General features: G+C 35.7%; 3 protein-coding genes across 3 annotated transcripts; all 3 read right to left on the reverse strand.

Moving 5' to 3' along the window:
* Positions 1–17,476: 17,476 nt before the first annotated feature.
* On the reverse strand, positions 17,477–18,421 carry LOC131407879 (olfactory receptor 8D4-like). The gene has a single exon (XM_058544479.1). The coding sequence runs from the start codon at positions 18,404–18,406 to the stop codon at positions 17,477–17,479; it is 930 nt and encodes a 309-aa protein (XP_058400462.1). The 5' UTR covers positions 18,407–18,421.
* Positions 18,422–44,206: 25,785 nt separating this feature from the next.
* LOC131408187 (olfactory receptor 8D4-like) lies at positions 44,207–45,177 on the reverse strand. The gene is given in 2 exon segments (XM_058544730.1): positions 44,207–44,585; positions 44,587–45,177. Coding segments are annotated over 2 exon segments (936 nt in total). The 5' UTR covers positions 45,144–45,177.
* Positions 45,178–64,867: 19,690 nt separating this feature from the next.
* TMEM225 (transmembrane protein 225) lies at positions 64,868–67,152 on the reverse strand. Its single transcript, XM_058544480.1, has 4 exons — positions 66,975–67,152; positions 66,217–66,363; positions 65,813–65,947; positions 64,868–65,109 (listed from the first exon to the last, which is right to left on the reverse strand). The coding sequence occupies exons 1-4, from the start codon at positions 67,150–67,152 to the stop codon at positions 64,868–64,870; spliced, it is 702 nt and encodes a 233-aa protein (XP_058400463.1).
* Positions 67,153–72,089: the final 4,937 nt, after the last annotated feature.

A 72,089-nucleotide genomic window follows, 5' to 3' on the forward strand; every position in this document is an offset into this window, starting at 1 on the left:
CATCACACTCAATGGGGAAAAGCCGAAAGCCATCCCTCTGAGATCAGGAACAAGACACGGGGGCCCACTCTCACCCCTCTTATTCAACATAGCACTGGAGGTTTTGGCCAGAGCAATTAAGTAAGAAAAAGAAGTAAAAAGTATCCAAATTGGCAAGGAGGAAGTGAAACTCTTGCTGTTTGCACACAACATGATTTTATATATAGAAAACCCTAAATAATCCATTGGAAAACTATTAGAAATAATCAACAATTACAGCAAAGTTGCAAGGTACAAAATCAACTTACAAATATCTGTTGCATTTCTATACTCTAATAACAAACTAACATAAAGAGAACTCAAGAATACAATCCCGTTTACAATCGCAACAAAAAGAATGAAATATCTAGGAATAAATTTAACCAAGGAGGTGAAAGACTTATACAACGAAAACTATAAAACATTATTGAAAGAAATCAATGATGACGTAAAGAAATGGAAAGATATTCCATACACATGGATCAGAAGAGTAAATGTAGTTAAAATGTCCATATTACCTAAAGCAATCTACAGATTCAATGCAATCCCAATCAGAATCCCAACGACATTCTTACAGAAATAGAACAAAGAATTCTAAAATTCATGTGGGGTAACAAAAAACCTGGAATAGCTAAGGCAATCCTGAGAAAAAAGAACAAAGCTGGAGGCGTTACAACCCTGACTTCAAAATATACTACAAAGCTATAGTAATCAAAACAGCATGGTACAGGTACAAAAACAGACACACAGATCAATGGAACAGAATTGAAAGCCCAGAAATAAAACCACACATATACATACAGCTAATCTTCAACAAAGGAGCTAAGAACATACGACAGAGAAAGGAAAGTCTCTTCAATAAATGGTGTTGGGAAAACTGGACAGCCACATGCAAAAGAATAAATATAGACCATTATCTTTCACCATACACAAAAGTTAACTCAAAATGGATTAAATCAAAATTAACTCATAATGGATTAAAGCCTTGAAGGTAAGATGTGAAACCATAAAACTTCTAGAAAAAACTATAGGCAGTACACTCTTTGACATCAGTCTTCGAAGAATCTTTTTGAATACCGTATCTACTCAGGCAAAGGAAACAAAAGAAAAAATAAACAAATGGGAATTCGTCAGACTAAAGAGCTTCTGCAAGGCAAAGGAAACTATGAACAAAATGAAAAGACAACCCACCAACTGGGAGAAAATATTTGCAAAGCATATATCTGACAAGGGGTTAATTTCCAAAATGTATAAAGAACACATACAACTCAACAACAAGAGAATAAAAAACTCAATAAAAAATGGGCAGAAGATATTAACAGACACTTCTCCAAAGAAGATATACAGATGGCCAATAAGCACATGAAAAGATGTTCAACATCACTACTCATCAGGGAAATGCAAATCAAAACTACAATGAGATATTATCTCACACCTGCCAGAATGGCTATAATTACCAGGACAATAAACAACCAGTGTTAGAGAGGATGTGGAGAAAGGGGAACTCTCATACACTGTTGGTGGGAAGGCAAACTGGTACAGCTACTATGGAAAACAGTATGGAGATTTCTCAAAAAATTAAAAATCAAAATACCATATGACCCAGCTATTCCACAACTGGGTATTTATCCAAAGAATTTGAAATCAACAATTCAAAGAGACTTATGCACCCCTATGTTCATTGCAGCATTATTCACAATAGCCAAGATGTTGAAGCAACCCAAATGCCCAGCAACTGATGAATGGATAAAGAAGATGTGGTATGTGTATATATATATATATATATGTGTATATATATATATATGTGTATATATATATACACATACCACATAGTATTCCATATATATATATGGAATATATACTATATGTATATATGGAATATATACAGCCATACTACTCAGCCATAAAAAAGACAAAATCCTCCCATTTGCAACAACATGGTTGGAACTTGAGGGTATTATGTTGAGAGAGAGAAGCCAGACAGAGAAAGGCAAACACCATATTTCACTCATATGTGGAAGACAAACAAATACATGGACAAAGAGAACAGATTAGTGGTTACCAGAGGGAAAGGTATTGTGGGGTGGGCATAAGGGATAAAGGGGCGCATATATATGGTGACTGACAAATAATAATGTACAACTGAAATTTCACAATGTTATAAACTTTTGACACCAATAAAAAAAGTACAAAATATAAAGAGACTACATTTTTAAGAAAATTATGTGAAATTTACACAAATAAATTTTAAAATATAGTGAAATGTATAATGTTCTAGAGAAAGAAAAATAAAGCTAATAAATTTTTTAAATGTGGAAAACATATTGTGCAAATAATAATAAAATAAATTGTAAAGTTAGTCAAAGATTCACCTTACAAGCAAATGTTTTATGGGGAACATCTACCAAACCATCAAGATGCAAAACATTCCTATACTGCTGGATCTGCAGAACCTAAAACAATTTCTGGCACACAATAGACCAGGAACTCAATGAGTATTTGTTGAATGAATAAAAAGTTCTATTAACTGTTAGCAGTGATAAAGATGACAATCATCCCTATTCTATTGATAATCCTAATGTAATCCAACTACCACAGACAGACAAAATTACCACATATGCAATAAGAAGAAAATTATAAATTATTCTGAAAATTATAAATTAATCTCAAAATTGTAACCCTCAGTTTAAATTCTAAATAAAAAATTGGAAAATCAAATTCAGGAAGACCATTAAAATAAGTATATAGTATGGATATACCATAACTATACAAGTGGCTTTCCTTTCTTCCAGAAAAGGTTTTAGAAAAAAATGAGAATAGATTATATTCTCATTTTCAATAACACCAAATACTGCAAAAATACCCAGAATAAACCTTATGAGAAATATCTAAGACCTATATGAAAAAATATCTAAAACTTTATTAATTTATTTATTGACTTACTTTAAATACATGCCATGTTTTAAAGGATAAGAAGCCATAATGTTTTTTTAAAATTTTCAATTTTTCCCAATAAATTTATGATTTCAAATAATATTAGCCAATATGCCAATGGTAATTTTTAAGGAATTAGACAGGATATTTCTAAATTCATCTAAAAAAGGAATATGCTAATATTCGAGAGTATTTTAAAAAATTAAGGTGGATTTTGCATTACCAGATATTTAAAATTACAATATATCTAGAAAAGTTAAAGTGATGTGATGTTATTGTAGAAAAGGGCATAAGGATAAGTAGACCAGAATAGAGTTCAGAAATTATCTATACACACATATGAATACATATACTACATTTAGGAATTTCTCGTATAATAAAGACAATGTTTCAAACTAGTGGACAGAGAGTAGACAACTGAGAAAAGGGTTTCTGACAAATCTATTTTTTTTTTTAGGAAAAAGTAAGGGTTGTATACACTGTACATTAAAAGTAGATTCCAGGTGAATTACACATTTAAATTTAAATACTATGTAAAACATAAATGTTCTAGAAGAAAATACAGGAGACTATTTATAATCTTGGAGAGGGGAGGCCTTTCTAAGCAAGACGCAAAAGACCAAAGTCACAAAGGAAACAACAAACAGGAAAAGCGAGGTACAACTGAAAACTTGGGTATGTCATACACACTATGAACAAAGGATAAAAGGAAGCTTACAAACTTGGCAGAAAATATGATAAACACAGGATATCAAGCCATATGATAAACAAAGGATTAATATCTATAAAACATAAAGGACTCCTAGAAATCAGTACGGACAGAAAACCCAATAAAAATCTTCACAATGTACATGTGAAGATAATTCACAGAAGAAATGAATACAAATATACAATAAACATAAGAAAAGACGCTCAATTGCAAAAGTAGTCCAGAATATATGGCTTAGCTGAGACAGTAATACATTGATTTTTATCTATCATTGAGACAAAATGTTTAAAAGGCTGAGAATAACCATTGTTTAAAAAAGTGTGGAGAAATGAGCACTTAGTATCATGTAAATGTAAACTGGTGCTGCCTTTTACAACGAAATTTGGCAATTCCTATCCAAAATTTAAATGAGCGTACCTCTGACTCAGCCATTCCACTTCTAGGTATGTAACACATAGAAATCTTAAGACATATGAACAAAGATGAAGGTACTAGGATGTGAAGTGCAATCATATTTGTTAATGAAAAAATGTAAACAACTAAACTCTCATCAAGAAAAATTTTAAATAAATAATAGTAGATTATGGAAATTGTCTAAAGGATATAATATATAATCCCCTTTCTGTTTTTAAAAGCTTTATTTCTGTACATGTACATATATTATATAAACACATCAAAGTCTTCAGAAGGACAAAAAATTGTTAGGGGTGTTTACATCTAGAGAGGCAAGCGGTGTTATAAAAAGGATGAGAGAGGGAATTTCTACTTCTTACTCTATGTGTTTCCATAATGTCCAATTATTTTGCTTTTATAGAGTAGGGTTCATTTATTACTTTTGTAATTAAAAATCAAAAAAAATTTTATTAGAAAAATGGAGCCCTCATTCTCTCTTCACAGTGACCCCATACAATATATAACACAGCTCTGAGTGTTCCATTTTCCAGCTAGGTTAGCTGAGGAACAGAGTAATAAGGTAAGTAATTAGACTGGCTTTCTAAACAACTGCTAACCAGCAGTGGTCTCAGTCTAGAACCAGGTCTTCTGACTTCTAGTCTTAATTTTTTTTTCCCAAACAAACGTAGCACGTTGCTCCTATGGGATTGTTTTAACAACACTTGAGTTTCTGAAGCCACAATTTTTAACAAAATAAAAACTCACTTTTTACCGTGATGTATTGAAAACGGGTTTCTCCCAATGTGCTGCTCTGACCTCCTTGCATGGCACGACTGCCTCGTCTGAAACAGGAAATCATCAATGTTCTGTCCCACCTGTTGCTTCCCGCTTATCTCTCCATCTGCCCAAGTGAAATTCCTCTGCTAGAGGCTCCAGCAGACTCCTTGTGCTCTCCGACTCCTCTGTGCCCAGTCTTTTATCCGATCACCTCTGACTTAACTCCTATTTTTGTTTATCTCAGGTCTCCAGTCTAACCGTATCTCCCCTCCTAAGAGAACATGTTATAAAATGGTCCTATCCAACATATCTGCCAAGTAAATTCTGGTTTCTTCGTGCACAACTTCCCGACCCCAGGAAACAGCCTTTTCTGGCTAAATATGCACCCCTATAAACTTCTCATTTAAACAAAGTCAGATCAGAGTAAATGTCAAGTAGAGGCAGTATATATATATTTTTTTTTAAAGGGTATCTTTTTTTGTGTGTGAGGAAGATCAGCCTTGAGCTAACATCCATGCTAATCCTCCTCTTTTTGCTGAGGAAGACTGGCCCTGGGCTAACATCCACTGCCAATCCTCCTCCTATTTTTCCCCCAAAGCCCCAGTAGCTAGTTGTATGTCGTAGTTGCACATCCTTCTAGTTGCTGAGGCAGTATATTTTATATACACCAAATCCCCCTTCTCCAACTGCCTACACAATTTAGAAGTACAACGGCTGCTAATTCAAACTGATGCGCAAACAATAGATACCACTGAATATAGCATCTTCACATAGCTTCATTCTTTTTTTGTGTGTGTGTGAGGAAGATCAGCCCTGAGCTAACATCCATCCCAATCCTCCTCTTTTTTTTTTTTTTTTTTGCTGAGGAAGACGGGCCCTGAGCTAACATCTAGTGCCAATCCTCCTCCTTTTTTTCCCCCATTCTCTTCCCAAAGCCCCAGTAGATAGTTGTATTTCATAGTTGCACATCATTCTAGTTGCTGTATGTGGGACACGGCCTCAGCATGGCTGGACAAGCGGTGCTACGGTGCACGCCGGGATCCAAACCCGGGCCGCCAGTAGCGGAGCATGCGCACTTAACCACTAAGCCACAGGGCCAGCCCAATAGCTTCATTTTTCATGAAATCATTATTTAAGCATTTGCATCTCCCACCAACCTATAAGACCCTAAATGCAGAAACCATGTCTTACTGATCTTTCTAACTCAAAAACTTAAAGGCGTATGACACGTAATAGAAATAAGAATATTTGATAAAGAAAGGAAGGAAGAAACGGTAGAGCAGCATAAAGGAGAGAGAAGAAGGAAGGGAGGGAGGGAGAAAGGAAGAAAGAAGGAAAGAAGAGAAGGTAGAACTTCTGGCAATGGTAACTGGCCACAGGGGAAGTGTTTGGGGTGTGTTCTCTTCCTGTCACCTCTCACATCACCACTCATTTAGACAGTAAATCTGCTTCTCCACTTCTGAACTGAGTTGCACAAATCAATTGTTTTTATTAATTAATTATTAAATCACTCAAAGGTAGTTCAGGATGTAATCCATCAATTCATTCATTCAGTCACCAACCAGGCTCAACTCTCATATTCACACGGCCTATGGCAAGAGTACAAATGGAGACCAACATAAACATCTAAATATTTAAAGTTATAACTGAAGCTAATAAACTGTTAAATGAAGTATATTCTTGCTCACTTGATGAATATAACTTCATTATGGCCTAGAAGGCCAGGTTTGATTTTGCAATTCTTGGTCACCCAGGAGCTCTACTCTAGAATGTGACAGGAAGGGAAGAGGCAACTCCATTCTGCTTGCTTTCTCTTCACACTTGGCTGCATCCTGCACATGAAGAGTCTCCAGTGGATGTGTGTGTGCACCCCAGTTTGCACATTCAAGCTCTGCCTCCTGCCCCACCGCCCAGAAGACAGCACTCATCCCTTGGCTATCCCTCAGACCTAGGGTTACACTTACCTATGTCACCATCACTGGGAATGCAGTTTTAGAAAACACACTGGAGGTGGGGTTAGGGCCATTTGGGCAGAGTCTCGAGCACTGGAAGCATACGGGTACTGAAAGGGAATACTAGGCTCCAGATGGGCACTTCATCTTGGCCCCTCTGATGCCTTGCCTTATGTGAAGGTAAATGATGAAAAGAAGGTCCTGGGCAAAAATCCTGTTGGCCTGGGTCGAAATGTAATACTGCACTCAACAAACTGAGTGCCTACTTTATATAAAACTGTTCTCTCTACTGTATGTTTTCAGTGACACCTGAAGAAAAATTAAAAGAAATGTTAAAATAAAAATGAACCATGAGAAGAAAGCAGGAGATAGAAAAAATCTGGAAAAAATTAGCTGGGAAATGTTTTATTGTTTGCTCAAATTCTCATGTTTCAAAACACTTCAGTTCCGAGGATAATAATCTAAGTTTGTGCTACCCAATACAGTAGCCCCTAGCCATGTGTGATAGTTTTAAATTAAGCTAAATTTAAAGATCAGTTGTAAGTTGCACTAGCCACATTTCAAATGTTCTCAATAGCTCCGTGTGGCTAGGAGCTCCCATATTGGATAGTGCAGGTACAGAGCATTTCCTTCATCACAAAAAGTTCTGAGGAACAGCACTGAAAAAAGATCTAGCTTCATTTTGACCTTCCAAATGAGCTTCATTAACGACATTGATGAAAATCATGCAATGACCTTGAAGGTTAGTTATGTTACCATGATATGTTGCCACTTGTGAATTTCCGTCAATGTAGCCCTTACACTAAATAGTTATTTGGAAAATTATGATGTAGGCAATAGCTTCAAATAATCTCATTCTTGACATGAAACATTTTGTAAGACGAGCTACAGAAGTTTGAATTACTAGACAAGCTGTTCTACATGGGCCGCCATGAAATACACTAGTTTGGATTCAAGATCCTGTGAACAGCCTGACAAAAACCTATATTCTTGTGGAAACTACATCAGAGAACCCGGATTCTAGTTCTAGTTTTGCACTAATGTATGTGTGACCTTGGGAAAGTCACCTAACCTCTCTCAACTTTAATTTTCCTGGCAGTAAAATGAAAATGCTAACAATATACCCAATTTGCCTCACTGAGATATTTCAAGTATGATGTGTAAATATATATAAGGTAAGATTTTTTTCCAATCTGTCTGGTTTTAAGCAGATTCACTGTCACAGATGAGACTAAGATAAGAAAGAGAGTTTATTCTAGTTCATCATACCTGAAACTTTTCCTTAAATTTGATGGGAACTTCACTGTAATATATCTTATAGCTAGAAATGTAAATGTAGATTTTAGATTTTTAACTGGCATAGTGGGTTTTTCTTCAACATACATTTTTAGATATAATTCTGTACATACATGTGTGAATTTTCTATTCAGTCCAATTCAGTGACTGTTTATTCTCAGAATATTTTGTGTAAGCAAAGAGTACTAGCAACTCCAAAAATAATGAATACATTATTTAAGATCTCTACCCTCTTGCATGTTATTTTAGATTGAAAGACTAGGAAACAATCACTCTGTAAACTAACCATAAAATAAAAATTAAGAATAAATGTAAAATGTGCTAAATGTCTCTAAAAGATTATAGATATAGTGCCATTGGAAGGAAAAAAAAATCTGCTTGGAGGAATAAGGAACTGTAAGATCTCAAGGGCAGGAGTAGGTTTCATTAATCTCAGAGTCTCTGCTGTCAAGCACCTTGCAGAAGCTCAGTGACCACAACTTTGGCTAACACTGTAGAAACAAACATTGATAGAGAGAGTAGCATGTGCCCAGCAACATCTGTCCAGACTCTAGCTTTTGGACCCATTAACTGAACACCTGTTTAATGTCTCTCAATTGTTCTAAATCTAATCTGTATAATGTGGGCAATGATGCCTACCTCACAGTTCTTTATATTGTAAAATGAGGATAATAACACTTACCTTGTGGGCGTGATTTAAGCATGAAATTACACAATGATTAGAAAGATTTTAGCCTAATGCCTAGAAGAACACTGGATAGCAATATTTTAAATATAAGTAAATGATAGCTATATCTTGAAATTTAGAATGTATTTTTAACTATGAGAAATAGGGTGGGACAGAAATGATGCATTTCAGGGGGAAGGGAGAGATTAAGAAAATACGTGGACATGTGACAGTGCAGACAATGTTTGGGTAAAGTCAAAATGTCTTGCTTGAAATAGAAATAGTAGTAAGAGATAATACTGGCAAAGTAGACAGAGGGCAGATTGCGACCTCAACTTCAGGTCAGCTTAAGGAGTTCCTATTTTAAATAGAGTTTATGAGCAGGGGAGGGAGAGAATCAAATTTAGCCATTAGTACTACCTAGCTGTGGCATTTGAACATCCTATATAAATAATGTTTTAAAATTTGTGAATTTTCTTTTGCTAGTAGATTCACAGGTACTTAAACCTTTTGTTTAATTACTCTATTTAAGTGAATCTGCATTGCTATTAAAAAAAGGAAACCCTTAGTCTAATTTTAAATCTTATTCCACATCCTAAAAGTGGAGAGACCATAGCAGGAAAAATGGTCTTAGACTCGAACACAAAGTCACTCTAACAGAGTTGAGGCCCAGAGAAGTGAAATGACGTGCTAAGTTCTCAAGGTTGGTTAGTAGCACAGTCAAGACTAAACTCTACACCATGTTCTTCCAGTGGGCAATTTCAGGATCAAACACCTACAAATGAATGAGAAAATGCCTAAGAAATACGTGAAATAGCTGTGGTTCAGTTACCTGGAGCTTCTCATGTAAGATATCCCAAGAGCAATCATAGATATATAAATTCAGGTCAAAATATTTAAGACTGCAAAGATTCCATCAGGCCCTTGAGAGGGCTTTGGGGAGTAGAAGTTGGCTAGTTTTAGTGCAAAGGGATTATTGACAGAGCAGGAGGTAAATACCAGGCATGGGACAGGCAAACCTGCCTGGTGTTCTCCAAAGCCAAATGTCATTGGGGACTGCACCCAGGACCAGAGTATGGAGAGGCAATGACTCAAGTACACCATCCCTGCAGAATAAATTAACTGTTCTCCCTCTAGCTTGGAGACTTTTTTGCATCGGCATATGGCAGCCTATAATTCAAAGATTAAATTTGTAATCATTTGTCTCCAAAATTCTCTTTTCCTGTATTTCTCTTGCATCCTATTTTATAACTATGCCAAATTACTATGTGAATCAAAGATTTAAATGCATAAAATAAATCAATAAAAAGATTCACTGAGAAAGTAATTGTTCAGCCAACTACCTCAAACCTGCTCCTCCATCTAACTTTGTTCTCTACTAATTGCTTTTTGGACAATTATTCTTGTTAAAGACTTTAAAGGTCATTTATATATTTGATAATATTTTATGCATATTAACAAGCTAAATTGTTAGAATATATCCCTCAAATATAGGAAAATTTTACTGAACGCTTGTTATGTATTGATTTTCAGAAAATTTCATCCAATCTCACCACATTCTTGCCACCAGTAGATGTTATAAATTTTTACATCTTTTTCAATTGAATTTTCTAAAATGCTAATTTTAATATGCATTTTTAATTATTATTTAGGATAAATAATTATTTTGTCCTTTAAAAATTCTTTCATGACTTTCATATTGATATTGGCGTCTTTGTGTTATTTTGTCCAGATTTTCCATGCATTATTTGTTTTTGTAGTCTTTGTTTATCTTATTTGTGAGTTATTTATTAAGAATAGATCTGTCTACATATATAAGCATATATTCACATGTACATATGCATGTGCATATAAATATGTAAATAGGTACGTAAATAAGTATACATATATGTGTAAATAGGTATACATCCATTGAAATATATTTGTGTTGATATGTGTGTTTATAATTTTTATAAATTGTTATGTTCTTGACTGTTTAGCAGACAGGATCACTTTTTTATCTTTTAAATATTATTCCATTGTTGGTTTGCTTTTTATGTTTAGAAAGTCCTCCTGTACTCCAATATGCATCTTATGTTATGTAAATTTTATTCTACTTTCTGTCCCTTTATTTTCCATTTAAATCTATAAAGAGTCTGGAAGTTTCTTAGGTGAAGAGTTAACGTTATTTTTCTAAGAAGCTAAATTTTCAAACTCTATTGTGTAATTTACCCTTTGCCATTGGTTTGTATTATTTCTTTTATCATGTACTAAGCTTTTCTATATATGTCAAGATTTGTTTCAAGAATATTGATTTGATTCCATTGAAGATTCTGTCAACTCTCTTACCAGTATGACCTAGCTTTACTTGTTTTTAAAATAATACATTCATGTATATTTCACCTCTTTAAAATTAGCTGTAAATCCAGAAAAAATATTAGATAATGGTGATAGCAAACATCTTTGTCTTCTTTCTTTCATTTTAATTTTGTATATAGCTTTTTTCTTTGTTGAAGAAAAATCACTTTATTACTAGATTATTAAATATTTTGAAGGTTTATTTGGTTATTGCTTTGTTTTATTGAGATCACCAATATCTTCTATTTGAATCAATTTATGTGAAATAGATTTGAATACATTCCTTAATATAAATAGATTATAAAATTTCTGGATGAAATTTTAATGTACTCTGTTTTTGATTGTTAGTATTAGTGTTTAGGACTTTTACAACTATCTTAATTGGTAAAATCATTCTTTAGACTTTACTTCATGTTGCCTTGGTAAGCTTCGCTATCAGCATTATACCTAAAGAAATGGGGACCATCTCAAGCTTCTCTACATTCTAGAAAATTTACTTCTTGATACGTTTTATAGAACTAACCAATAATATTTACTAGGGTGGAATCTTGTTTTGGAAGAAATTCTTTGTAATTTTATTTTTTTTTAAATTAACTTAGGCTTTAAATTCCTCTTTGAGACAATACAGAAGTTTTCTTAAAATTGGCCCATTTCACTAAGATTTTCACGTTATTGTAGAGAGGTAGGTACAAATTGTATTTTAATAATTTTTAAACCCTGTCTTCTATCATCCACTCCCTATTTCCATTTTGTTTACTGTTTCCCTTGTTCTAATTTTCAGTTTTTTCGTTATATTCATTAAAATAAATTGGCTCTTTGATGTAGTTATCAATTCGTTGATTTTCTATGTTCTGATTAATAAATTTGTGTCTTTATATTTATTATTCTCCTTCTTCTTTGCTTGGGATATTATCTTTCTCCTTTAGTACCTTACAAATTTTCTTGCCTAGTTCTTTTATTTGTATTTTTTATTTGAAAAAGTTAGGCCATCACTTTTCTAATGAGCATATAGATACATCTCATAAGATTCATGTAAAATGTTATCATTGTTGTTGCTTAATAAATAAAGCTCTATTAGAAATATTATTAATTTTACCAAGCTCCTTGATGTCTTTAATACAAATTTTACAATTTTTTTAATTTTCTAATTGTTTCAGCAAGAATGATGGCTTGCTATAATCCCCTAGAGTCATAAATTTGATTATTTATTTTTTTTAGTCATTTACTGTGGTAAATTTAAATACCTAAAAAAATGCATCAATTTGAAACATACCATTCAATGAGTTCGTTAGCTTGTTTAAAAATATATACACCCATGTAACCATGACCACAATCAAGATACATGATATTTCCATCATCTGAAAAGGAAACTTTAAAGTATGTTTGGAATACCTTGGCTATGTTAATCAACTTTTCAACTGTAAATTTTATGAAATCTCAATGCCGATCAAGAATTTCTGATGAAAATTTAGTGTCTCACTTGAGAAAAGATCTAAGTGTAAAATACATGCTGGAATTTCAAGTTTTCATACTGAAAAAAAAGAACATATGATAACTTATTAATAACATTTTTAAAGAATTATATATTGAAATGATAGTTTAGGTATTTTGGGTTAAATAAAATACTTTATTAAAATTATTTTCGACACTTTAATTTTTCTTTTTTAAATGTGGCTACTAAAAAATTTAAAATTATACCTGTGACTCACATTAAATCTCTGGGACAGCACTGCTCTAGACAGTATAGGGGTGAGTCTTGTTTTTCTCATCCCAGCTGACAATCTCTGCCTTTCAAATGTTTTTAGATCGTTAACATTGAATTTAATTATTGATATAGTTGGGTTTAAATCTACCATTTGTTACTTGTTTTCTTTGTCGTGTCATTTTTGTTGTTCTTTTGCCCCCTCTTTTCCTGCTTTGTTTTTTAGATTAATTGAATTTTCTTTTAGTATTCTATTTTTTCCTCCATTTTTTGCTTATTAGGTACTCCTGTTGTTTTGTTTTTCTTATTTTTTTAGTGGCTGCTCTGATGTTTACTGTATTAATCTTTAACTCGTAATATTCTATCTTGAAATTTTGTACCACTTCTTGTATAATGTAAGAACTTTATAACTACATACATACCTTGCCCCTCTTTTCTTCTGTATTATTGTTGTTATACATTTTATTTCTAAATATGGTAATTACCACATTATACACATTGTTAATATTTTTATTGAAATGCTTACTTTTTAAAATTATTTTGATTTTTATTTTGATATAATTTCAGACACAGAAAATTTGCATATACATTCATATAGATTCTCCAAGGATTAATGTTTTATTATATTTGCTTTATCATTTTCTGTTTGTGTCTTTATCTATCAGACTATATTTCTCTGAAACAATTCAGTGTAAGTGGCAGAGACAGAGCCCTTTTGCCTTTACATACTTCAGTTTGTGTTTCCTAAAAACAAAGACCTTCTTTTACATAACCAAAGAATAAATCTTAAAATTAATGAGTTAATACTGATAAAATGCTGTTATCTAATCTCAGACCTTCCTTAGATATTGTCAATTATCCCAAAAGCTCCTTTATAACAGAAGAAAATCTAGATCATCTATTGCATGCAGGCACAATATGTCTTTAGTATCCTTTTCTCAAGAACAGTTCCTTTGACTTTCTCTGAATTTCACACAATTGACATTTTTGAAGAGTACTAGACAGTCATTTTATAGTTTATCTCTCAATTGGGAGTTGTGTGGTATTTTTTATGGTTGGATTCAAGTTAAACACTTTTGGCAGGAATAGAATAGAAGTAATTTCGTGTTCTCAGTTCATCATATCAAGGCCAGACATTGTCTATTTGACCCTTACAAGGGATATCAACTTTCATCATTTATTTAATGTGAGGACCACCAGGTTTCTCCATTGTAAAGCTACTATTTTACTCTTCGTAATTGATAAGAATCTTCTGGAAAGATACACTGAGATTAATCTCCTTAAAACCTCACTCCCTAGTTTTAACATCCATTGACAATTCTTGCATAAATTAATTATTATTATGATGATTTCCAAATGATGATTTTCTAATTCTGTTATTCCTTCTACATTTATTAGTTGGCCTCCTACTGCAAGAAAGAGTGCTCGTTTACTTATATGTTTATTTATTTATCTATTTATCTATTTATATCATTGTGAACACTTGAACTATTATTTTATTCAAAAGATTAAAATCCTTTATTAGCATTACAGTTATTCCTCGTTATTTGCAGATTATATATTTGCAAATTCATCTACTTGCTAAAATTTATTTGTAAACTCAAAATCAATACTCCTGGTGCTTCTGTGGTCAATCTCCATCATGCACAGAGTGGCAAAAATCTGAGTCACCTAACATATTTCCAGCTAAGGTCAAACAAGGCAATGGCGTTTTCTTGGTTCAGTTCTCGTAATGTAAACAAATGCCATTTTCATGGTCTATTTAGTGCCACATTTTTCACATTTTTGTGCTTTTTGTTGATTATTGCTGTTTAAAATGTTCACTAAGCATAGTGCTACATGCTGTCTAGTGTTTCTAAGTACAAAAAAGGCTGTGATGAGCCTTACGGAGAAAACTCATGTACTGGATAAACTTTGTTAAGGTGTGAGTGATACTGCTGTTGGCTGTGTTGACACATGTTATAGTGCTGGTGGTTCAGAATGCGCTAATTCACTCTGCTTGTGGTGACTTTATAGAGCATATCTACACAAATAATTTATATTAACTCTCAAATGTTTTCAGATTTGTCCAGTGGAAGCCCCTTCTAGTAGGATCCTGTGGCCTTTTGGCAAGTATTCATTATTTGGTGGCACAAAATGATGTTGCAGGTTCATCTTGTACTTCTTTGCCCAAAACCTGGAATCAACTATTTCTCTAAAGAACTCTGATTACTTTAATTTGAGAATGATACTTTAAAACCAAAATCTGGGCTCTGGGTATACTGAGTACTATTGGGGTGCCATTGCTTTAAACCCTCTAAGCAGGCAAGGTTAGGAAATAGATATATGTGCATGCCTATACTTACACATGCACATCCACATACGTGCAAACACATTTATATCTATTTCTGCTCATATATATATATATATATATATTCATGTTTGAATTGATATCTTCAATTTCAATCCATTACAACATTGTTCATTTTATCCTTCCCCTTTTCCATATTTAAAACCCCCTTCCATCAGTGAAAAACCTGGTTATCATTATTCACAATGTATTTACTTATTAGTTCAATACTAGAATGTACAGAGTAGTTTCAGAATTGCTAACAAATGACTCTGATATAAAAGAAGCCTACTAACTAGGGTTCAATATTTGTTTAGAACTCTTTTTGCTTTAACCTGAGGGCATATAGTCCAAGTACTGTATTCAAAGTTTACTTGGATTAGTATCATTCCAACTTCATTGTCCATAGGTTTTTCATTTAAAATATGGTTCTGTTGATGTATTTGTGTTTGTATTGAATTTTATCTTCTCTCATCGAACTTTATTGATTTTATTTCCTTTTGTGAATCTATGAAACATTAGATATTTTCAAAATCAGAGCTTTATGATGTATTATATGTATATTCAAGTAGCACTGACTCTCTTGCCCATTTCTTCTGTTCTTTCTACCCAATTCATACTCACACCCAATACATAACTATTCAATTATTCTCTGATTTGTTCTTCCAGTTCTTACTTTTCATCAGATCAGATTCCATACATTTTTCCTTATTTCCAATTCCTTTTTACACGAAAGAAAGAATACTATAGATACTGCCTTACACTTTGTTCTTTTCACTTAGCAATGGAAAATGTTCTCCTGGAAAGAAGAACAAAGATGGAGGATTAAGACTTACGATGTAAAAAGCTACAAGACAGCATGGTATTGGTGAACAATAGACACATAGACCAATGAGACAGAATAGAGACCCAGCAAAGGACCCACACAAACATACTTAACTGATCCTTGACAAAAGAGTAAGGCAATTCAATAGAGAAAGTATAGTCTTTCCACCAAATGGTGCTGGAACAATTAGATGTCTATATGGAGAAAAAAAATAAATCTAGACACAGATCTTACACCTCACAAAAACTAACTCAAAATGAATCCTAGACCTAAATATAAACACAAAACTATAAAACTTCCAGAAGAAAACATAGGAAAAATATCTGCATGACCTTGAGTTTTGCAATGAGTTTTAGGATACAATACCAAAAGCATGATCTATAAAAGGAAAAAATTATAAATTAGACTTTACTAAAATCAAAAGTATCTGCTCTGTGAAAGACACTTTTAAGAGAATCCAAAGACAAGACTCAAACGAGGATAAAATGTTTGCAAAATACATATCTGATAAAAAATATTCATATTCAAAATATACAAAGAACTCAAAACTCAACAATTAGAAAACACACAACCCAAAGAAACAGGCAAAATATCTGAACAGATATTTCACCAAAGAATATATACAAATATAAAATAATGCCCATCACCATTTTATATCAGGGAATTACAAATTTAAAGAAACCAAAATACCACTACATAACTATTACAAAAGGTAGAATTGAAAAAAAAAATAAAAAAGATGACAATACCAAATGTTGGCTAGGATGCAGAGTAACAGGAACTCTAAATATAATATTACCATACCATCCTGCAATCATACTCCTAGATATTTACCCAATTGATTTGAAACACCATGTTCATACAAAAAAACCCTCACACTAATGCTTAGAGCAGCTTTATTCATAATTGCCAAGAAATGGAAGGAATCAATGTCTTTCAAAGACTTGAATATTATTCAGCATTTAAAAGAAATGAGCTATCAAGCCACAAAAGGCAAGGAGGAATCTTATATGCATATTTCTAAGTGAAAGAAACCAATATTAAAAGGCTACATCTTGTATGATTTCAATTATATGATATTCTGGAAAATGCAAAACTGTAGATACAGTTTTGGAACTGTTTGGAACAGTTTTGGAACATAAAAAGCATAGCAGGTAAAAATTAAGGAAATCTGAATAAAGTGTGGACTCCAATAACAATAATCTATGAATGGTGGTTCATTAATTGTAAAAATATGTCATACTAATGTAAGATATTAGTAATAGGGAAACTGGGTGTGAGAACTCTGTGAACTATCTTCTCAATTTTTCCATATATTTAAGACTTTTAAAAAATAAAGTTTATTACAAGGAAACCAATCAACAGCAATTCCACAACAGTTCAAGAGATTTCCTTTGTTCTTTTTTACAGCTCTATGGTACTCCCTTGTGTGGGATTATCATAGTTTATTCAACTAGTTTCCTGTGTATTTGCACTTAGATTATTTCCAATATTTGCAAGTGCAAATAATGCTGTAATAAATAATCGCATGTAATTTCATATTTTTCTTCTTAAGAGTTTCATGAATGCATTTTTCACTTCCTTGTTCCTCAAACTATATATCAGGGGATTCAACATGGGAATCACGATGCTGTAGAATACTGAGAACACTTTCTCCTGGGTGAGTGAGTGGCTGGAAGCAGGTTTCAGATACATGGACATGAGAGACCCATAAAACAGAAGAACAGCTGTCAAGTGGGAGCTGCAGGTGCTGAAGGCTTTGGACCTGCCCTCTTTAGAACGGATATGGAGGATGCTGGAGAGGATAAAAGCGTATGAAATGATGATTGTCAGGCTTGTGGCCACCATGTTAAATCCACCAATGACAAAAATCAAAAGCTCATCAATATAAGTGTTGGAACAGGAGAGTTTAATAAGAGGGACAATGTCACAGAAGTAATGTTTAATGATGTTTGAGCCACAGAAAGTCAACCTTAAGATACAACCTCCATGAATAACAGCATCGGTAAAGCCTACTGAGAAGACAGCAGCCACCAGCAGGGAACAGACCCTAGGGGACATGATGATATTGTAGAGCAGGGGGCTGCAGATGGCCACATAGCGATCATAGGCCATTGCTGCCAACATGTAGCACTCAGAAATGAGAAAAATAAAGAAAAAAAATAGCTGGGTCATGCATCTGGAATAGGAGATAGCTTTGTCTCTGCATAAAAACCCTGCCAGCATTTTGGGAGTAATGACAGAAGAAGAGCTGAAGTCTAAAAAAGACAAACTACTGAGGAAATAGTACATGGGGGTGTGAAGTTGAGAACTCAACCCAATTATGGAGATCATGCCCAGATTTCCCACCACAGTAACCGTATAAATCCCTAAGAAAAGGCAGAAAAGGGGCAGCTGAAGCTCTGGTTGGTCAGTCAATCCTGAAAGAAGAAACTCAGTCACTGTGGATTGATTTCTTCTACTCATTCTCCTCTGAGAAATCTGTGGAGATGAGAGGAAAGAGTCAGATTAGACAGGCAGAATCCCAGCTTGTCTCCATTCCCCAAGCCCAGGTATCCCTACCTATGAAAACACTGAACCCAGTTATCTTATCCCCTTGGCACTAAGCTTGAGCCTCCATTGATGCGCAGGGACTTTGACCCACCAAAAAGCTAACACTCATATAAAACAGAAACAGTAATCATCTATAATCTATAGGAACCATAAATATACTTTCCCATCCCTGCCAGGGTTTCAAATTCTTTCATCAAAATATACAAGCTTTACCTACAGAGTAAGAGATAAATCTAATGCTAAGGACCATGGGGGAGATTTTCTAAAGCAAATCAGTTGAAGAGGTATACCTGAAATTTATTTAATGTTAAAAACCAATGTTACTTCAATAAAAATAAAAAAAGAAGTGACTCTGGACTGAGAAAATACTTTTCCTAATGACGCATTTGCCTAGGGCTGAATCTGCCTCCAGGAATTCCTACAGAGAAGGGGTCTATTGTTAAAGTCAATTGTGATTTCCTCATCAAAGTTTCCAAGGATGTTCAGGAGAATATTAATTCCAGGGACTTGTTAAGAGGCGTTACATGAGATAAGTAACCCACAATCATATAACTTCAGACATGCAGAGTTACACAAACAGGTTTCTCAACTGAAAGATATTTCAGAATATCCTAGAGGGCTATAGAACATACAGACTTAAAAAAGCATGTTGTAGCACTATGTGGCTCAGAACATGTTTTAGGAAATTGTGTTTTCGTTTGTCTGTCCTGTTTTAATCTAATCATAACCTGATTTCCAGGTGGGAAGCTTCCACTTCAGTAAAGAGAGCTCCCAAAACTGTTTCTGCCTTCTGAATGTCTGGCTGTGCTCTGGGCTAAGCCTCCCTCTCTCACCAAGTCCACTGAGCACAACTTAATGCACCACTGCTAGTGCTGCCACTTTTGGCCATGCAGCCCCAAGGTACTTGTGTTTCCACTGGAGGCTCCCGTGCAGTGCTTGCTGTCGTCCACCCACATGTCACACACAAAGATCACACAATTTGGGTTGCCTGTTCTGGGGTCATCCAGGTCTTATCTCTGAAAAATCTGACCATTTTTCTTTTAGTATTGGGCTGCTCAGCAGAACCCTCTGTTCTCTGAGCAGGTTTCCAAATTTTACAGAACACCTGACTTTTGCATCTGCTCCTGTTCTCCAATCCTGAGGGATGGAGATAGGGGAATCATGTGCAAAAGAGAGATTGTCCAATTGCCCTTATCCTGCTGCTGAAATACCTTGGAGTCTTCCTTTCCCTTCATCCCTTACCAATTAGCATGCACAGCTATAGTCTAGTCACAGAGACTACACAGAGACCAATACCAAAGGAATGTTCAGGAAGACAATATATTCAGTTTTTTGCTTTTAATCTCCTTTTAGATGCACACTTTCAACCTTCCTGAGTGTTACAGCACACTAATCACTCTTATCACATGTCCAATTTTCCCACATTTTGGCTAATTCCTACTGGGCTCTGTTTCCACATAAAATGTCTTCCTCTTGCCCATGTTCCCTCTTCCGTTTCAGTACCCTGCACCCTACTGCCCTCTATTCAAGTCAGTTAGGTTTCTCTATCCTATTTTTCCTACTTTCCAAACGTTTCTGTGCTTTAGGTCTTTGCCACTCAACGTGCAGTCCACAGACCAGCAGCACTAGCATCATTTTGGAATGTGTTAAAATGTGCAATTTCAGAACCTACCCACACCCATTGAGCCAGGATCTACATTTTAGCAAGATCCCCACATGATGTGTGTGCACATTAAAGTTTGAGAGGCATTATTTTAGATTATTCTCTCCTGGAGCTGAAATCATCTTTCTTTGTTCTTGTTTCCCTCTCTGAATCTCTATCTCTGCTGCTTCTTTGTGCCAGAAGCATTACATGATCCTGTAAAGCCCATCTTTGAAAACATCTTTGCAAGAAGATGAAGGATACAACTGCACGATTTCACATTTCAGTACTTTGCCACCTGTATATAGACTCAGATTCCATGGCAGTGTAATGTGAATGTCTGTAGCTTATTACAACACATTGCATTATCCTTTTGTGATTTTAGGAAGAATTGTTAGACAAATTACATCTTAATCCACCTAAAAATGAACAATGCTGACCAGTATCTACTTTACTTAATCATCTACTAAACATAAAGTACCATGAGGCTAGGGCTAAGATTTTTTTATGTTGTATAACTGACCACCCTCCAAAATAATCTACTACACTGACGCAGCTGATTCAAGGCATGCAATTTTAGCAACTCACAAGCAATTTAGCATTGTAGAAGGATTTTTAAACATTTCAATGCACTTCACAGTACTATTAAAACTATGACTACTGACAATATTTTATAATGGTGGAGTCTAGATCAGCATTGCCCAATAAAAATATTATGTAGTCACATGGGTAATTTAAAATATTCTAGAAGACCTTTTTTTAGAAAATAATAACAAACAGTTGAGGTCAATTTTTTTTTAACTTTTTTTTTTCTTTTTTGGTGAGGAAGATTGGCCCTGAGCTAACATCCCTGCCCATCTTCCTCTATTTTGTATAGGGGGTGCCACCACAGCATGGCATGTGCAGTGTGTAGGTCCGCACCCAGGATCTAACCTGCGAACCCAATCACTACCCCAGTGGGCCGGCCCCTGAAGTCAATTTTAATACTATAGTTTAATTAACTTGATATATCCAAAATATTATCATTCAACATGTAATGATGTGAAAATTTTAATGAGGTATTTTACATTTTTTTGGTACAAATCTTTGAAATTCATATGTATTTTATACTTACAGCACATCTCAAATCAATGTAGCTACATATTTCAAATGCTCAGTACTCACACGTGGCGAGTGCCTACAGTATTGGACCGCACAGGTCTAGAATAAAATTTTTTTATAAATCTGACTTAATTGTCAAATCTCAATTGCCTCCTTTTAAAGAAGGAAACCTTTAATGCAGAAGTGGCAGAAAGAGCACTGGATTATGAGTCATAATGTTTACTTTCAATGCCAACTCTAAGATATACAGTGTAACTTCTGACTCATCATAGAGTCTCTCTGAGCTTCATGTTTTATTCTGCAAAAAATAATAAATACTTTAAAAGATTCTTGTGCAAATTAAATAAGACAATAAATATGAACACATTTTTGTGCATTTTAAGGTCTTTATAAATATATTTGTAGTATTATAATTCCTAGTTTAGAGGCTGTGACTTCACAGATTAATTCACAGATTAGACACTAGGGTACTCACATAAGGTGAGTGGACAATGCACAACTGAGTCTAAGATGGATGCCAACGGCCTCTTCCCTCCACTCCTGTGGCTCAGTGACCTGCAAACATCAAAAATTCTAGAGCTCGTGTGGACAATCAGGAGTCGCTTTTAGAACATGTTTTCACACCTATACGATATGAACACCATAACTATGAAACTTACCTTCTCCTCTGAAACTCTAGTTGAGTGTCCCTTCTCCTATCCTCGTCATTTGATGAGTAAAGATGAGTTAATTGTACCTTTTCATTCTTAAGTGACTAAACAACCACAGCTAACAAGAAGCAAGTCTAAGTGAATCCGTGACTTCTATTCTCAGTTCAAGTATTTTATATCTGGAAACACAAAGACAAATAGCCCCCAAGGGTTTCTCGTCTCTGAGGTTTAGCAGCCTGTATATTTGTAAGAACAATCCGTGAGCTGGCCTACCACACTCTTCTTACATAAGGAAATCTAACCATGGAATGTGGGCATGTTTTCAGAGTATTGCAATTAGTACAGCCCAACATTAGGAATATATTTATAACACAATGATAAAGAAATAGAACGGATGAGAAAAAAAATATTCTCACAGAAAGTATTTTAAACCGTAGAGGTAGATTTCCAGTTATATATATTTTAAATGACACAAGATGGAATCTTTTTTATTTATTTATTAGTATATTTAGCCATATACCATAGATTAAGCACACTGAAAGATGATTCAACATTAGTCCTTTCAGGACTTTGCAATCTGCTGAGACAGAGTATTACCTAACACATGATTTGCCCTGACAAATTGCTGAATGAATGAAGCATCATATATATTGTTCTATGTAATAAGCAGTAGGAACTGTTTGAGCTCAGGGATGGAGCAGATCACTAATGTCAATAGTGATAAAGACAGTCTTTATGAAAGGGTAGATTTTAAACTGTGCTTTCAAAAGTGTGAGGAATTCCATTTAGCTGAGAGGATACAAAAGGATATTCAACATGCCAATAAGGTCATAAGCAAAAAAACTAAGAAGCAGAAAGCGGAAGGAATATGTGAAGAACTTTGGGAATGGCTGAGCATTTCTCGAACAAAGGCAGCAGAATTAATGTTTCCAGTTTCTGATTATGGAGCAAATCACGTCACGGATGACTCTGAGTCCAGCCATCCAGTCCCTAGTGATGGCTTTCCAGGACATCAGTCTGAATGTGCCTGGCGATCTTTGGATGGGCCCCTAGTAACTCCCTTAAACGAAGCATGCACTGGAGAGCTCCAGATTTTCAATGGCAAAGACTGGATTCAGGTCTGGCTGTGGGGGAAATTGTGACATTGTTTCAGATTATATTATAATCTTTTATTAAGTGTTTACTATGTTAAAGATCTATACTAAATTTCTGGAGTGGAAAAGGTGAATAAAGCATAGTACTTACCCGAAAACAACTAAATTTCTTAGTAAAAGTGCTATTGATATTGCTCATATTCCCCTGGCTATCTTCCCTTCATACTGACGGCCACATTAGCCCTTCTTCCATCCTACATATACATGTGTCGGTCTTCTCTGCTGTTGGGGAGCTTGTTGAAAGAAGGGACAACTTCTCATACATCACTGTGTCCCTAGGGCCTATCACACTGCCTGGCATATAGTTGAATACATTCTTTTCACCATCCCCTCATCCCCATCAGGCATCTAATTCAATCAGAGCACTTTGTTTTCTCCCGTCTAGAAAATCATGACCTGGAAAACAGGTGAAAATAGCTAACTTACAGGAAAAGATTTTCATTTACTAGAAAAATCACTAATTGAGATCCACATTGTTTTCAGCTTTATTAAGGTATAATTGACAAATAAATATTGTATATATTTAAGGTGTACAATGTGATGATTTGATATACATATATGTTGTGAAATGATTACCACAATCAAGCTAATTAACTCATCACCTCATATAGTTACCATTTTCTTTAACTTTCAATGATAAGATAAATTTGAGGGATCTAATGTACAGCATGGTGACTTTAGTTCATAATATTGTATTATATACTTAAAATTTGCTGTATGATTAACTCTTGATCAAAAGGAATCAGTCTTGATTGATGAAGTCTATGGTATTAGAAGAGCAGTTTTTTGTTTTTGTTTTTTTTTGAGGATGATTGACCCTGAGCTAACATCTGTTGCCAATCTTCCTCTTTTTCTTTTTCTTTACATAGTTGTATATCCTAGTTGTAGGTCCTTCTAGTTCTTCTACGTGAGAAGCCACCTCAGCATGGCTTGATAAGTGGTGATCAAATCCGTGCCAAGGATTCAAAGCGGTGAACCCCGGGCTGTCAAAGCAGAATGCAAAAACTTAACTGCTATACCACTGGGCCGGCCCCAAGAGTAGTTACTTCTTGCAGAATATTCTTGTTTATCCTTAAAATCAAATGTTGCAGATAATCATCTAGTCCACTTACACGTGTCCTAGCAAGCTTATCTCATAGAGGTCTACTGAAGTCAAATATTTATAGACAAAATTTCAAGTATAGTCATGATACCTATTACCAGCCTGTGAATCATAAATATTATCAATAATGTTTAGTAAAATCAATCTCAGATCAGCCTATTATGTTCATGCATGTGTGTGTGTCACCGCCTGACCATGCAAGTAGTTTATTTTGAAACTAAAATTTATTTGTAATTTCCTACACACATATCATGGGGTGGGGCGTATTATCTGATTACAAAACACAAATGAACAAATATAATCCAAAGGCAAAGAGAAATGTTCAGATTCTCTGGTATTGTTTTGTATAATGTCTTTATAGCTATGACAAGAGTTCCTCGCAATGTGGAAGATGATAATCTAGGTGATTCACTCTGTTCTAACTTTATCTTTGTAGAATTAAAGATGAGCTGAGACCCTATACATAACGGTTAACATGTTATTCCACTTAGAGTAATCATTCCTAATATATCAAACCCTTTCTCCGAAGGCCCCAGCAAGTCATGGATCCTCATTTCCACACACACAATTACATTATTTATTTCCCACCACTGGCATTGTGTAATCATCTGAAAAAATGCTATTGGATACATGTACCCCCAGGAGGGAGATCTTTTTGATCCTTAGACAAAAAAGAATAAAGAATTTGGAGTACTGGGATCAAGTGATATAACTGATGTGAAAATGAACTCAGATACCACTTTGGGGATAAAATTACAGAAGATTTTGTTGACTCTTCTGAGACTTTTAGTTGGGCACTTAGGTTTAGGAAGAACTATAGGATTCATATGCCACCTCCTCCCACTCCTGCTCTATCATAAATAATAGAAAATAACCTACTAGGAAGAGTCACTGCTCTGCAACCTTCCAACAGTGGGTGTCAGCCTCCACCAGGCAGCCCTGGCCTTGTTCCTGCTCCACGAGACTCTGCTACTTTAGCCCTAATGGAGCCCAGGCTGGTGGAGTAAAGACACATTGCTTACATTTGCCCTTCAAGTTATAGTTTGCTAGATGTTTATCCCAGAATTGCTAATAGTGTTGCAACATCTTACAGAGATTTCTACGAAAATTAAATTTTTTATTTTAGTTCCCTTGAATACTATGAAAATGCAAGAGGAGGTGGCCCAGAGTCAAATACCAGTGAGAGCTTCATACTGTTCTCAGATTTCACACCTCACTGAGGGTGGACATAGCTTATTTTACTGGGTCAAATTCATCAAATCAAGTTCCTGCTTTCTTTCCTTTTGAATTCTTCAAGAATTTCTGGTCTTAATGAAAACAGAAACTTGAATATGGCCCCATGTTACCATCTAACAAGTCCAGACATGCTTCTGCTCACCTGCCCACAGATACACCCACACAAACAGGAGGGGAAGAAAAGGTAAAAGGAATTGATATTAGTTGAATATTGATCTAGACATTTTGTAAACATTATCCCATTTGCTAATAACAACCAGTAGATAAGGTAAACAGTTAGCTCTATTTTACCCTTAAGATGACAGAGCTCAGAGTGACCTTGAAATTTGCTCAAGGCCAAACAGCTGGTAATGGCAGAACCAAGAAGACAATCCAGGAATGCCTCACACCAGAGCCCATGCCTTGCTTACCCAAGAAGAAAGCAAGCAGGAAGATGGCTGCTTATATTTTGAGAGAGAGAAGAACTTTTAGTGTCTCCTGGGTGATTTAGCACACATCACTAAATTTGAAGAGCAAACACATATTTGGGGCCAAGACTCTACCCAGTAATATAGTCAGTGCACGTGGCTAGGGAAATATCCACTAATCATTTTACCACTGACCTCTCCGAAAAATAATACACCAGACTCAAAATTTTGCATAGATATTTAAGTGACTCTTGAGAAGAAGCCCCAGAAGTAAAGACTCCCTAGATTTAGGATCCCAGACTAGTGGGTTCCTTGCACTCCATCTCAAAGGACCTGCACACTGTAGAAAGGGGCTGAGAGGGTAAGGATCACATCCAAAGACACAACACTCTTAGGTGTCACTGCTGTCACAGGAAGAGATTCTTAAATGTCAGTGTGCTGAAAAACTTTCAGGGCACCTGCTAAAAGTGGGCCACCATCAAAGTTCAGATTCTGTAAATCTGGCATGGGAAAAAGGAGTCTCTGATGTCAGTGAGCATTCCAGAGAGGTACATAATCAAGAAATCCTGGGCTAAGTGTAGAAAAATGTCATGACCCATTCTGCTCATCTGAGAGGCCTGTCCTGAAGGTCCAGGCCCACACCTCGGAAGACATCCTGATGAAGAAGGGAATAGGGAAGCCCAGTGACAAGAACAAGCATCTGAGAGGCGGTCTAGACATGGACCATAAACATATGCTGTGTAGATACTGTCTCGCCATAAACACCACAATCAGCACCTTCACTAAGACCCGACAGGCAGAAGGGGAACTTCCGTTTCTATGTGTGCCCCAGGTTTCATGTTGACCTTTTGTGCCTTTCCCTTCAGGAAAATGTCAGGAATTGCTGTTTCAGCTACAGGAAACATGATACAGTATTGCCCTGAGTGCATCTCCCTCGGGAAACAGGGCAACAATCAGACTACTCAGGTCTCAGATAGTGAGACCTGTTAGCATCTGGTCTCTGATCTGAAGCTGAAATATGTATCTGGTGGAGGAGAGGGAGGGAGCCACCATCCTTTCTCTTTAAAGCGAAGGAAAACAAGTATTCAGGTGAGAGTCTCAGAAACAATACAATTACAGACTTGCCCCGGAAATCCCAGCCCTGGGAGACACAGAACAACTTATTGTTCTTGAAGTTATTGTTTGGATCACAGAGGTAAGTGCCCAATCAAGCTGATAAGTGACATAGACGCTAATTTACATGAATAATTATTCCAGTTTCATTTATGGTCTCCAGAGCTCATGGTGTTTAGGAAAAGTTTTAAGTGTCCCAGATGGGACTATGTTCAATTATTTACAAGTGAATCTTGCAAGCATGAACACTACAATATCATAGTCTCTCCTTCCCAAGATACCTGCAGGTGGAAAAACATTTGTACATGTGTACACAGTCTGAAGTGGATTCCAATTTTTATGATTATAACTGGACCTTTCGTGGTTATCTGTCTTAAGACCGACATGATTCATGATTCATGTTGCACATTCTCTAGTGGACCCTACTAATTTAATGGCTAAATATCTGCATCGAACAGATATGCAGAGAAATAGAGACTGAGAGAGAGAGAGCAAGAGAGATGGAGAGAGAAAACATGCGTGCGTGGCTCTCATTTTGAAGGTATATTAAGATCCACTGCTACTACCTACTAGCTCTTGTGTGGCTTTTGGGCAAATTGTCTCACCTCTTTAAGCCAAGATTTCCTCATCGTTAAGATAGATATAATTCTAAAAGTTGTTCTATCTGAATTTTAAGGGTTTTTAGAAGCTCAAATAAGAAATATACAGAGAAGTATTTTATAAAATGTAAAGAGCTTCATATTAATGTGTTGATTGGAGAGAGGAAGAGGTTGAGGGAGAGGAAAGATACAGTGAGGGAATCAGCATGTGAACCACCTAACTCTTCTGATTCTATCTCACTCTTCAAGAGGAAGCCAGTGTAACCTAAATATTACAAGAGGATGTTATCACACTCCTTTGTATATCAACACAATGGATTGTTGTGCATTCATTAAGATTATCATTTATAGAGTTTCTAACTGCTCATGCTGTTAACCATGTGTAGTACAAACATTTTGATTGCAACTGTGTAGATTCATGTAGTGCATATAAACATACGTGCATAGAAATAGAGACTGGAAGGTAACGTGCAAAAGGAAATTAGTTGTAATGGTAGGATAGAATGACATATGGATTTTTTTTCTAAATACTCTTACATGTGTTGTTTTCTTTTCTTTTCTTATTGATTTTTATTTTTTATTTTCTTTTTAATAATAATTTAACCCTTTTTAGTTTCTCACAATTTCGATCTCACTTTGCCTTTTTCAATAAAGATCTTTTCTTATCTTTGTCAGCTTTTACCTCATCAAAGAATAAAAATTTTTGCCTTTCTAAGATCTCTGTGTTCAGCTCCTGCAGTTAGAGAGGTAGGAGGGAATCAAACTTCACTGTCATACAAGTCTGCGGTTAAAGATGATTTGATCACCATTGGGTCCTCATATACATTTTATCTGGAGCAATAAAGAAAGAACGAAAGAAAGCCAAGAGTTTCTCAACCCTCAAGAAAACCAAATGACAAGGGCAGGAAATCACAATAAAGAGGTTGGGAGTGGAGAGAGAAGACAAAGTAGATGAAATAAAGAAAGCATTTGCATTAATAACTGAGGAGAAGAATCATCAAATTGAGCAAAACATAAATTGCTCTGGGGACTATTTAAATACTAAATCCATTATATATGGGGGTGGAGATGAAGAACATAAACAGCTAAGCCCTCCTTCCTACTTTTCTAACACCATAGCTCAGATCTTTGAGGCATTGCCTCAATTAACTCACAAGTGTACCCTCCTACTGCATTGTGGGAGCTGAGAAAGGTGGACACTAGGTCTCTAGTTAATGTCAGGGCAGTGGAAATTAGTCTACTCAATCTATCTTGTCTAATGCGTGGCAGGTACCATTTCAGGCACTTAGAAGATAACTACTGGGAAAAAATGCCTTCAAGGAGCTTATGGTCTAGGAAAAATACACACAGAAAGAAAATATTTTAACATTTGTGACAAACAATTTTAGAAAGTATGCACAGCGTAGAGCAGAAGAACACCAAAAAGACATTTATTGTATCTAACATATTTACAGAGATGTCGGTCTCTTTAAAAATACGTGACCTGAATGTGAGTGATTGAATGAATGAATGATTAGATTCCTTTCTCCAATAAAGAAAACATACAGACATTGTCTTGTCTTAGCAAGGGAGAAGTTACTGACTTGATTTCAGCTTTGGCCTGATTTCAACTATGCAAACTCTAAACCCTGAATTTAAACATAGACCATCATCCCATTTCCTTTTCCACAGTGACTTAATTTCCCACACAATATCAAATAATAATAGCATTGAAAGTTACTGCTAGAGACAGTGAGAGAGGTCAAATAAAACCATCTTATTTTAACTTAAGTCTCAAAAGAATGAAGTTACTTGCCCACTAACAAAAATGGCTAGTTAGTAGCAGGATGGGAACTAGAATCTAGGTGGTTTTTTTTTGCTTTTTTTTTACTACTTTATAGCATTCTTTGCATTGGTCCACACAGACTTTTCAACAGGTTCCTCTTCAGTTCTTCTCATAATTTTACTATTGCAAAAAACTAATTCTATAGTGATACAATGGGAAAACTGGTAGAATTGCTAAGGGGCAGTAACAGATGTAATCTGTGAGAACAAAGGAAAGATATGCATGGAAATGTTTTACATTCGTCACAACTATTCATAAATGTATCTTAGAGGATATTATATTTCTAATGGCCCTAAAACTGTTCTGACCATTTAGGAGTTGCTTAAGTAATGCAGGTAGTAATAAATCAATTCTTTGTTCCATAATTTTTCATCTTGCGTCTATTTCCCACTACATTGCTCAGTCTTTCTGCACTATCTTCAATTTCTTGACGACAAATGAGGTTGAGTACCTTTTCATATGTTTGGACCATTTGGATATTTTCTTTGTGACATGCCTGGTTTTGCATTTTCTCCATTTTTCTACTGGGCAATTTTTCTTTCTCATACTTATTTATAGACTTTCTTTATTTATTCTGGATACTAGTCCCTTGTCAGAGTTGTATATTTCAAATATCTGCTCCTTATTCGACGATAGGCTTTTTTTTGTGGCAGAAATACAACCAATGGCTCTCTAGGGAGCAAAAGTGTGAATTCTTCTGCAAGTCACGAAGGGACATCCTTGCTATACAGTCCACTGATGTGGGAACAGAATTCTGCTGTGATCTTATCAGAAGGAAATAACAAAGTACTCCACATAGTAGTCTAACATAAAGCTGAATTTATTACTAGGCTGCTAAAGAAAAGCTATATCACTAACGTTTGAGTTCTTAGATCCCTCTGAGGAGAAATTGAAAGGACTATATATGGGCCAAAAGAAAGAAATCCATTAACTTAGGCAAAATCTGAATTCTGGTCTCTTATTGCCATATGAAGTGGATTATTAACTCATTTTGTAAATGTTTGCCTTCAATTTTTTCTCCCCAATTCTGAAAAGCCTTGTGTCAGGATTGGAGTGGATTATGTAGATTCCACTGGACCTGGAGTCATTCAATGGATACACTTATATATGTGTTTAAAGTTTGGTAATTCTTTTTTTAACACCTTTTTTAGTTGTTATTGCAAAATACTACACCAATGGTGAAACATATTGCTTCATGATGCTGGGTGTTGTTCCTCAGCAATCAATCCTCTTGGTGGAGCACAGATGACAGAAGCTAGGGTTCCCCATCAGAAGGTAAGGAGCTACTTCTGAGTAGACAATAGTAGGAAAAGGTCTACTATCTGACAGGTCATAGTGCTGGCTACTAGAAAAGCCAAAGGAAATTGCTTGTAAATTTCATGGGACCAGAGTCCCAAGAAGGCACTTTTATTGGTGAAAAGGTAAGCACCTAGGAATTTGGATGAACCACATGGAGTCTGGGATATGAAAGGAAAGAAAAGAGTAGCTGAAGATATGTGTCCTGTTGAAACAAGATAGTATCAAAGAGCCAGAAAAATCCAAGTTTCCATTTTAGGAAACTAGAAAAAGAAAACATCAAACCCAAAGTTAGTAAAAGAAAAAAAAAAGAAGTGGATAAGAAATCATGAAATTAAAAACAGGCAACCAGGGCCGGCCCCGTGGCTTAGCGGTTAAGTGTGCACGCTCCGCTGCTGGCAGCCCGGGTTCTGATCCGGGGTGTGCACTGACGCACCGCTTCTCCAGCCATGCTGAGGCCGCCTCCCACATACAGCAACTAGAGGGATGTGCAGCTATGACATACAACTATCTACTGGGGCTTTGGGGGAAAAAACATAAATAAATAAAATTATAAAAAAAAAAAAAAAGAACAGGCAACCAATAGAGAAAATCAACGAAACTGAAAGCTTGTTCTTTGAAAAGATTAATAAAATTAATAAGCCTCTAGCCAGGCTAACTAAGAAAAAAAGAAAGAGAATGCAAATTACTACTATCAGAAATGAAAGAGGGGCCATCATTCCAAATTCCATGAAGTTAAGACAAAAATAAAGGAATACTATTAACAACTCTATGCTCACAAAATTGATTACCTAGGTGAAATGGGTTGATTCCTTGAATGTACAAATTGCCACGACTCACCCAAAAAGAAATAGACAGCCTAAACAGACCTTTACCTATAAAAAGTTGAATCAATAATTAATATCATTCCAAAACTGAAAGTACCAGGCCCAGATGGGTTCACTGGTGAATTCTACCAAACATTTAAGGAAGAAATTATACCAATTTTCTACAATCTCTTTCAGAGGATGAAGCAAAGAGAATACTTCCTAATTCATTCCATAAAGCCAACATTACCTTAATACCAAAACCAGACAAAGACATTACAAGAAAACAAAACTACAAGCCAATATCCCTCATGGACATAGGAGCAAAAATCCTCAACAAAATGTTAGCAAATCATATCCAACAATGCATAAAAAGAATTACACACCATGACCAATTGGCATTTATCCCAATTATGCAAGCCTGGTTCAGCATTCAAAGATAATTAATGTAATCCATCACATTAACACTAAAAAAGAAAAAACATGTAATCATATCAATAGATGCACACAATCATTTGACAAAATCCAACACCCATTCGTGATAAGAACTCTCAGCAATCTAGAAATAGAGGGACTCTTCCTCAACTCGAAAAAGAACATCTAGAAAAAACCTACTGCTAACATCCTACTAGAAGCTTTTCCACTAAGGTCAGGAACAAGGCAAGGATGTCCCCTCTTACCACTCCTTTTCAACATTGTACTGGAAGTGCTAGATAAGGCAATAAGAGACAAAAAGGAAATAAAATGTATACATTGAGAAGACAGAAATAAAACTGTATTTGTTTGCAGATGATATGATTGTCTATGTAAAAAATCCAAAAGGATTGACAAAAAACTGGAACTAACAAGCAGTTAGCAAGGTTGTAGGATGCGAGCTTAATATACAAAAATCAATCACTTTTCTATATAATGGCAATAAACAAGTGGAATTTGAAATTGAAAACATAACACTGTTTACACTAGCATCCTCCAAATGAAATATTCAGGTAGAAATGCAGCAAAATGTGAACAAGATCTAAATGAGGAAAACCATAAAACGCAGATGAAAGAAATCAAAGAACTAAATAAATGGAGAGATATTCCATGTTCGTGGATAGGAACTCAAAATTGTAAAAAATATAGTTCTTGCCAGCTTGATCTACAGATTCCACACCATCTCAACTGAAATTCCAGGAAGTATTTTGTGGATATTGCCACACTGATTCTAAAGTTTATATGGAGACACAAATGATGCAAAATAGCCAACACAATATTTAAGGAGAAGGAAAAAGTCAGAGGACTGATTTATTATAAAGCTAGAGTACTCAAAACAGTGTGGTACTGGCAAAAGAATAGATCAATCAAACAGAAAAGAGGACCCAGAAATAGACCACAGAAATATAGACAACTAATCTTTGACAAAGGAGCAAAGGCAATACAATTCGTTCAAAGATAGTCTTTTCAAGAAATGCTGAAACAACTGGACATTCACATGAAGAAAATGAATCTAGGCACAGAACTACACACTTCACAAAAATTAACTCAAAATGGAACATAGCCCTAAATGTAAAATGTCAAACTATAAAACTCCTAGAAGATACCATAGGAGAAAATCTAGATGATCTTGGGTTTGGTGATTACTTTTAGATACAATACCAAAAGCACCATCCATGAAATAAATAATTGAATAAGCTGGACTTCACTAAAACGAAAAACTTCTGCTTTGCGAAAGACACTGTCAAGAGAATGAGAAGACAAGACATAGCCTGGGAGAAAATATTTGAAAATATGTATTTGATAAAGGACTGTTACCCAAAATATGCAAAGAACTCTTGAGACTCAACAATAAGAAAATGAACTATCTGATTAAAAAGTGGTGATAAAGCCAGAACCAAAAGAGAGACATGTCACTGAAGAAGATATACTGATGGAAAATAATCATATGAGAAGATACTCAATATCACACATCACTAGGAAATTGCAAATTAAAACAACAATTAAATACCACTACATACCTACTAGAAATAGCCAAAACTCAAAACACTGATATTACCAAATGCTAGTGAGGATATGGGGTGACAGAAACTCTCATTTATTGCTGGGGGACATGCAAAATGGTACAGCCACTTTGGAAGACAGTTTGGCAGTTTCTTACAAAAGTAAACATACTCTTACCATGCAATCCACCAGTTTTGCTCTTTGTTATTTATCCAAAGGAGTTGAAAACTTATGTCTACACAAAAACCTCACAAGGATGTTTAAAGAAATTTTATTCAGAACTGCCAAAACTTGAAAACAACCAAGATGCCTTTCAGCAGGTGAGTGGATAAATAAACTATGGCACATCCACAGAATGGAATATTACTCAGCACTAAAAAGAAATGAGCTGTCAATCCATGAAAAGACATAGAAGAACCTTAAATGCATATGTCTAAGTGAAAGAAGCCAATCTGAAATGGCTACATACTGTATAATTTCAACTACTCGACATTCCAGAAAAGGCAAAACTATGGAGACAGTAAAAAGGTCACTGGATACCAGGGATTAGAGGGGAGGAAGGGATGAATAGGCAGATAACAGGGGATTTTCAGGGCAGTGAAACTATTCTGTATTATACTATAGTGGTAGATACATATCATTATACATTTGTCCAAACTCATAGAATGTACATCACTAAGAGTGAACTGTAATGCAAACTATGGACTTTTGGTGATAATGACATGCCAATGTAGGTTCATCAGTTGTAATAAATGTACTACTCTGGTGTTGGATGTTGATAGTTGGGGAAGTAGCATGTGTCGGGGGGGGTGGGCGGGGATATATGGGAATTCTCTGTACTTTCTGCTCAATATTGCTTTGAACTGACAGTGCTCTAAAAGATGAAGTCTACTTTGTGGAAGGCAATTTTTGGTTATCATTAAAGTGTTTACCCAATATATTTTACTATTTATATGAAATACACAATTTACATATTCTTTTAAAAAACATAGCTTATCAAATAGAACGCAAGTAAGAAATAGTATTGTATCAATTATATAAATTGAATTCATTTTTAGAAGCTTTGCCACAGAGACAACTCTAGGCCAGAAAATTTCCATGGTGAATTATTTTAAATTTATGAAGGAAATAACACTTATTTTACACAAATTCTTTCAGATGATTTAAAAAATAATAGTTCTAAATTCATTTTATGAGGCTAGCATATCTTTAATATCTTAAATTGAAAAAGACTTTGCAGAAGTGGAAAATTACAGAATAATCCCTGTCATGTACATAGATGCAAAACTCCTTAACATATATTAACAAATCACATAAGAAGCATACATTATTAATAGCAAGTGGGGTTTATTCCAGAAATACACTGTTAGGTTAATATTGAAAAATCAATTTAATCCATTAACCAAACAAACTAAAAAAATCCTATGCTTTTCTTATTGAATGCAGAAAAAACATTTGAAATATTTTATTATTTATTCATGACAGGACAAAAAATAACCCCTGGAAAATAGAAATATCTCCCTAGAAATAGAAGAGAACTTGCTTAATCTAATATAGAGAAGTTACAAATAAATTCGTGGCAAATAGCATATTAATAATGAACTATTGAAAGCATTTTCCTCGAGATCAGGAATGAGACTTAGAAGCTCAACACCACACTTATCTTCAACATTGTACTCATGTCCTAAACACTGTAAGTAAATGAAGTAAAAAGCAAGTCAATGACATAAGCATTATAAAGAAAGAGATAGAAATGTTATTGTTTGATATGTAATTTTGTATATAGAAAATAAAATAATCTATTAGAATAAGTTACCTTAGAAGTTCATTGTACACAAATATATTGTATTTCTAGAAAATAGCATTAAAGAGAGAAAAATGAATTTTTAAAATGATACCAGTACCAGTTAAAAAACTATGCAAGCATCTAACAAAAAATGTGAAAAGACTCTATGCTGAAAACCAAAACCAGTACTTAGGACATTAAAGATAATCTATATAACTGGAGGAATATTTCTGTTCATTCAAATGGGCATTCAATATTGTAAAGATCTCATTTCTCTCCAAATGGATCTATGGTTTTAATACAATTCTAGTCATAACAAATTTTCTTGTGTAATTTGATAAGCTAATTCTAAAATTTATATGGAAATTCAAAGTTTCAAAAGTAGCCAAGAGATTTTTTTTCAATTGATGTCATAATAGTTTATAACATTGTGAGAATTCAGTTGTACATTATTAGAAAATTATATAATGAATTTTTATATATCGTGGATAGAAACATACTCAGGAGAGTAGAAATTTTAAAAAATACATATTAATTACATTTAAATTTTAACAATTGCACTTTTGGAAAAAAGACAGGTGGTTATAATTCTGAAACTCTGATTTTCTCAGCAGATATCTCTCAATGTCCTCTAAATTTAAATTGGGATGTATGCAAAGAGAAGATCCAAAATACAAATGTTCTTGAGCCATAGTTACGATGTTGTCCCCAAGTCACTATGTAGGCTCTCATCCTGGTGAACTGTTCTAGTCTATGTGTCAGTTACAAATAAAATCAGTAAAAATTAGTAAAATCTGCAAAGAAATTAGATTTGTTTCTATTTGCCATTACTACAGTGTATGCTCTCAGGTCACAGTAAAATTAAACTAAAAATCAAGAAAAGAAAGATAGTTGGAAAATCCCCAAATATGTAGAGGTTAAGCAACACACTTTTAAACTGTAATTAATCTGTAAATTTCCTTCTAATCACACTTTTGGCTGCATATCATAAATTTTAGTGTATCACGTTTTCATTTTTTATTCATCTCAAAGTATTTTCTAGTTTCTTTTGGCTTCTTCTTTGACCTATTGGTCTTTTAGGAGTGTGTTGTTTAATGTCCACATATTTGTAATTTTTCCACGTATTTGTGAACAATTTTCCTCCTGTTATTCATTTTTAGCTTTATTATATGGTGGCTGGAGAAGACATTTTGTATGATTTCAATCTTTTGAAATTTATTGAGACTCGTTTTGTGACCTAACATATGGTCGATCCTGGAAAATTTTCCACGTGCACTTCAGAAAAATGTGTATTCAGTTGTGGTTGAGTAGATTGTTCTCTATAGTCTCTTAAAGGTCTAGTTGGTTTGTAATGAAGTTCGTTCCTCTACTACTTTCAAGACATTCTAGCTATTATTAAAAGTGGGGTATTGAAGTCTCCAGCTACTATAGTAGAACTGTCTTAGTTTCCAAATCAGTCAATGTTTGCTTCACATATTTGGGGGCTCTGTTGTTTGATTGTACATGTTTGCAATTGTTATACATTCATGTTGAATTGACCCTTTTATTGATATATTATGTCTTCTTTGTCTCTTGTAATAGACTTTAACTTAAAGTTTATTTTGTCTGATATTTGTAGAGCCACCTGAAAACTCTTTTGATTACTATTTGCCTGGAGTATATTTTCCCATGATTTACTTTCAACCTATTTGTATTCTTGGATCTAAAAATGAGTCTCTTGTGCACATCACAGTGTTGGATCATGTTCTTTTTTTTAATCTATTTTATCAATCTCTACCTTTTGATTGTAATTTTAATCCATTTATATTTAAATTCATTACTGATAAGAAAGGAATTATTTCCATCATTTACTATTTTATTTCTGTATGTCTTATGCTTTTTTCTGTTCCTCATTTCCTCAGTTACTGCCTTTTTTGTATTTAGTTGATTTATTGCAGGGTTTATTTTGATTGCCTTCTCATTTGTATATGTATATATCATTTATTATATATGATATATATAGATATACATATGTTTATATATTTTCTTGATGGTTATCATGGGATAAAAATTAACGTCATAATTGTAACATTAAATATATAACAACCTAGGTTGAATTGATACCAACTTACCTGCATATAGCATACAAATATTCTGCTGCTGTACACCTCCAACTCTGTCCCTTTATGTTTTGTCACAAATCACAATTTTAAACATTGTGTGCCCAATACCATAGATTTATAATTATTTTTATGCATTTCTCTTTTAAATCATTTAGGAAATAAAAAGTGAGGTTAAAAACAAATACAGTAATACTCATTTTTATATTTACATATTTACCTAAGTAGTTATTTTTTTTGTAGTTATGTATATAGTTCTTTACTAGAGAACTCTATTTATTCACTCAGCTCTGAATTAATGTGTAGTGTCCTTTCATTTCACTCTGAAGGACTCTCTTTAGCATTTTTTGTAGGACACGTCTACTGGTAACAAATTCCCTCAGCTTTTGTTTATATGGAAATGTCTTAATTTCTAATTTATTTTTGAAGGAGAGTTTTGCCAGATATACCATTCTAGGTTTATAGTTTTTTCTCTCTCAGAACTTTAAATATGCCATTCCACTGCCTTCTAGCCTCCATGTTTTCTAATGAAAAATGGCCATTAACCTCATTGAGATTCTTTTGTATGTGGCTAGTTATTTCTCTCTTGCTGCCTTCAAATTCTTGGCTTTGTCTTTGTTAATTACAATTTTTCTTGCTATGAATCTCTTTAAATTTATCCTACTTAAAGTTCACTGAGTCTCTCATCTGTGTACATTCATGTCTTTCAACAATTTAGAAGAAAATAGTTTTCAGCTATTTCTTCAAGTAATCTTTCTGTCCCTTTCTCTTTCTATTCTCCTTCTAGGACTCCCATAAGGCATATAGTGGTTCTTTTGATGGTGTCCCACAGGTCACTAAGGCTGTGCTTCGGTGTTTTTCATCCTTGTTTTCTTTATGCTGCTCAATAATTTTAATTTTTTACCTTCAAGTTCATAGATTCCATCTTCTGCATTCTCAAATCCACTATTGAAACCCTCTAGTGAGATTTTTCATTTCAGTTATTGTTATAATTTCTATCTCTTTACCAATACTCTTTATTTGTTCAACCATCATTCTCCTGGTTTCCTTTACCTTGTTATTCATATTTTTCTTTATTTGTTTGAGCATATTTAAGACAGTTGACTTAAAGTCATTTTCTAGTAAATCCAATGTCTGCAGTTCCTCAGAGACAGTTTCAGTTAATTTCTTTTGTGAATGGGTCATACTTTCTTGTTTCTTTGCATGCTTCATAATTTTTTGTTGAAAACTGGATATTTTGAATATTATAACATGGCACCTCTTGAAATAAGATACTTCCCCTTTGCAGGGTATCGTTTTGTTGCTTGCCATGAGCTGTAGCTTCTTATTTTCTTAGCAACTTTTCTAAACTATGTTTTTAAAGTCTGTATTCTTTGTCATGTGTGGTCATTGAAGTCTCTATTCCTTTTGCTTGTGTTTTCTAGTGTTTTAACAGAAATTCCCTTGAACACCAGGATCCAAAACCAGATAGATTGATAGATAGATAGATAGATAGATAGATAGATAGATAGATAGATAGATATGTGGCATGTTTGTGTGTGTGTATATATATATATATATATATATATATACACACACACACACACACAGAGAGAGAGAGAGTGAGAGAGAGAGAAAATAAACAACTTAAAAAAAAAAACACCTTCCAGGCTTTGTAAATTGGCTCTGTGCTGGAACACTACAACTCTGCCTTAGCCTTCACTTCCTACTTGCACTGAGCCTAGAGATTAGCAAGAGGTGAAAGCTTAGAGTCTCCTCAGGTCTTTTCTTAGCATGATTCCTGCCCTGGACGCCAGCATGGATTTCTAAATTTCCCTCATATATGTGTGTAACATGCCATCAAGTTGGCTCTGACACTTGGTGACTCTAGGAATGAGTGATGTCCAAAATGTCCTGTGCTCAACAACCCTACTCAGCTCCTATAGACTCATGCCTATAGCTTCCTTTGTGGAGTTAATTCATCTCATATTTGGTCTTCCTCTTTTCCTGCTGCCTTCTACTTTTCCCAGCATTATTGCCTTTTCCAAAGAATCCTGTCTTTCCCTGATGTGCCCAAAGTATGACAGACTCGGTTTTATCATTTTTGCTACCAATGAGAATTCAGACATAATTTGCTCTAGGACCCACTTGTTCATCTCTCTGGCAGTCCAGGGTATTTGTAGAGCTCTCCTCCCTCATATATGGGCACTTTTGAATGCCTTAATTTCCCCAAGTAATTCTCTTCCTAGCATTTACACCTAGGCTTTCAGTGCTCCATGGTTTGCCCCAACTATCATCTTTTGCCCCATGTGGCTACGAGTTGTTCATTTGCCCTACAATTCTTTCAAGGAATGCCTGCTGCTTTTCTCCTCTGAATGAAGTCTGCATTGGGTACAACAAAGACAAGCACCTTGTATCATCAGTCCTTCAGGTCACCACCAGAGGTTAGGACAGACAAACACAGGTCTTTGAGAATAAAGTCAGATCCGCGTTTTCAGGATCAGAGACTGGGGCTCCACACTGGGAACACAGGCTCTCATCTTCAAGTCCACTACTGAACCAAGAAGGGAGATGGAGCAAAGGCAAGTAAAAATGTCACAAAAGTTTATTATTTTTAAATTGCTTCTGTCTTGATTCAGCATTCATTTGGTTGTTGCAAACCTTTGACTGTTTACCAGAGTTCTGCCAAAATTGCTTCTGACAGATTTTTTGATTTTTCCATATTTCTGTGGAGAGATGAGTTCTTGGAGCTAACTACTCTACCATTTTTACTGACATCTTTCCCATTTGGATCTTTTTAGTACCCTTTATTTTTCTCTTCTTAACACTTATTTTTTTCTTTATAACTTTTATAAGAGCTGTTTTAAAGTTCTGCTCTGCTAATTCCATCAGCTCTGTTATTTCTGTGTCTGTTTCTATTAACTCATTTTGAGAGCTAGAAACATTAACTTGCTTTTGAGACACAGTGTGCTGCTCCTTGCAGGTCTAGTAATTTTCTATTTTATGCAAATATTGCTAATACTACATCATTGCATATTTGGGTTGTGTTGTCTTTAATAAGTGTTGAAATTTATTTTGTGAGACAATTTAGTTATTTGTTGATCAGGTCAAGCCTTTTCAGGCTTCATTATATATCCTTTTAATAAAGGCAGGTCTGGGATAGTCTTTACTCTAATATTAAGTCATGACACTTTTTGTTTCTGGTGAGGAAGATTGTCCCTGAGCTAACATCTGTGCCAATCTTCCTCCACTTTGTATGTGGGAAGCTACCAGAGCATGGCTTGATGAGCGATGTGTAGGTTCACATCCAGGATCTGAACCTGCGAACCCTGGGCTGCCGAAGCTGAGCACGCGAACTTAACCACTACACCACTGGGCCATCCCCTAGTCATGACACTTTTGATTCTCCTAATTGTTCAAAAAGATCCCTCTTTGGCTGGATGTAATTAGAGCATCTACCAGATCTCTGTGAGCTCTGAGAAGTGTTCACCTTATAGCTTCCCAGCAATTATTATTTTCTTGATCTTGTCAAGTTTCTCCCTACATACAGGCCTTCAGTCAAACACTCAGGTAATTCCTATGAAGATTTATGGAGCCCTTTCTGTCTGCATAACACCCCTCCTCTGTGGTGCTGTGTACCAAATATTCTAAGGGCCTTTACCTCCCCAAACTCTGATATCTCTCTCCTCAACACGGTAAGACTACTGAGCTCTGCTCAGGATTCTCTTCTCTGAATTATGGTCTGGAAATTACCCACAGATAGAAAGTCAAGGTGATTATAAGTCTCATCTCATTTATTTCTCTTCTACTGGGGATCATACTCCTGGGATATCTATTTTCCAAAATCTCAAAACAGTTTTTTAAAATATTTTCTGTATTTCTAAAATATTTCCTGTTTATGGCAAGAACTTAACTCTGATCCAGTTATTCTATCATAGGCAGTGTGGAAGTTTCCCATTTATTAGAATTTTGTATTCTTTCAACTCAGTAACTATTCAGAGAAGTCTGGGTTTTTTAAACGTCTAAAATATAAGGTTTGCTGTGCTTAAACTGCACTTAACAATTTCAATTTTATTGTACTGTAGTTAATGGTACTTCTGCTGTTTTGAGTTTATTGACTTTGTCCTCTAGAAAATTATGTAATCAGTTTTTATATATCATGTATAGAAACAAAGAGGTATTCTCAGGAGAGTAGAAATTTTAAAAAATACATATTAATTACATTTAAATTTTATTAATTGTACTTTTGTAAAAAAGACAGAGATTATTATAATTCTGAAACTCTGATTTGCTCAGCACATGTCTCTCAATGTCCTCCAAATTTAAACTGGGATGTATGCAAAGAGAATATCCAAGATACAAATGTTCTTGAGCCGTAGCTAGGATGTTGTCCCCAAGTCACTATGTAGGCTCTCAACCTGGTGAACTATTCTATTCTATGTGTCAGTTACAAATAAAATTAGTAAAAATTAGTAAACTCTGCAAGAAATTAGATTTGCTTCTATTTGTCATTACTGCTCAAATGATAGTGGCAGCCTGGAACACTGGGTTTAAAAGAGTTTTGAGGCTACATCTGGATGTATTGGAGTACCATGATATAAAAGTGATTTCTTCCACAGGTATGCATGACAATGGAAATGTAGATACCACCTATCTATCCTCCCTGTCTCAGCCTTTTTCTTGCCCCCTGTCTCTTAATTTTCTGAAGCCATCTTCCAAACAGGGGTAAATAATATCTTTTTTTTAAGTAGGAAATGATTCCAAGCTTAACTTAAGTCATCAGTAGCGTGGGAGAAGCATCCATGAGGGAGACATAACCCAAAGAGATATAAATACTTTACATAAAAACACTACTTTCCTCTTTCTTTCAAAAGCTCTGCCTACTAGCATCTTCGAGTAACCGTTATATAAATTCTATGTAAATTGGTTTTATTTCTTTGGGGGAAGAGAAAGGAATTAGAGGTGATTTTTTTACAACTTTATGAGAAAACTTTGCTTACCATGAATACTTGGAATGATTGTTTTTTTCTAATAATGGAATTGTGTAAGTATCTCTACTACCATATTTATGTTTGTTTTGGCTGCTTGGAAACAGACAGATGTAAGGCTCAAACATTGCAACTATTCAAGTTTTTATGATTCAATTCTGTTTTTTCTTTTTAATGGTCACTTTTATTATAAATTTCCTAATTTCTAAACTTTTATTTTAATCTTATCAAAATTTATCATCTTCAGGCTTCACATTTTGAATTCAGCAGCAAGTCTTATTGATTCAAGGTCAGAAATGTGTCTTGACTCTATCCATTCTTTTCCATCTCTATTCCCACTACTCTAACTAAAATTACATCTTTCCTGCCAAGACAATTTCAGTAGACTCAAAGTGTTCTCTGAGTGTCCACTCTGGTCAATAGACCCTCCTTCCCTATCAAACTCTCCTCCAACATACACATACACAAACACGCACACACATAAACACACACACATCTGTATCTTTTCTTATCAATAACCAGAAGACATTTTTCAAATGTAAAACAGATTACATCATTGCTTTAGAAACATACCAGCGGCTTCTCTTTGTACTGAGAGTAAGATTCCAACCCCTTACATGACCTGGCGTTTGCCTGCTTATCTAACCTCCTTTGGTACCTCTTTCCCCTCTTTCACTGTTCTTCAGACGTACTACCTTCTCTGTTTTTTGAATATGGCCAGGATTGTTCCAGCTTTGGTACTTTGTACTTCCTTCTGCCCTTCTGCTTTTGTATAACTGTACTCTTGTCATTTAGGTTTCACTCAAATGTCTCTTCTTCAAGGAGCTCTATCGAGAGTTGTCTTTATCCCATTGACAGTTGTATGCCTCACTTTTTTCAAAGCATTTATCTCTATCTATAATTATCCTGTTTGTTCATTTAATTATTTCTGTATTATCTGCCATTTCCTCACCCACCTAAAGTAAGTAGAGACCTTATCTATTATATTCACCATAATATTCCAGCACTTAGAATATCGCCTAGAACATAGTGTCCATGATAAGCATATGCTAAGTAAATGAATTAATTAACATATTGCATTCTCCACACAGTGCACTATCTTGGTTGATAGTGTAAGAATTTATTCTTGAAAACCATAAACTTTTTCATTATGTTCAATTCCAAACATTTTATAAAGGGGAATGTAAGACACCTACTTAATGGCCTAAAGAGAAAATACTAACTCAAAAGAATTAAATAGAAAGTTATAAAATACTGCACATACACTGGTCACAAGGGAAAAAAAAGACATTTAGATTAGTATGTATAAATATCAACTCCACATTAGATATTCTAAGTCTTCTCCTTGGATCACCAAAGGCCAAATACTGGACCATATTAGCTTAGCTCATTGCTGGATCTTATTCATTGAATTCCACTTTGATATAACATTGGCCTTTAATAAGCCCTTTAAAAGAAACGATAGAAAAAATCTTCAACAATTCTTTATTGTAAAGTTGTCATGATTTCCATATCACTGCTCAATATTTTCTATGGAAATTTCCATAAGAGAATTCTCTTTTGGATAGACATAAATAGGAAGAGAGACTTTGGCTCACCAAATAATTCAGTGGTTTTTTTTTTTTTGACTGTAGAGCACATCATGATTTTGTTTTCTTTTTGCTTAGATTCAGGAAACTTAAGTAAAAATTGATGTCAAATCTCAACAATGGTATTAAACTTTAAATTTAAAATATTTGCTACTTCTTACTTTCATAGTCGATGCTTTACATTTTATTAATCTTATTATGTATGAATATATTTAGTAATCTGAATATTTATATACATATCTATTTAGAATTATATATGTATAATTTCACCTCACTTCATATTACTTGAAAAGAGTTAAAGAATAAATACATACTTACTTACATATGATTGTAAACATATAAATAATCTTAATAAAGAGCATATTCATTGTGAAAATGCTTTTCTTCTTAAGAGTTTCATGAGTGCATTTTTCACTTCCTTGTTCCTCAGACTATATATCAAGGGATTCAACATGGGGATCACAATGCTGTAAAATACCGAGGACACTTTCTCCAGAGTGAGTGAACTGCTGGAAGCAGGTTTGAGATACATGGACATGAGAGACCCATAAAACAGAAGAACAGCTGTCAAGTGGGAGCTGCAGGTGCTGAAGGCTTTGGACCTGCCCTCTTTAGAACGGATGTGGAGGATGCTGGAGAGGATAAAAGCATAGGAGATGATGATTGTCAGGCTGGTGGCCACCATGTTAAATCCACCAATGACAAAAATCAAAAGCTCATCAATATAAGTGTTGGAACAGGAGTTTAATAAGAGGGATGATATCACAGAAGTAATGTTTAACGACGTTTGAGCCACAGAAAGTCAACCTTAAGATACAACCTCCATGAATAACAGCATCGGTAAAGCCTACTGAGAAGACAGCAGCCACCAGCAGAGAACAGACCCTAGGGGACATGATGACATTGTAGAGCAGGGGGCTGCAGATGGCCACATAGCGATCATAGGCCATTGCTGCCAACATGTAGCACTCAGAAATGAGAAAAATACAGAAGAAAAACAACTGACTCATGCATCCAGAATAGGAGATAGCTTTATCTCTGCATAAAAACCCTGCCAGCATTTTGGGAGTAATGACAGAAGAATAGCAGAAGTCTACAAAAGACAAACCACTGAGGAAATAGTACATGGGGGTGTGAAGTTGAGAACTCAACCCAATTATGGAGATCATGCCCAGGTTTCCCACCACAGTAACCATATAAATCCCTAAGAAGAGGCAGAAAAGGGGCAACTGAAGCTCTGGTTGGTCAGTCAATCCTGAAAGAAGAAACTCGGTCACTGTGGATTGATTTCTTCTACCCATTCTCCTCTGAGAAATCTGTGGAGATGAGAGGAAAGAGTCAGATTAGACAGGCAGAATCCCAGCTTGTCTCCAACTCCCCAAGCCCAGTATCCCTACCTATGAAAACACTGAACCTAGTTATCTTATCCCCTTGGCACTAAACCTGTGCCTCCATTGATGCGCAGGGCCTCAGACCCACCGAGAAATCAGCACTCAGATAAAAAAGAGTGAATAAATATCTATCTACCTATAGATTCTAGGAACCCTAAATAAACTTTCACATCCCCTCCAGTGTCTCAAATTTTTGAACAAAGTATAAAACCGTTAACTCCAGAGTTAGATATAAGTGTAATGCTAAAGACCTTGGATGAGGTTTTCTAAAGCAAATCAGTTGAAGATGTGCATAAAGAAGAGGCTGAGCTGATAAAATACTTTTCCTAATGACACATTTGCCTAGGGCTGAGCCTGCCTCCAGGATTTCATGCAGAGAAGGTATCTATCGTTAAGGTCAATGATGATTTCCATGTCAAGGTTTCCAAGGTTGTTCAGCAGAATATTAATTTCAGGGATGTGATAATAGATGTAAGTGAAATAAGTATCCTAACATCATATGATTTCAGACATGCCGAGTTATACAAAGTTAAACAGGTTTCCTAACTGAAAGATATATCAGAATCTCCTAGACTGCTATATATAACACACAATATTTTCCAAACTTATTTGATGTTAGACTCCTCCTCTCATTTTTTTTTTTGGTCGGGAAGATTGGCCCTGAGCTGACATCTATTGCCAATCTTCCTCTTTTTTTGCTTGAGGAAGATTGTTGCTGAGCCAACATCTGTGTCGATCTTCCTCTATTTTTTGTACGTGGAATGCCACCACAGCATGGCTTGATCAGTGGTGTGTAAGTCCGCACCCAGAATCTGAACCCACGACCCTGGGCCGCCAAAGCAGAGCGTGCAAACTTAACCACTATGCAACTGGGCTGGCCTCTCCCCCTCCCCTTTTTTTAAAAAAACAGAGGGTAACACTATGTGGCACAGAACATTTTAGAAAACTCTTTTCATTCGTGTGTTTGTTCTCGTTTAATCTAATCATAAGCTGATTTCCAGGTGGGAAGCTTATTCTTACACCTCAGTAAAGCTGGATGATGGTAGAAGAGCAGACCTCCCAAAACTCTTTCTGCCGTCTGAGTCTCCGGCTGTGCTCTGGGCTAAGCCTCCCTCTCTCACCAAGGCCGTTGAGCACAACTTAATGGACCACTGCTAGTGCTGCCATATTTGGCCATGCAAGCCCCCAGATACTTGTGTTTCCACTGGAGGCTCCCATGCAGTGCTTCTGTCTCCCACCCACACTTCTCCCAGAAGGGGGCGAAGATGGCGTGTGTTTTGGAGTTGCCTGTTCTGGGGTCAACTGAGGCCTCATCTCTGAAAAAGACCATTTTTCCTCTGTGTTGGGCTACTCATAGAGACGTCTCTAAACTTTCATGTTTACCCAGAGATTATACTGGGTCCAGATCAGACATCTGGTTTGTCATTTTCTCAACCTGCCCAGCTCAGGATCGACCTTTCTCCCTGGCTCTTCAAGAAACTGTTCATGTCTTCTTACTTCTAACTTCTAACCTATTATTGCCATATTAAGACAAGGCACTTCCTTTGGCCATTTGCAATCCCAACTATGCAGGTGCCTCCTCCTGATTTCCCAATTCAGTTTAAAACAAAGAAGCTTCGTAATACTGAACAGCTATTCTCTGGCAGGTTTCCAAATTCTACAGAACATATGAATTTTGTATCTGTTCTTTTCTCCAGTCCTGCGGGATGGAGATAGGGGAATCACGTGCAAAAGAGAGATTGTCCAATTGCCCTTACCCTGTTGCTAAAATACCTGGGAGTTGTCCTTTCCCTTCATCCCTTACCAATTAGCATACACGGCTATAGTCTAGTCACAGAGACTACACAGAGATAAATATCAAAGGAATGTTCAAGAAGACCCATATACTCAGTTTTTTGCTTTTAACCTCTTTTCATGCATGCCTTCAAACTGTCCTAAGTGTCACAAACACAATAACCATTCTCATCGTCTATCTAATTTGCCCACATTTCTCCTAATTCCTACTGGGCTCTCTTTCCACGTAAAATGTCTTCCTCCTGCCCATCTTCCTTGTTCTGTTTCAGTGCCCTGCACCCTTCTGCCCTGTATTCAAGCCAGTTAGGTTTCTCTACTCTTTTTTTTTTTTTTTTTTTTTTAGCACTGGATTTCAAAGGCACTATCGCTGTTTATTCAATTAGACTTAAAATATTAATAGCAAAAAATTAAAAAAAAAAAAAAAGGTTTCTCTATTCTATTTTTCTTTCTTCCCAAACATTTCTCTGCTTTAGGTCTTTGCCCCTCAATATGTAGTCCACAGACCCAGCACCAGCATCATTTGGGAATTTGTTAAAATGCACAATCTCAGAAACTAACTCACACCAACTGAACCAGGCTCTACATTTTAGCAAGATCCCCACATGATGTGTGTGCACATTAAAGTTTGAGAGGCACTATTTTAGGTTATTCTCTCCTAGAGCTGAAATCATCTTTCTTCATTCTTGTTTTCTCCTCTTAACCTCTCTCTTGGCTTCTTCTCTGTGCCCGAAGCACTACATGATCATGTAAAGCCCATCTTTGAAAGCATCTTCTCAAGAAGAGCCTTCTTGGATGAAGGATAAAACTGTACAATTTCACATTTCAGTACTTTGCCACCCACGCATAGACTCAGAGATTTCATGGCAGTGTGATGTGCACACCCAACAGCTTATTACAGCACATTGTATTACACTTTGTGTTGCAGGAAGAAATGTTATACAAATTACATCTTAATCCACATAAAAATGAGCCATGCTAACCACTAACTACTTTATTTAACTATTTACTAAACAGTAAGTTCCACTAGGCTAATGCTAAAATTTCTTACGTTATGTGTTTGATCACTCTGCAATATAATCTGCTACACTGGCTCAGATCTGACTCAGACCTCATGTAATTTTAGCAATTCAAAAGCAATTTAGAAATTTAAAAGGTGTTTTTACACATGCACCACACAGTACTATTAAAACTATGACAATTGAAAATATTTTACAAAGGTGGAGTCTAGATCAGCATTGCCCAATAGAAATATAATGTAGTCATATGAGTAATTTAAAATGTTCTAGAAGCCCATTTTTAAAAGGTAAAAACAAACAGTTGAAGTCAATTTTAATTCTATAGTTTATTTAACTTGGTATATCTAAAATTTTGTCATTTCAACATGTAATAATATAAAAATTATAATGAAGTATTTTATGGGTTTTTTTGGTACAAATCTTTGAAATGCGTAGTGTATTTTATACTTACAGCACATCTCAAATCAAACTAGCCACATGTGAAATGCTCAGTGGTCACGTGTGGCTGGTGGCTACAGTATTGGACAGCACAGGTCCAGGATGAAATTATTTTTCTAAACCTGACTTAATTATCAAATCTCAGTTGCTCCTTTTTAAAGAAGGAAATCATTAATGCAGAAGTGGCAGAAAGAGCACTGAACCAGGAGTCAGAAGATTTAGTTTCAACCTCAGCTCTAAAACTTAAGGAGTAACATTTGACTCATCATAGAGTTTCTCTGATTTTTATGTTTCAATCTTTAAAAAGTAATAAATACTTCAAAGGATTTTTGTGCAAATTAAGTAAGACAATAAATGTGAATACGTTTGTGTATTGTAAGGTCTGTTTAAATTTATTTGTAGTATTATAATTCCTATGTTAGAGGCTGGTGATTTCACAGATTAATTCACAGATTAGACACTAGGGTACTCAGACAAAGTGAGTGGACAATGCACAACTGAGTCTAAGATGGATGCCAACGGCCTCTTTCCTCCACTCCTGTGGCTCAGTGACCTGCAAACATCAAAAACTCTAGAGCTCGTGTGGACAATCAGGAGTTGATTTTAGAGCATATTTTTTACTTATACAGTATGAACACCATAACTATGCAACTTACCTTCTCCTCTGAAACTCTAGCTGAGTATCCCTTCTGCTATCCTCATCACTTGAGGAGTAAAGATGGGTTAATTGTGCCTTTTCCTTCTCAAGCTAACAAGAAGCAGGTCTAAGTGAATCCATGACTTTTATTCTCAGTTCAAGTATTTTGTGTCTGGAAATATGAAGATGAGTAGTCCCCAAGGGCTTCTCATCTCTGAGGTTTAGCAGCCTGTGTATTTGTAAGAAGAGTCCCTGAGCTGGCCTATCACACTCTTCTTACATAAGGAAATCTAACCATGGAATGTGGGCACATTTCCTGAGTATTGCAATTAGTCTAACTCAACATTAAGAATATGTTTAGAACACAATGATAAAGAAATAGAATGGATGAGAAAAAAATACATAATTTCCTTACAGAAAGTATTTTAAACTATAGAGGTGGATTCCCAGTTATATATTTTTACATGACAAATGATGGAATCTTATTCATTTATTCATTAAGTAAATTCGTCCGTATACCACAGATTGGGCACATTGAAAGAATATTCAACATTAGTCCCTTCAGAACTTTGCAATCTAGTGAGACAGAGTATTATCTAACACGTGTCTTGCCCTGACAGATTGTTGAATGAATGAAACACCATATATACCACTCTATGTGACAAGCAGTAGGTATTGTTTTAGCAGTGAGATAGAACAGACCACTACTGTCTATAGCGATAAAAAAAAAATCATTATGGAAGGGTATATTTTAAACTGTGCCTTAAAAGTGAGGAGAATTTACTTAAGCTGAGAGGATGCAAAGGGCTATGCAAGATATAGATAAAGTCATCCCCACCAGGCATCTAATTCAATCAGAATACTTTGTTCTCTCCTGGATAGAAAATCATGACCTGAAAAACAGGTAAAAATAGTCTAACTTACAGAGGACGATCTTCATTTACCAGGAAAATCACAAAATGAGATTGGCTTTTTTTCCCACCTTTAGAGGTATAATTGACAAAAAAAATTGTATGTATTTAAAGTGTACAATATGATGATCTGATATATGTATACACTGTGAAATGATGACCACAATCAAGCTAATTAACATATTCATCACATCATAGTTACCATGTTTTTAAACTTTCAGTTATAAAGTAAATAAATTCTAGGAATCTAATGTACAGCATGGTTAATCTAGTTCGTAGTACTGTATTGAAACTTTCTAAGAGGTCAACTCTTAACCAAAAGAAAACACTCCTGAATGATGAAGTTTATAGTTTTAGAAGAGTAGATACTTATGGCACAATATTCTTGCTTATCCTTAAAATCAAATATTGTAGATAATCATCTATTCTGCTTACACATGTCCTAGCAAGCTTATTGCATAGAGGTCTACTGGAGTCAAGTATTTTAAACACAAAACTTCAAGTTTAGTCAAGATGCCCGTTACCAGCCTGTGAAACATATACATTGTCAATAATGTTTAGTGAAATCACTCTAAGATCACCCTATTATGATCGTTTTGTGTGTGTGTGTGTGTGTGTGTGTGTGTGTGTGTGTTGTGTTACTGCCTCATCACCACACGAGTAGTTTGTTTTGGAACTAAAAATATTTGTAATTTGTTATATAAAATCATGTGGGGGGCTCTGATTGCAAAATACAAATGAATGAATGTAATTCAAAGGCAAAGAGAAAAGTTCAGATTATCTGGTATTCTTTTGTGCAATGTCTTTCTAGTTATGACAGGAGTTCCTCCCAAAATGGAAGATGTTAATCTAGAGGATTCACTCTGTTTTAACTTTATCATTGTTGAATTAAAGGTGAGCTGAGACTCTATACATAAATGTTAACATGTTATTTGACTTAATCATTCCTAATATATCAAACCCTTTCTCTGAGGAGCCCTGCAAGTCATTGATCCTCATTTCCACACACATAATTGCATTATTTATTTTCCACGACTGGCATGGCATAATCCTTTGAAAAAATGCTATTGGGCACATGTACCCCTAGGAGGGAGTTCTCTTTAATCCTTAGACATAAAAGGATGCAGCATTTGGGGGATTGGGATCAAGTGAAATAACTGATGTGAAAATGAACTCAGATACTGCTTTGGGGATCAAATTACAGAAGATTTCGCTGACTCTATACCCGTCACTCTCCCTTGCTTCCTCTGGGAAAATTTCTGTAATGAAATAAAACATAGAGATCAAGGAGTCACATAGAGATGTAAGTGTTCAGAGTGAAGACAAAGAAAGATTTGGGTGCACTTCTTTCCTTCGTCTTCTCACTTTTCTGCTTTTGAATATCAAGATTCGGGGTTCTGTCATAAGGTAAAGAAAACGAGAAAAGTATGAATACAGGTGGGACAGCTACAGAGGTGGTTTTATTTTGTGTTTTTGCTTTTTAACACTTTTTACGCTAGAGCTTTCTGAGGCTTTTAATTGGAAATTTAGGTTTGGGAAGAAACTCAGGATCCATACACTGCCTCCTCTCACCCCTGCTCTGTCATAAATAGTAGAAAATAACCTACTAGGAAGAGTCACTGCTCTACAACATTCCAACAGTGGGTGGCAGCCCCCACCAGGCAGCCCTGGCCTTGTTCCTGCTCCACGAGACTCTGCTACTTTAGCCCTAATGGAGCCCAGGCTGGTGGAGTAAAGACACATTGCTTACATTTGGCCTTTGAGTTATAGTTTGCTAGATGTTTATCCCAGAATTGCTAACAGTGCTGCAACATCTTACAGAGATTTCTACGAAAATTAAATTTTTGATTTTAGTTCCCTTGAATACTATGAAAATGCAAGGGGAGGTGGCCCAGAGTCAAACACCAGTGAGAGCTTCATACTGTTCTAAGATTTCACACCTTTCTGAGGGTAGACATAGCTTATTTTACTGGGTCAAATTCATCAAATCAAGTTCCTGCTTTCTCTATTTGAATTCTTCAAGAATTTCTGGTCTTAATGAAAACAGAAACTTGAATAAGGCACCATGTTACCATCTAACAAGTCCAGACGTGCCTGCTCTGCTCACCTGCCCACAGACCCACCCACAGAGACAAGAGGGGAAGAGAAGGTAAAAGGAATTGGTATTTTTGAGTATTGACCCAGATATTTTGTAAATGTTATCCCATTTGACAGTAACAACTACTCAGTAAAGAAAACATTTAGCTCTATTTTACCCTTGAGACTACTAGAACTCAGAGTGACTGTGAAATTTGCTCAAGGACACACAGCTGGTAAGTGCTAGAGCCAGGAAGCAAATCCAGCAGTGCCTCACACCAGATCCCATGCCTTCCTGCCCCAAGAAGAAAGCAAGCAGGCAGATGGCTGCTCATATTTGGAGAGAGAGAAGAAGTTTTAGTGTCTCCTGGGTGATTTAGCACACATCACTAAATTTGAAGAGCAAACATAGATATGGGGCCAAGACTTTACCCAGTAATAAAGCCAGTGCACGTGGCTAGGAAATTATCCTCTAAACTTTGTCACTGACCTCTCCAAAAAATAATGCACCAGACTCAAAATTTTGCATAGATATTCAGGTGACTCGTGAGAAGAAGCCCCAGAAGTAAAGACTTCCTAGATTTAGGATCCTGGACTAGTGGGTTCCTTGTACTCCATCTCAAAGGACCTGCGCACTGTGGAAAGGGGCTGGGAGGGTAAGGACACGCTCAAAGACTGAGTACACAACACTCCCAGGTGTCATTGCTGTCACAGGAAGAGATTCTTAAATGTCAGTGTGCTGAAAATCTTTCAGGGCACCCGCTAAAAGTGGGCCACCCACCGAAGTTCGGATTCTCTAAATCTGCTGTTGGAAAAAGGAGTCTTTAATGTCAGTGAGCATTCCAGAGAGGTACATAATCAAGAAATCCTGGGCTAAATGTAGAAAAATGCCATGACCCATTTTGCACATCAGAGAAGCCGGTCCTGAAGGTCCAGGCCCACACCTCAGAAGATATCCTGATGAAGAAGGGAATAGGGATGCCAAGTGACAGGAAAAAGCATCTGAGAGGCGGTATAGACATAGACTGTAAACATCTGTTATGTAGATATTGTGTCCACATAAACACCACAATCAGCACCTTCACTAAGACCCGACAGGCAGAAGGGGAACTTCCATTTCTATGTGTGCCCCAGGTTTCATGTTGACCTTTTGTGCCTTTCCCTTCAGGGAGATGTCAGGAGTTGCTGTTTCAGCTACAGGAAACATGATACAGTATTGCCCTGAGTGCATCTCCCTCGGGCAACAATCAGACTACCCAGGTCTCAGATAGTGAGACCTGTTAGCATCTGGTCTCTGATCTGAAGCTGAAATGTGTATCTGGTGGAGGAGAGGGAGGGAGCCACCATCCTTTCTCTTTAAAGTGAAGGAAAACAAGCATTCAGGTGAGAGTCTCAGAAACAATACAATTACAGACTTGCCCCGGAAATCCCAGTCCTGGGAGACAGAGAATAACTCCTTGTTCTTGAAATTATTGTTTGGATCACAGAGGTAGGTGCCTAATCAAGCTGATAAGTGACATAGACACTAATTTAGAGGAATAATTATTCCATTTTCATTTATGGTCTCCAGAGCTCATGGTGTTTAGGAAAAATTTTAAGTGTCCCAGCTGGGGCTATGTTCAATTATTTACAAGTGAATCTTGCAATCACGAATACTACAATATCATAGTCTCTGCTTCCCAAGATATCTGCAGGTGGAAAAACATTTGTACATGTGTACACAGTCTGAAGTGGATTCCAATTTTTATGATTATAACTGGACCTTTCGTGGTTATCTGTCTTAAGACTGACATGATTCATGATTCATGTTGCACATTCTCTAGTGGACCCTACTAATTTAATGGCTAAATATCTGCATGGAACAGATATGCAGAGAAATAGAGACAGAGAATAGAGAGCAAGAGAGAGAGAGCATGCATGCATGGCTTTCATTTTGAAGATATATTAAGATCTATTTATGCTACTTGCTAACTGTTGTGTGGCCTTTGGGCAAATTATCTCACCTCTCTAAGCCAAGGTTTCCTTATTGTAAAGATAGATATAACTCTAAGAGTTGTTCTATCTGAATTTTAAGGGTTTTTAGAAGGTCAAATAAGAAATATACAGAGAAGTATTTTATAAAATATAAAGAGCTTCATATTAATGTGTCTATTGGATACCTTAGGAGAAGTTGGGGTAGCAGGAAATAGACAGTAAGGGAATCAGCCGTGCGAACCACGTAACTCCTCTGATTCCATTCCAGTGTTCAAGAGGGAGCCAGTACAACCTATATATTACAGGAGAATGTTATCGCACTCTTTTTTATATCAACACAATGGATTGTTGTGCATTCTTTAAAATCATCATTTATAGAGTTTCTAACTGCTCATGCTATTAGCTAGGTATAGTACAAACATTTTGATTGTAACTGTGTAGATTCATGTGGTGCATATAAACCTATGTGCGTATAAACAAAAACTGGAAGGTAATATGCAAAGCAAATTAGTTGTTATGGTAGGATAGTATGATTTACAGATTTACGTCTTAATACTCTTGCATGTGTTTTTTTTCTACTTTTTTGATTTTGATTTTTTCCTGTCTTTTTAATAATAATTTAAGCACTTTTGGTTTCTCACAATTTTAATCTCACTTTGCCTTTTTCAATAAAGATCTTTTCTTATCTTTGTAAGGTTTTATCTCATCAAAGAATTAAAATTTTTGCCTTTCTAAGATCTCTGTGTTCAGCTCCTGCAGTTAGAGAGGTAGGAGGGAATCAAACTTCACTGTCATACAAGTCTGCGGTTAAAGATGATTTTGTCACCATTGTGTCCTCCACTACATTTCATCTGGAGCAGTAGAGAAAGAACGAAAGAAAGCCAAGAGTTTCTCAACTCTCAAGAAAACAAAATGACAAGGGCAGGAAATCACAATAAAGAGGTTGGGAGTGGAGAGAGAAGACAAAGTAGATGAAATAAAGAAAGCATTTGCATTAATAACTGAGGAGAAGAGTCATCAAATTGAATAAAACATAAAGTGCTCTGGGGACTATTTAAATACTAAATCCATTATACATGAAGGTGGAGATGAAGAACATAAACAGCTAAGCCCTCCTTCCTGCTTTTCTAACACCATAGCTCAGATCTTTGAGGCACTGCTTCAATTAACTCACAAGTGTACCCTCCTGCTGCATTGTGGGGGCTGAGAAAGGTGGACACTAGATATCTAGTTAATGTCAGGGCAGTGGAAATTCACCTACTCAACATATCTTGTTTAATGCATGATAAGTATTATTTCAGGCACTTAGGAGATAATTATTGGGAAAAAAATGCCTTCAAGGAGCTTATGGTCTAAGAAAAAGACACATAGAAACAAAATATTTTTACATTTGTGACACACAATTTCAGAATGTATGCACAGGGTAGAGCAGAAGAACACGAGAGAGATGTTTATTGCATATATTTACAGAGATGTTGACCTCTTTAAAAACAAGTGATCTGAATGTAAATGATTGAATGTGTGAATGATTAGATTCCTTCTTCCAACACCAAAAACAAACAGACAATGTCTGTGTCTTAGCAAGGGAGTAGTTACTGACCCACTTTTTGGCCTGATTTCAGCCATGCAAACCCTAAACCCTGAATTTAAATACAGACCATCCCACTTCCTTTTCTACAGAGATTTAATTTCCCACACAACATCAAATAATAATAGCATTGAAAGTTACTGCTAGAGACAGTGAGAGAGGTCAAATAAAACCATCTCATTTTAACTTAAGTCTCAAAAGAATGAAGTTACTTGCCCACTAACAAAAATGGCATATTTTCAAGTACCGTGTCTGACCAGGCAAGACAAACAATAGAAAAAATAAACAAATGGGACTACATCAAACTAAAAAGCTTCTGCACAGCAAAGGAAACCATCAACAAAATGAAAAGACAACCTAACAATTGGGAGAACATATTTGCCAACCATATATCATGTAAGGGGTTAATCTCCAAAATATACAGAGAACTCCATTAAAAAATGGGCAAAAGACATTTATCCAAAGAAGATATTCAGATGGCCAACAGGAACATGAAAAGATGTTCAACATCATTAACTATCTGGGAAATGCAAATCAAAACTACAATGAGATATCACCTCATGCCCATTAGAATGGCTATAATTAACAACACAGGAAACAACAAGTGTTGGAGAGGATATGGAGAGAAGGAACTCTCATACACTGCTGGTGGGAGTGTAAACTGGTGCAGCCACTATGCAAAATAATATGGAGATTTCTAAAAAAGATAAGGATAGAACTACCATACAATCCAGCTATTCCACTGCTGAGTATTTATCCAAAGAATATGAAAACACCAATGCGTAAAGATGTTCACTGCACCCCTATGTTCACTGCAGCATTATTCACAGTAGCCAACACTTGGAAGGAACCTAAGTTCCCATCAAAGGATGAATAGATAAAGAAGATGTGGCATATATACACAATGGAATACTCCTCAGCCATAAGAAACAATGAAATCCAGTCATTTGTGACAACATGGATGGACATTGAGCATATTATGCTAAGGGAAATAAGTCAGAGGGAGAAGGTCAAATACCGTATGATCTCACTCATAAGTAGAAGATAACAACAACAAGCAAACACATAGAGACAGAGATTAGATTGCTGGTTACCAGAGGGGAAGGGGGGAGGGAGGAGGGCAAAAGGGATGATTAGGCACATGTGTGTGGTGATGTATTGTAATTAGTATTTGGGTGGTGAAGATGATATAATCTATGCAGAAATAGAAGTATAATGATGTACACATGAAATTTATACAATGTTATAAACCAATGTTATCACAATAAAAAAAGAAGAAAAAAACAGAAATCAATGAAATTAAAAACAGGAAATCAATAGAACAAATCAACAAAACTGAAAGCTGGTTCTTTGAAAAGATTAATAAAATTAATAAGCCTCTAGTCAGGCTAACTAAGAAAAAAAGAGAGAGAATACAAATTACTACTATTGGAAATGAAAGAGGGGACATCATTACAAATTCCATGAATTTAAGACAAAAATAAAGGAACACTGTTAACTACTCTGTGCTCAAACTTGATAACCTAGGTGAAGTGGGTTGACTCCTTGAATGTACAAACTGCCAAAACTCACCCAAAAACAAATAGACAACCTAAATAGGACTTTATCTATAAAAAAATTGAATTGATAATTAATATCATTCCAAAACTGAAAGCACCAGGCCCTGATGGATTCACTGGCGAATTCTACCAAACATTTAAGGAAAAAATTATACTAATTTTCCACAATCTCTTTCAGAGGATGAAGCAAGGAAATACTTCCTAATTCATTCTATGAAGCCAACATTACCTTAATACCAAAACCAGACAAAGAAATTACAAGAAAACAAAACTACAAGCCTATATCCCTCATGGATGTAGATGCAAAAATCCTCAACAAAATATTAGGAAATCATATCCAACAATGTGTAAAAAGAATCACACACCATGACCAATTGGCATTTATCTCAGTTATGCAAGCCTGGTTCAACGCTCAAAAATAATTAGTGTAATCCATCACATTAACACTAAAAAAGAAAAAACACAGAATCACATCAATAGATGCAGAAAAAGCATTTGACAAAATCCAACACCCATTCCTAACAAGAACTCGTAGCAAACTAGGAATAGAGGGACTCTTCCTCAACTTGAAAAAGAACTTCTGGAACAAACCTAAAGCTAACATCATACTTAATAGTGAGAAACTAGAAGCTTTCCCACTAAGATGTTAAAGAACTACCAAAACTTGAAAACAACCAAGATGCCTTTCAGTATGTGAGTGGATAAATAAGTTATGGTACATCCAGAGAATGGAATATTACTCAGCACTAAAAAGAAATGAACTATCGATTTATGAAAAGACATAGAGGAAACTTAAATGCATATGACTAAGTGAAAGAAGCCAATCTGAAATGGCTACATACTGTATAATTCCAACTAAATGACATTCCAGAAAAGGCAAAACTATGGAGACAGTAAAAAGGTCAGTGGATGCCAGGGGTTAAAGGGGAGGAAGGGATGAATAGGCAGAGAACAGAGGATTTTTAGGGCAGTGAAACTATTCTGTATTATACTATAGTGGTGGATACATATCATTATACATTTGTCCAAACTCGTAGAATGTACATCACCAAGAGTGAACCGTAATGCAAACTATGGACTTTTGGTGATAATGACATGCCAATGTAGGTTCATCAGTTGTAAAAAATGCACCACTCTGGTGTTGGATGTTGATAGCTGGGGAAGTAGTATGTGTGTGTGGGGGGTGGGGGGTGGGGATATATGGGAATTCTCTGTACTTTCTGCTCAATTTTGCCTTGAACTAACACTGCTTTAAAAAATGAAGTCTACTTTTTAGAAGAAATTTTTGGTTATCACTACAATGTTTATGTTAACATATTTTACAATTTATATCCAATACACAATTTATATATTCTTTTTAAAAAAACATAGCTTATCAAGTATAACACAAAAAGTAAGAAATAGTATTATATCAATTAAATAAATTGAATTCATTTTTAGAAGCTTTACCACAAAGACAACTCTAGGCCAGAAAATTTCCATGGTGAATTATTTTAAACATTTATGAAGGAAATAACACTTATTTTAAACAAATTCTTCCAGATGATTGAAAAAAATAATTCCAAATTCATTTTATGAGGCTAGCAAATCTTTAACGTCTTAAATTGAAAAAGACCCTGCAGAAGTGGAAAATTACAGAATAATCCCTGTCATGTGCCTATATAGATGCAAAACTCCTTAACATATATTAACAAATCACAAAAAAAGCATACATTATTAACACAAGTGGAGTTTATTCCAGAAATACACTGTTAGGTTAATATTGAAAAATCAATTTAACCCGATCAACCAAACAAAGTAAAAGAAATTGTATTATTTTCTTATTGAATACAGAAACAACATTTGAAATATTTATTATTTATTCATGGCAGGACAAAAAGTAACCCCAGGAAAATAGAAATATTTCCCTAGAAATAGAAGAGAACTTGCTTAATCTAATATAGAGAATTTACAAAGAAAAAAAAAATTCCTGGCAAATAGCATATTAATGATGAACTATTACAAGCATTTTCCTGGAGATTAAGAATAAGACTTAGATGCTCAACAGTACACTTCTATTAAACATTGTACTCATGTCCTAACCAGTGTAAGTAAATGAAGTAAAAAGCAAGTAAATGACATAAGCATTATAAAGAAAGAGATAAAAACGTTATTGTTTGATATATAATTTTGTACATAGAAAATAAAATAATCTATTAGAATAAGTGAATTTAGACGTTCGTTGTACACAAATATATTGTATTCCTACAAAGAGCATTAAAGAGAGAAAAATGAATTTTTAAAGTGATACTATTACCAGTAGATTAGAAAAAATATGCAGGGATCTAACAAAAAATGTGAAAAGCCTCTATACTGAAAGCCAAAACCAGTACTTAGAAATATTAAAGATGATCTATATAACTGGAGGAATATGTCTGTTCATTGACATGGGCACTCAATGTTGTAAAGATTTGATTTCTCTCCAAATGGATCTATGGTTTTAATACAATCCAGTCATAACAAATATTCTCGTGTAATTTGGTAATCTAATTCTAAAATGTATATGGAAATTCAAAGTTTCAAAAGTAGCCAAGATAGTTTTGAGGAAGAAAGCCGGAGGATTTATCTTACTAGAAGTTAAATATGAAGCTTTAGAAATTAAGGCAGTGAGCTGCTGGCATTAGGATAGACCCCACTCCTCCACAAAAAAGAAATAGTCCAAAAACAGATTTATACAAATATATTCACCCCATTTATGATAAATGTGATACTGCAGTGTAGTAGGGAAAATATTTTTTCACTAAATAATATCGGACAAATTGGTTATCCATTTAAGAAAAATAAATGTTGACTTCCTATCTTAAAGTATACATAAAAATCAATTCTAGATAAATTGAAGATCTAAACATGAAAAGTCAAACAACAAAGCGTTTTATAAGAAAACATAGGAAAATGTTTTCATGACTTTGATGTTGTAAAAGATTTTTTAAATAGGTTATAAAAAGTCCTATCCATAAAATGAAACAATTGATAAATTGTGTTATAGCAAAATAAGAACATCTGTTCATCAAAGGCTTCATTATGAGCATAAAATGGCAAGCTATAGAGTAGGAGAAAATATTTGCAATATACAAATATTTATTATATCCAAAATATAATAAAAGGACAGGGCTGGCCCCGTGGCTTAGCGGTTAAGTGCGCGCGCTCCACTGCTGGCGGCCCGGGTTCGGATCCCGGGCGCGCACCAACACACCGCTTCTCCGGCCATGCTGAGGCTGCGTCCCACATTCAGCAACTAGAAGGATGTGCAGCTATGACATACAACTATCTACTGGGGCTTTGGGGGAAGAAAAAAGGAGGAGGATTGGTAATAGATGTTAGCTCAGAGCCGGTCTTCCTCAGCAAAAACGAGGAGGATTAGCATGGATGTTAGCTCAGGGCCGATCTTCCTCAAAAAAAAAAATATATATATATAATAAAAGGACAGATAATAGAGAAATGGCAAAATATTTGAACAAGTATGTAAAAAGAGGATATCCAAGTGGTCAATAAATAAATGAAAATCATTCAACTTCCTTAGCCATAAGAGAAATGCAAATTAAAACCACAATTGGTATTTTTATTTTTATGTTTGCCATACTATTACCCACCAGAGTGACTTGGCTAAAATGAAAAAGACAGACAACATGAAGTGCTGTCAAGGATGCAGGGCAATTAGAACTCTCACACACTGCTCATGGGAGTATGAAATTGGTACAATCATTGTGAATAATCATTTGGTGGTGTCCCAAATTTGAATGTGAACATGGATAAACTATGACTCAAAAATTCTCCCCTAGGTGAATGACAAAACTGTTTATGTATGTCCGTGAAAATATAGGTACAAGTATGTTCATAGTCCAAAACCTCAAACAACTTAATGTCCATAACAGTAACGTGGATAAATATATTCTAGCATAGTCATAGAACAGAATTCTCTGCAGCAATGACAATGAATAAACTGAATGAATGAACCACATACAACATCATTGATCATTTCACACACATAATATTTCATAAAGAAAGCCAGGCACAAAGAGTACACACTAAGTGACTCCATTTCTATAAAATTTAAAATCAGGTAAAATCAATCTATAGCTTTTGAAATGATGTAGTTAATGTCTTTGTACTCAAATGGCATAAAGGAGACTACTAGGGTGCTGTTAATATTCTGTTTTCTTATTTAAGCACTGGTTGCACAGGTGTGTTCTCTTTGTGAACATTCAAAGAGAATGTTTGTACTTATCATTTGTAAAATTTTCTGTGTGCATGTTATATTTCAAAAAAGTTTACTCAAACTTTCTTCCAAAAGAAAACAAACCTATAAAAAAGATAAAGTGACAAGGAGAGTGCAAGAAGAGAAATTATAGCCAAATTTTACCTAAAAATAGATTTAAGAATTCTAAAATAATTAGAAAATTTATCTTAGCAGTTTATTAAAACAAATACAGCATGACTAAATAGGGATTTCCCCAGCTATGCAAAGGGTTTATCAATGAGAAACAAAGGGGGAAAATGATTTTAGGGAAATTTGTACAAGAACATCAGCTGAGTCTGTAAGTTTAATTTAAAACAAATAGGGCATAATGTTAAGATTTTATAAGGTTAGGCAATGAGTACACAGGTGGTTAGCATATTGTTTTCTATTTTTTTCTGTATCTTTGAAATATTTCACAATGAAATACAGAAAAAGGGGCTGGCCCCAAGGCCTAGTGGTTAAGTTCACTGCACTCTGCTTTGGCAGCCCTGGTTTGGTTCCCAGGTGTGGACCTACACCTCTCGGTGGTGGCCATGCCGTGGTGGCAACCCACATACCAGATAGAGGAAGACTGGCAGCAGATGTTAGCTCAGGGAAAATCTTCCTCAAGCAAAAAGAGGAAGATTGACAACAGGTGTTAGCTCAGGGCGAATCTTCCTCAGCAAAAAAACCCTCAAAAAACAAAAACAGAAAAATCTCCACAAATTATAATTTATTTATATAATTATATTAATTAATATGTTAATAGTACATCCTATTATGGGACTAGATGAAAAAATCAATTGATATTTCAATAGATGCATAAAAATATTCAATAAAATTAAACCCTTATTTTTGGTAAATATATTCTGCAAATTAGACATATAAGGGGAAGTCCTTAAATTTGATAAGGCAAGTATGCCAAATTCTACAGTGTATATATAATCAACTATTAGGATTATAAAAGCATTCTCATTAAAATAAAGAACAAGGAAAGGATGCTTATTATCTTTTTTCCTTATTCAACCTTATCCTGAAGGTCTGAGCCAATGTATAAGAAAACACAATAAAAAAGAAGTAAGTGATATAAATATTGGAAGGAAATAAACATTTCCTTTCTGCAGACAATATGTTTTCCTCCAAGGATAATCTAAAAGAGTCTGTAGATAAATTATTAGAACTAAAATAAGAGTTTGGTAAGGTTTCTAGATACAAAGATCAACAGCTTTACACAGGTAATAAGTAAACAGAAAAGACTATAAAATATTCCAATTCACAAAAGCACAAGACTGCAAGTCACCTATGAATCAACCTAACAAAAGATTTCTCTGGGAAAAAAATCACACAACATTATTGAAGAACATAAAAGAAGACCTAAATAAATATCATATTTTGGGGTTGGATAAAGAAATACTATTAGTACTGTCAAAATTAGTTAATAAATTAAAAAGATTCTGAATGAAATCATAACTGGGATTTCTGCGGAACCCTACAAGCTAATCCGATTCATTATTTATATGGAGACCAAAAGGCCAAGAACACATCAAGAAAATTCTGAACAAGATCAAGGACTTGGACCTATTCAATATCATACTTTCTTTTACTACATAGTAGTTAAGGCTATGGTACAGTGCAGGGATATAAAAATAGACCAATGGAATATACTAGAGAGATCAAAAAACAGACTTACATGTATGTATATTGATATATGATGAATCAATAAGATAAGGAATTAAGTCATAAAATGTTCTGGATAAATAGTTATCCACATGGAACAGGGATAAAATTGGATCTGTACCTTATATAATTCACAAAGATTATTCCCAATTGGAGTAAAGAGTAGGGAAAGATTTCTTAAACAAGACACATTAAAGCACCAACTAAAAGGAAAAGATTGATAATGCTGTTATTACATTTAATTTGAATACCTCTGTAAAACAAAATGACATCACAAATAAAGTTAAAAGCCAAGCACAACCAATTAGTACCAGTTTCCAGTATATAAGAACTACTAATCAATAAGAAATAGACAAATAATCCATTGGGAAAGTGGTCAAGCAGTAACTCACAGAAGTGGAAAGCCAAAAGCTCAATTATGAAAAGGTGCACACACTCAGTGACAGTGCAAATAGAGATCACACAAGCACTGGCTAAGCACAAAGAAACTAGAACTCTCACACGCTGCTGGCAGAGGTGTAAACTGGTACAACCACTTTTGAGATCATTTTGTCAATATTTAGGTAACTTCAAAATGAATATACTCTCTGATCCAGCTATTCTAGTCTAGGTAAATACCCTAGAGAAGCTCTAGCTCACAGACAGAGGGAGCTGTGTACAAGAATGTTCACAGCAGTATTGTTTGTAACAGGATAAAAGAAAACAACTAAGTTTTCATCAAGTGGGGAACGAGTACTTTACATTGTCTCTGCAATGAAAAGGTTAACAGGAGTTTCAGTGACTGAAGTAGAACAAAACATCAATAAATCACAAAACTATAGAGTTGAGTGAACAAAGCAAGTTGCAAAAAATGATCTGAACAGTATGACATTTAATAATCTTTGAACATTCGGAAAGCTAATCTATATAATTTTTATAGATGCATAATATTGCAGTAAAAATGACAACGTGAATGTAAAATGATCAGCAATGCATCATTAAAAGTGTTTCGTGATGAGAGACCAAAGAGGAAAACAAGATTAGGGAACATTTTAGAGGAACATCAGATAACGTCTATAAATTTAATTTAAAGATATCTGACACTGGGGGCCGCCCAGGTGGTACAAGCGGTTAAGTGCGCGCGCTCTGCTGCGGTGGCCCAGGGTTCCCCGGTTTGGATCCCAGACGCCCAGCGATGCACACTTGTCAAGCCATGCTGTGGTGGCGTCCCATATGAAATAGAGGAAGATGGGCATGGATGTTAGCCCAGGGCCAGTCTTCCTCACACACACACAAAAATATCCAACACAAATAGGGCACGATGTTAAAATTTCATAAAGTTTGATGATGTGTACACAAGTGTTTATCATATTACTTTGTATTCTTTCTGAATGTTTGAAATATTTTACAATAAAAAACAAAATGTATTATATATTTTTCTAAATCTTTGTGATGTGTATAATTAACAATGCAGCAAATATTAGTTATATAATAATATTTATTATATTAATAACAAATGTTATTAAATGGTGAGAACAAATAGAAGAAACTTTGTTCAGCAGGCCAGGATAAAAAAAAAGCCATCTTCTGGATCTTCTTACAGACCTCAGTTTAGTCACAGTTATTTACATAATGCCAAACACAGACAACACAGTTGGAGATACACACAGCACACACACACAAAGCTGTTTCCATTAGGATGAGCATATAGTGAGAGAGAAATTGTCAACTCATAGAGCCCAGGTTACACGACGTGTTTGGATTTGTGATTTGTTTGGAGAATCTTCCTTTGTATGTGAGGAGTGCACACGGACAATACTACGAGGCATTGCCGTGAGTTCCGGTAATGAAACAACTTTGACAGAATTCCCAGATTGCTGTATATCCTGACTTTCACTGGCAGATTTATGAATGATGGTCAGGCAGGCACAACTACTGATGGACTGCTTGTGCTGTAGGACGGAGAGGATTCCTGGGGAAAAGAGAAGCCAGAAGAGGGTAATGAAGAAACAGTGGAGAGTCACAGAAACATTTCTCTCCATGTTGGCAGAGAGACCCTGGCCTGGAGTCCAGTGGACTGCCCTTCAGGAGGGAGATGCTTTACTGGAAGAGACTGGCAGTGTGTATAAGCTAGCTTAAATCCTGCTCAACTCAACAAAACTGAGGATTCTTTTTGAAAGAGGACACGCTTCTGAGTTAGGACGTGCAATTTCAAATGAAATTTTGAAGACCTCTTAGGAAAGGAGGGTCTCCGGTGTTGATGGGTGGCCATTTAGCATCAGATATCGCTTCTCTCTGACCTCAAACTGCCTTGGCCCTACACTGCACACTCAGGATTACTGCCCCTCTTGAACACTCCATATCAGCCACTCTCCTTAGTCGTGGCTTTGATGGTTATTTTTGTCCTGAAGCGGGAGGGTGTGAAAGACAGTATAACAGGCAGAAATGAAGAGCTGCCCTCTGCAGCAAGCATATTGAACATTTCACATAGCCTTAATCTCTAACTTTATCCTTGCAGGAACTGTCCTTAGAGAGTGAGTCTACTTCAACTTTAGCCTTTCAAAATGCAGGGGTTGGTATCTTTCCCCCCATTCCTCTTTTCCATCCTTCCACTCTCCCCTCTATCAGGATTGGATTGGTTCTTATCACCTGTCAAGGGCCCTGAAGACACTCACCACAGGCAATAAAGATGAAAACATTTAAGTAGGCAGTGAAGATGATCCAGGTGATCTTGTAACTAGCGTAGTACACGGATTGACCTTGCCTTAGCTTTCGGTGATACAGTAGGAGTGCACAGAGCAGAAGGATACCTAATGTCCAGACAAAAGGTGAAAAAGTCCCTTCTGAGAAACTTTGGTTCTTCTATTCAAGTCTTAACCCCAGATATGCCTGACTTCCCAACCTCCACCCTGTACAACTGCACCTTGTTCAAAGACCAATCCCACTTCCATGGTAGATCTCATTCACAAGTTGTATATCTGAGCCAAAGAATTGGGAGGGCTGAGTTAGTCAAACCCACAGCCTGGACCCACAACCCAAGTATACCTCCAAGAGTGTATTAGGGGTTCCAGGAAGTTACCTGTGAGGAAACTGAGGAAGACAATGATGAAGAGGGTATGTTTAGTTTGAGGAATCAGGTAGGTGAATTCCAAACCCAGGAACAAGTTATGGAAGAAGGAAAGGCTGAGGACCAAAATCAGCATAATCCTGACCACTTCCAGGTCATCTGTTGGAAAGTAGAAACTGTATTGAGAGAAGGACAGATATTTCTTCTAGGGTCACTTCCACCTGAGGGCCACAAATCTTCAAGAAAAAATGGGAATAGGGTGAAAAATGCGATTAAATAATAAAGAGGGAAGGGAGGAAAGACTAAAGAGGCAGGGAGCCCTAAGCTGAATGTGAGAGAGAACCAGAGGAAACTGTTTTCTATATTGGCGTCTCTGTTCTTTCTCTTCTGTTCTTTTCTCAGAACTTATTTCTTGTTAAATACTCCAGTTCATCCTGTCCACCTCTAGGGGCAGTACAACCTACTTTTCTTGCTGCCAGTTACCTTTGTTTTAATACCCTCATGTTCTAGATGTGCTGGCCCCCTGCTGCTACTGCCAAAGCATCTCAACTGTCCAGCAATTGAGTCTGTGAGCTTCTAAACTTTTCTCCAAAACAAGCAAATGGTGAGATTTTGGAGTCGGCCTTGACTATGTTGATTATGGAAGTGGGCACACTGCACCCTGAGGAAGTTGTACCAGCGAATAGTGGGTAATTTGGTGAGATGAATGGAAGTCAAGGAAAAATGAACCTTCCCTCTCCACCCGTCTCTTTCTGTTGTATAGTTCTGACCTTCTGGCCAAATAGTAGTGGAAGATATCCATGGACTGTGGCTTATTGTATTTTTTTTTGTTTCCAACTTTACTTCAACCCATTCTTCTGTGATGATTCCTGCCGCCGAGAAGACTAAGGCCCAGGAGGAGAAGAACATGTTGGTGGCCTGGATATTTCTGGTTGACATATGCACCATTGTGAGTGGGGATTTCAAACTGAGATCACCACCAATATCTCACATGTGTCTTCTCTGATTTGATTAGTCACAGGAGGAAGGGCAAAATCTAGACTTTTAGCAATTCCTGAGGCATTGGCAGTGGCAGAAGCTGAAGAAGCCTATGGAACAGAGAAAATAAATCCCACTCTTCGCCACTCTTGTATCTCGGCTGACCTGCTAACAGGGCTGCCAACTGCCATGGAATCATCTATTGGTTTGACCCTTGACCCTGAGGCCTAGAGCAGTGGAAGGATCAAGGGGCCCAGAGGTCCTGAGAAAGCTGTCAGATATAGAGGGAGATATGGTATCACATGCAGAGAGAGTTATCAGACATAGGGATAACTAGAGGCCTTGAAAGAAGTTAGACATGCATGACTAAAGAGGGCCTATTTTATTTTTTTTTTTTTTTCTAGATCCCTTAGAGAGATTTGCCTTTTAAAATATAGAAAGCCTATTAATGTGAATGAAGCGCTATTTGGCAATGTGAAGAAGGCCTGTAGTCACATCTGTCCTCCGGCTGGAAATGAAATCTTCTTTGAAGTCAACTTCTGTAAACCGGTCCTAGCTCTTTTCTGCCTCCATTTCTGAGCCCCAAGTTGTCTAAGAATGCCATTTGTCCCTTGGTGCGTCCCTGGGGTGGCTCTGGGCCCTGCAGAAGATGATAGAGGAGGGCATAAATGATAGTAGCTATTCTCTTATGTGAGTCAGTGATCTTTTAACCAATTTGAGTTAAAATTATATGTTTCAGGATTAGTTGATATTAGGTAGGGATCAGGGAAGAGCAGAAGGAATTCAAGATCATTGAAATGAGTAGTCAGCTAGCTTGCATCACAAAAGGCAATGACCATTCAAAATTTAGGATGTTTTGGAGAAACTTGGGTCTTCCTTTGGCGAGCCTAAAGAAGTTTAGTTAGACAGGCATCTAAGAAATAGACCAGCACCTTGAAACCAAAAGAACTGAGCTGATACACTGGACCACTGCAGTCTAATATAATTTATAAGGCACAGACAATTATTTCTTGTCAAAGTTGCCTTTGTAACTTGGCAGAGAAAACATTTTCAGATTTCTTGAGTAGGCAACCATGGTATGCACTAAGCTCAAAGTCAGAGGACATGTACTGAAATCCAATAGAAAGCTTTACTGAACTAAGATGAAACTCATCTCCAAAGCCCTCTGTATGCCTATTTCTTTAACTTTACTGCAGGCCCCTGGATTTCTTTTATTGCCTCAGACATGCTATGCTGTTTCTCTTCCAGACCTCTGTACACATCTCGTTATATTTTATCTTTTTGATTTTTCAAAACAATGCTCAATATATTTAATCTTACAAGGGAGATTTTGTGATTAAGAAACTAGATTCAGGATCCTGGCTTTAAATCCTGGCTCACCTACTGAGCAGCATCATGGTCTTAGAAACAATAATGCTTCCTACTACATAAGGATTTTGTAAAGATTAAATGAGTTTGGAGATGTAAAGCACTTAAAAGAGTTCTTGGCACATAACAAATGGTATATAAGCAATTACTGTAGTATCAATTTGGATTCCCTGGAAGGAGACTCTAAGGCAGAGATTTGTATGTGAGAGTTTATTGGTGAGTACATCCCCCCAGGGAACCACACCTGTTAAGTGTTTGTGGGAAGCAGGTTTGAGCAGAAATTGAACTGAGATTTAGTTGCAACAGAAGAAACATTAGCCAACCCCACCAGGAGCACTGGATCTGAGATAGTCCCTCGGAGTCTTCCTGAATGGAGCAAGAGAGCTCAGTTTGTCATGGAATGCAAGCTGCCCTTGGGGTGGTATTTCCCTTCTGTCTCAAGGGAGATTCTTATATCTCTCCAGAACTGCAAGTTTCAGCAGTCAACATTTGTGGTAGCTACGGGAATGAGCTCCCATTCTTTATCACTTGCTGTTAGGGCTGCCAACTGCCGTGGAATCATTTATCTGTTTGACCCTTGACCCTTGGGGACAAGTGTAGTGGAAGGACCAAGAGGGTAATAGGCAGCACACCACGACAACATGTATTATTACATTCTTACATACTGATGCATTTATTTCTATGCAATAGACCCTTAGGAGTAGGATTCCTGGGCTGAAATATTTATGTCTCTTTTAAATTTTCGTACATAACGACAGTAAAGATATAATGATGTAGCCAGATTAGAGAAACTGATAGGATGTGAGGGATTAGTGGGATACAGGTCAAAGATGAAATCATGTTTCCAGCTAAGGAAGATAGCAGTCAATGATGCTATTAACTAAAACATAAAACATGGGAGGAAGCATAAGCCTGGTAAGGAAGAAGTTAGTAAGTTCTGGTTTGGGTTAAGTTTAAGATGTCTACAGGATGTACAATAGACAGAATTTAGTTCTGGAACTTAATAATAGATTAGAGGTTATCAACCTAAGGATGGCAGTTGAAACATAGGTGTGCATGTCACCATGTAAGGATACCACATGGTATGTCACCACATGCAAAGAAGTAAATTCTGGAGAACATCTATACTCAGGAGAAAGAATAACAAGAAATAGAGAGACGGTAGAGAAATGTTGCTGAGGAATTAAAAAGAGGATAGAGTTTTGAGGAGAGATCGGGTGATAGCATCTAACGCTGCAGAGAAATCAAATGAGGTGGGAGCTGAACATATATCACTTAGACAATCAGAATGTCGCTAGTGATTTTGGTCACAGCAGCTTCAGTAGAATGATGGGAGAAGTAGAAGAGAGAGTTTTATTTTTTTTTTAAACAGGCAACTAGATTAAATAAATAACAAGATAAAAGGAAAAGTAGAATTGCAGCTTCAAGGGAGAAATGTGCAAAAAAAAAAAAAAAAGCAGAGAATAGTGTAATGATTCCCATGTATCCTTCATCCAGCTTCAATGACCATTCCCTGAATTATTCTGAAACAGTCCAAATTTCATCTTTAAATATTTGTTTGTGTTATTAAAAGATAAGAATTGATTTTTTCCCCATAGGTTTATAGTCTTTCTCTCTCTTTTTCTTCTTAATCTGGTTTTTCAGAAGGTTACCCATTTTGTCAGTCTTTTCAAGATCTCTTTATGCATTTATCCATTTGAAAATATTTTTAATATATTTCACTATTTTAAGCTTTTACCTCATTATTTTCCTTTTCCTACTAATTTTTTTTTTTTTTGCTTTTATCCCCTGAATTTCTTAAAATAGTTTAAAATTCTTCTTTAATATGCCAGGTTTTAGACAATATATATTTTCCCTGTGCACTAAGTTTGCTGTGTCTCATACATATTTTTCTACATTTTTGTTTTGTTTTTTTAATTTTTTAATTTTTGTTTTCTTTTTTTGCTTGTTTATTGCAGTAACATTGGTTTAAAACATCGTATAAATTTCAGGTGTGCATCATTATACTTCTATTTCTGCATAGATTACATCATGTTCACCACCCAAATACTAATTACAATCCATCACCACACACATGTGCCTAATTATCTCTTTTGCCTTCCTGCCCCCACCTTCCCCTCTGGTAACCACCAGTCCAATCTTTGTATCTATGTGTTTATTTGTTGTTGTTTTAATCTTCTATTTATGAGTGAGCTCATAGGTATCTGACTCTCTCCCTCTAACTTATTTCACTTAGCATAATACCCTCAAGGTTCATCCATGTTGTCACAAATGGCAAGATTTCATTTTTTTTTTTATAGCTGAGTAGTATTCCATTGTGTATATATACCACATCTTCTTTAACCATTCATCCCTTGATGGGCACCTATGTTGCTTCCAAGTCTTGGCTATGGTGAATAATGCTGCAATGAACATAGGGATATATATGTCTTTACACATTGGTGTTTTCATATTCTTTGGATAAATACCCAGCAGTAGAATAGCTAGATCGTATGGTAGTTCTATTCTTAATTTTTTGAGGAATTCCATACTATTTTCCATAGTGACTGCACCAGTTTGCATTCCCACCAGCAGTGTATGAGAGTTCCCTTTTCTCCACATCCTCTCCAACACTTGTTACTTCTTGCCTTGTTAATTATAGCCGTTCTGAGGGGCATGAGGTGATATCTCATTGTAGTTTTGATTTGCATTTCCCTAATAATTAGTGATGTTGAACATTTTTTCATGTGCCGGTTGGGCATCTGCAGATTTTCTTTGGAGAAATGTCTGTTCAGATCTTTTGCCCATTTTTTAATTGGGGTGTTAGCTTTTCGGTGTCGAGATGTATGAGTTCTTTATATATTTTGGGTATTAACCGCTTCTCAGATATATGGTTTGCAAATATCTTCTCCCATAGATGTTCTCTTTCAAGTTGTGGAAGAGTCCCTTTATTCTATGAGGAAGAGTGCTGAGAGTTTTTGTCATGAATGAGTGTTGGATTTTGTCAACTGTTTTTTCTGCATCTATTGAAATGAGTATGTGGTTTTTCCTTTTTAGTGTTAATGTGATGATCTACATTAATTATTTTCGAATGTTGAACCAGGCTTACCTACCTGGGGTAAATGCCAATTGGTCATGATGTATAATTCTTTTTATACATTGCTGGATACGATTTGTTAATATTTTGTTAAGGATTTTTTCATCTATGTCCATGAGGGATATTGGTTTGTAGTTTTCTTTTCTTGTAATCTCTTTGTCTGGTTTTGGTATTAGGGTAATGCTTGCCTCATTGAGTTAGAAAGTATTCCTTTTGCTTCAACCTCTGAAAGAGATTGTAGAAAATTAGTATAATTTCTTTCTTAAAATGGTTTAGTAGAATTCACCAGTAAACCCATCTTATCCTGGTACTTTTGATTTTGGAATGATATTAACTATTGGCTCAATTTCTTTCATAGATAAAGGCCTATTCAGATTGTCTATTTCTTTTTGGGTGAGTTTTGGGTTTGTACTTTCAAGGAATCAACCCATTTCACTTAAGTTATCAAATTTGTGGACATAGA

The sequence above is a fragment of the Diceros bicornis genome, chromosome 7, assembly GCF_020826845.1.
Source record: "Diceros bicornis minor isolate mBicDic1 chromosome 7, mDicBic1.mat.cur, whole genome shotgun sequence".
NCBI lineage: Eukaryota > Metazoa > Chordata > Mammalia > Perissodactyla > Rhinocerotidae > Diceros > Diceros bicornis.

Excerpts from the sequence above, each read along its gene's own strand:
- LOC131407879 (XM_058544479.1), bottom strand. The coding sequence starts at position 18,406 with ATGAGTAGAAGAAATCAATCCACAGTGACTGAGTTTCTTCTTTCAGGA.
- TMEM225 (XM_058544480.1), bottom strand. The coding sequence starts at position 67,152 with ATGGTGCATATGTCAACCAGAAATATCCAGGCCACCAACATGTTCTTC. Across the intron at positions 66,364-66,974 it reads CACTACTATTTGGCCAGAAG|ATGACCTGGAAGTGGTCAGG; the intron begins GTCAGAACTATA and ends ACTTTCCAACAG. Across the intron at positions 65,948-66,216 it reads CTTCCTCAGTTTCCTCACAG|GTATCCTTCTGCTCTGTGCA; the intron begins GTAACTTCCTGG and ends TCTGGACATTAG.